Raw genomic sequence first — 69,202 nt, 5'->3', positions numbered from 1 at the left:
CACACCACGGTCCGCCCCCGCATCACTGCCGCACCACGCCTGCATCCCTGTTGCCCAGGACGGGCCGCCTGCCCGTGCACCGGTCCGCGCGGCTCACGGGCCCTTCCTGCCCGTCGACGACGCTTCCTCGGATGCATGCTGCGCCCAGCCTCCCCGCTCGAGGGCGGAGGCATCGGCGCCTGTGGGATGTGCGTGATTGGGGGTCGGCCCAGGTGCACGCCGCAGGGGCGCCAGGAGGGAGCTGGCCAGCCTCGGGACAGGGCCCCGAGGGACCCTGCACCCGGCTCGTGCGCGGCGCTGCCCTCTCAGCTGCCGCAGTCGCCAAGACGTGGTGGAGCCTCATCACACTGAGGGCGTGTGCGTACGGTGCAGCGGAGCCGTTGGGCACGCCAACAATAGAAAGCCAAAGATAAAGCACAGAGCGAAAAGAGCGATACAGAGAGAGACGGAGAGGAAAAGAGAGCGACGCGACGAAACGATCACTCGACGTGGGCACTGCGCGCGCCACACCGCCCGACGCGGCTGAGACAGCATCCGCACAGTCCGCAGGGACGCGCGAGAGGACAGCGGAGCGCACGCGCGCCAAGAACCCGCCGCTTGCACGACGGTCGCCTTCGGCCGCTCACCCGCTGCCCATGCCGCGCCTAATGGTGGCGGCACTCGACGCTCACCAGAGATCCCGGAGCTAGCAGGGGAGTGAAAGAAAGACGATGTTGATAATATCGAGGATCCACGCTGCCAGAAACAGAGCGAAGCCGGCGCCGAAATCATAGCCGAGCTTCTGACGCAAGCAGTTGATGCCGTCATCCTTATAGTAGGTCACCACCATGGCCACCCAGACGATGGCCAGCGTGACGATTCCAATAATGTTGAGCGCGAGGCAGGCCCAGCGCAACACATCGAAGCAGCACAGGACAATGAAGCCGAAGAGAGACGCCAGGCCGTACACGAAGATGGAGATGATGGCGAACGACTCAGCAGCGCGGAAACGGTCGCGGCGATCACTGCAAAGTATCCACAAGTCGTCCGACCGCTGCAGGTATGTCGTGCTGTAGCATTCCTCCTTAGAACCCCACAGTGTCAGGCAAGGCGTGTTGCCGACTAAGCTGTAGCCCTTCTCGCGGAACATGTCGATCGGCGTCGCCACCAGCACGAAGAGGAACGCGATGAACTGAAAGATCGCGTAGAGAACAGTAAAGATGCCGCACGCCATTGTCGCAGCGCACTGAGCTGAGGAAGAAGAACTGTGTGCAGACGGGGGAGAAAAGGTGCACAGGAGGAGGTGTGGCAGATGGAAGGAGCAGGAGACGGGGGAGAGGGAGGCAGGTCGGTGCGAGCGAAGGAGACGGGTGTGGGGCCTTGGCAGGCGGCTATCGTGGTTGCGGTGTGTGCGTGGACGCGTGGAAAGGCGCGGCGGAGGGGGAGGAAGGGGGACGCGTGAGAGAGGCGGCAGCGGAGGCACCAGAGAGGAGAGTGATGAGCCGGCAGGTGGGGCCGCACGGCGGGTGCGCATGTGCCGTCTGCTCGCATGCACACATACACACACACACATACGAGCATACGAGCAGAGAGGGGAGGCCAGCGGAGGCGACAGGCGCGCCGCAGCGGCAGCGAGGAGGAGACGGAGGCGCCACAGGGGCGGGACGGGGCGCAGCACGGAGCACAGGGCAGAGAGCATCGCATGCCGCATCACCGGCAGTCGGTGCCGGTCTGGGCGTAGACGAGTCGGACAGTAAAGCTCAGAAGCACACACGCACGCACAGGAAGGCGTCGTGCGAAACAGAAAAAGCACGGAGAGGAGGAGAAGCAAGAGGAGAGGCACACACACACGGACAGACACACAGACTCCGCCCTCTGTCGGAGGAACAGAAAAATATACTTCGGCGTGCCCCCCCCGCCGTGGTGGAGGCGGCGGCGCACAGACGCACACCACGGTCCGCCCCCGCATCACTGCCGCACCACGCCTGCATCCCTGTTGCCCAGGACGGGCCGCCTGCCCGTGCACCGGTCCGCGCGGCTCACGGGCCCTTCCTGCCCGTCGACGACGCTTCCTCGGATGCATGCTGCGCCCAGCCTCCCCGCTCGAGGGCGGGGGCGGCGGCGCCTGTGGGATGTGCGTGATTGGGGGTCGGCCCAGGTGCACGCCGCAGGGGCGCCAGGAGGGAGCTGGCCAGCCTCGGGACAGGGCCCCGAGGGACCCCGCACCCGGCTCGTGCGCACGCTGCAGTGGTGTCACTCAGCAACGAAAACATCGAAGAGAGAAGACAACGCGCAGGAGAGGGGGAGGGGGCCGAGGGCAGAGAGCACATTGGGTGACGCCGCAAGCCAAAGAGAGGCGATACACACACAGACGGAGAGTAACAGACATGAGAAGTCAGTCAGAGAGGAAAAGAGAGCGACGCGACGAAACGATCACTCGACGTGGGCACTGCGCGCGCCACACCGCCCGACGCGGCTGAGACAGCATCCGCACAGTCCGCAGGGACGCGCGAGAGGACAGCGGAGCGCACGCGCGCCAAGAACCCGCCGCTTGCACGACGGTCGCCTTCGGCCGCTCACCCGCTGCCCATGCCGCGCCTAATGGTGGCGACACTCGACGCTCACCAGAGATCCCGGAGCTAGCAGGGGAGTGAAAGAAAGACGATGTTGATAATATCGAGGATCCACGCTGCCAGAAACAGAGCGAAGCCGGCGCCGAAAATGGAGTTGATCTTCACTCTGGGACAGTTGGAGCCATCATCCTTATAGTAGGTCACCACCATGGCCACCCAGACGATGGCCAGCGTGACGATTCCAATAATGTTGAGCGCGAGGCAGGCCCAGCGCAACACATCGAAGCAGCACAGGACAATGAAGCCGAAGAGAGACGCCAGGCCGTACACGAAGATGGAGATGATGGCGAACGACTCAGCAGCGCGGAAACGGTCGCGGCGGTTTGGACATTTCGCCCACAAGTCGTCCGACCGCTGCAGGTATGTCGTGCTGTAGCATTCCTCCTTAGAACCCCACAGTGTCAGGCAAGGCGTGTTGCCGAGAACGGGCTGGTCCATCAGCCGGAACATGTCGATCGGCGTCGCCACCAGCACGAAGAGGAACGCGATGAACTGAAAGATCGCGTAGAGAACAGTAAAGATGCCGCACGCCATTGTCGCAGCGCACTGAGCTGAGGAAGAAGAACTGTGTGCAGACGGGGGAGAAAAGGTGCACAGGAGGAGGTGTGGCAGATGGAAGGAGCAGGAGACGGGGGAGAGGGAGGCAGGTCGGTGCGAGCGAAGGAGACGGGTGTGGGGCCTTGGCAGGCGGCTATCGTGGTTGCGGTGTGTGCGTGGACGCGTGGAAAGGCGCGGCGGAGGGGGAGGAAGGGGGACGCGTGAGAGAGGCGGCAGCGGAGGCACCAGAGAGGAGAGTGATGAGCCGGCAGGTGGGGCCGCACGGCGGGTGCGCATGTGCCGTCTGCTCGCATGCACACATACACACACACACATACGAGCATACGAGCATACGTGCAGAGAGGGGAGGCCAGCGGAGGCGACAGGCGCGCCGCAGCGGCAGCGAGGAGGAGACGGAGGCGCCACAGGGGCGGGACGGGGCGCAGCACGGAGCACAGGGCAGAGAGCATCGCATGCCGCATCACCGGCAGTCGGTGCCGGTCTGGGCGTAGACGAGTCGGACAGTAAAGCTCAGAAGCACACACGCACGCACAGGAAGGCGTCGTGCGAAACAGAAAAAGCACGGAGAGGAGGAGAAGCAAGAGGAGAGGCACACACACACGGACAGACACACAGACTCCGCCCTCTGTCGGAGGAACAGAAAAATATACTTCGGCGTGCCCCCCCCGCCGTGGTGGAGGCGGCGGCGCACAGACGCACACCACGGTCCGCCCCCGCATCACTGCCGCACCACGCCTGCATCCCTGTTGCCCAGGACGGGCCGCCTGCCCGTGCACCGGTCCGCGCGGCTCACGGGCCCTTCCTGCCCGTCGACGACGCTTCCTCGGATGCATGCTGCGCCCAGCCTCCCCGCTCGAGGGCGGGGGCGGCGGCGCCTGTGGGATGTGCGTGATTGGGGGTCGGCCCAGGTGCACGCCGCAGGGGCGCCAGGAGGGAGCTGGCCAGCCTCGGGACAGGGCCCCGAGGGACCCCGCACCCGGCTCGTGCGCACGCTGCAGTGGTGTCACTCAGCAACGAAAACATCGAAGAGAGAAGACAACGCGCAGGAGAGGGGGAGGGGGCCGAGGGCAGAGAGCACATTGGGTGACGCCGCAAGCCAAAGAGAGGCGATACACACACAGACGGAGAGTAACAGACATGAGAAGTCAGTCAGAGAGGAAAAGAGAGCGACGCGACGAAACGATCACTCGACGTGGGCACTGCGCGCGCCACACCGCCCGACGCGGCTGAGACAGCATCCGCACAGTCCGCAGGGACGCGCGAGAGGACAGCGGAGCGCACGCGCGCCAAGAACCCGCCGCTTGCACGACGGTCGCCTTCGGCCGCTCACCCGCTGCCCATGCCGCGCCTAATGGTGGCGGCACTCGACGCTCACCAGAGATCCCGGAGCTAGCAGGGGAGTGAAAGAAAGACGATGTTGATAATATCGAGGATCCACGCTGCCAGAAACAGAGCGAAGCCGGCGCCGAAAATGGAGTTGATCTTCACTCTGGGACAGTTGGAGCCATCATCCTTATAGTAGGTCACCACCATGGCCACCCAGACGATGGCCAGCGTGACGATTCCAATAATGTTGAGCGCGAGGCAGGCCCAGCGCAACACATCGAAGCAGCACAGGACAATGAAGCCGAAGAGAGACGCCAGGCCGTACACGAAGATGGAGATGATGGCGAACGACTCAGCAGCGCGGAAACGGTCGCGGCGGTTTGGACATTTCGCCCACAAGTCGTCCGACCGCTGCAGGTATGTCGTGCTGTAGCATTCCTCCTTAGAACCCCACAGTGTCAGGCAAGGCGTGTTGCCGAGAACGGGCTGGTCCATCAGCCGGAACATGTCGATCGGCGTCGCCACCAGCACGAAGAGGAACGCGATGAACTCTAAAATAACATAAATGATTCCACCGACTCGGCACGCCATTGTCGCAGCGCACTGAGCTGAGGAAGAAGAACTGTGTGCAGACGGGGGAGAAAAGGTGCACAGGAGGAGGTGTGGCAGATGGAAGGAGCAGGAGACGGGGGAGAGGGAGGCAGGTCGGTGCGAGCGAAGGAGACGGGTGTGGGGCCTTGGCAGGCGGCTATCGTGGTTGCGGTGTGTGCGTGGACGCGTGGAAAGGCGCGGCGGAGGGGGAGGAAGGGGGACGCGTGAGAGAGGCGGCAGCGGAGGCACCAGAGAGGAGAGTGATGAGCCGGCAGGTGGGGCCGCACGGCGGGTGCGCATGTGCCGTCTGCTCGCATGCACACATACACACACACACATACGAGCATACGAGCATACGTGCAGAGAGGGGAGGCCAGCGGAGGCGACAGGCGCGCCGCAGCGGCAGCGAGGAGGAGACGGAGGCGCCACAGGGGCGGGACGGGGCGCAGCACGGAGCACAGGGCAGAGAGCATCGCATGCCGCATCACCGGCGGGCACCGTCGCTCCTTCTCCCTCGTTGGGCACCCCCGTCTCGCAGCGCCGCAGCTCTGTGCTGCAGCCTCTCCGCACGGGCCACTGTCCCCGCACCCCCACCCCCCACGCTTGTACACCCCTCCTCCTCCAGTGCTGTTGCCGCAGCGGAGGAGGGGGGCTGCGCACGGCGAGGATGATAGAGAGGTGGATGTTTGTGTGTGCCTCAGCAGCTGCGGGACGCAACGGATAGGGTTAGCGGCTGCGTTTTTGTTGCTCGGGTTCTCCCGATGGGCCGTTGTGAGAAAGACCCGTTGCACGCTGCCATGGCTACCCGCCGATCATCCAATTCGTGAGTCCGCAGAGCCAAACGCACATCGATGACAGCGCCGCGAGAGCGAAGGGGCGGATGGTGCCACCCACTCACTTACAGCAGAGACACAGAGACCACCTCCGTCGAGTCCGATCGTGGCTGCGCGTGCACGAGTGACGGCCATGGGGAGCGACTCCGTGGGCGTCTCCTCGGCGGCATGGCGACAGCCGTTGCGCGGCGCCCCCTCCCCTCCCCTCTTCTGAGGGAAAGCCATGTGAGCTGCCCTTGTGCGAGTGAGCAAAGCGGTACGCTCCCACATCTCTGCGCACCGAGGGAGCCGGGCGCGAGAGCAAGGAGCAGAAGATATGTGACGCACGCAAGCCCGCACCTCTCTTCGGACGTGGCTGCGCCTTAGTGCTGCTGGCGAACGAGAGGATGTGCGAAGGGAGGAGAAGGGGGTGACACCGCTGCCGCCACAGGTCTCAATATCGCCACTGGCGGTTTTATTCGCCTGTCGCTCTATCCGTTTGCGTTCGGTACGATGCGACCGTGCCCCCCTCCTTCCATAGCAGTGCAGCGATTCCGCTCTCCTCAGCAGCACACGCGCCAGCCGGCAGCCGTGCGGCCTGTAGCCCTCGTGCGTATCCACGAGAGCGTGTGAGCGTGCATGAATGTGTGTGTGTGCGTGTGTGCCCTGCTGTACGAGGAGAACGCGCAGACCCGCATAGGCGTCCCGCACGCACTACCGCCAGCGGCAAAGAGAGGGAGAGTGTAGAGAGAGGCAGAGCGCCGTTGGGAAGGGTAAGCGCGTGGCACGTTGGCAGTCAACAGGCCATGTGGAGTAATGAAGGGAGCTGCAAAGGGGCTTCGAGGAGACACACAAGACACAGGAGAAGAGGTCAGCGGCACGCGCCGCGGATGCAGGTGCATGACAGGCCTCCCCACCCCACCGCCAATCCATCCATCTCTTCTCTATCGCCTTGTTCGCGCGTGTCGTCCACGCCGCGCCCATCCTCGGATGACGCCTGTAAAACAGTCCCCAGCACAGCCACAACGGCCCCCCCGCCGCTTTGCCCGCCGGAGTTGAGAATGGGCGGTTCAAACAGCTCTTATTGCCCTGAGAGAAAGAAAGAGAGAGAGGACGTGAGGATGTACATCGCTCTCGCCTGCCTTTCCTGCTCAGCTGCAAACGGTAGCAAGAATCAGAGACGCACGGAGGTTGGTGGGCACGCACACGTAGGCGCGCGCACACACATACGTGGGCTATTTCGGGCATCTGGCGATAGATGGAGAGAGAGAGGGTGCGGACCGCCCTTTTAGATGCTTACCATTGCATCTCTGTCAACGCTGCGCTGACATACCTCATAACAGGCAGGAGGCGGCGGTGTGCAACACCTGGCTCGTGAAGAGCCAAACGTCCTGCACAGGATTGTAGAAGGTCACCCCGCGCAGTGATGGGTGGCTGAGGCTGCTGTCGTCAAGGCCCTCGTGCTGGCCCTCATCGTATGGCATCTGCGCCAGGCGCTTTACGGTTGCCTTGAGGTGCGCGTCATCGCCCCATGCTGCCTGCAGCTGTCGCATGGCCTTGAGAAGCTTTTGGTTCGTGTATTCCGTCGGCGACATGCGCTGCTGATGCACAGCGGCAAGCAGCTCGTCCAAGTCGTTGCTGTTCGTGCCGACAGTCTTCAGAAACACTTCCATCTCGAGCGCGTCAAGGCGGTGCTCGATATACTCGTACGCCTGCGAGCGACTAAAATTGGGGACGGTGTGGAAGTCCAGTCGAGGCAGCAGTGTGTTTGCCGTCGTCAGAGACTCAAGTGGCAGCTCCACCACAACGTGGCACATGCGGCGATCGCACGCCAGCGTCAGCGCCTCGTTGTACACGTGCGCCAGGTTGTCCCCCTCACGCAGCTTGAGCACAATCACGGGTGTCTTGCCATTCATAATAGACTTGGCCTTGCAACATGCCTCAGAGATGAAGTCAAGCGGGTCGCCGCAGGCCTCGACATGTGGCACGCCAAGTGCTTTGAGGAGGCTTCGCAGCGTGTCCTCCTTGTTGCGCACATCAACGAAGACGCCGATCATGCCTTCGGCTTGAATTGCAGTTCGGCACAGTGAGCTCTTGCCACATCCCACGTGCCCCGTGAGTACCACAATGCGCGGGTGCGCGGTGTCGAGCTGGTGGAGCACCTGCTGGATCCATCGCTCCTCGGCCACCCGGCGGATGTGCTTAGACGGGTGATGCGGCGCGTCGCCGGCCGATGGTGACACAGTCGTTTTTGCGGACGCCGATGCCGCAGGCGACGCCGCACTCACACCCGCCGCCTCGGGCGGTGCGACGATGGTCGTTCTCTCTCCCAGAGGCGCCCTCTTACACAGCGTCTTCACTGCGAAACGCATCTGGTAGGAGCGCTGATGCGTTAGATAGTTCTTGTAGTTCCACCCGAAGAGTGAGAAAGCGCCGCAGAAGGCGACGCTGGCAGATAGAATGCCAGCGTACTTGGCCGACATGTATCGCCGGTCACGCTCCTTCACACGCTCCTTGTAAATGTTGCGCATCTGGCGGTGATGGTCACGCTGCCACTCCGCCTTCTCCATGAGGGACATGCGGGCGCTCTGGGACAGGTACGCCATGCAGCGAATGTCAGCAGCCTCGAGCAGGTAGAGGCGCTCCGCCCGCCAGCCCCGGTGGTACAGGATGCACGCGGTGCCCTCCACCTCGTCCTCCTCCGAGAGCCCGGCGGAGCGGACCCACTCCACAACCTCCAGGTATCTGGGATGACTCAGAAACCTGCAAGCACCCTCCGTCACGACTACCTTCGCCGGCGGAACCGCCACATCCACCTTGTCGCTGTGGTCCAGAAGGACCGAAAACGTGCCATTGGGATTCACTCGCACTACGAGACCGCCGACTACGAGGTCGCGGCATGGCGCACCCCCTACACGCTCCCCACCGCCCTCTTCAGATGGCGGCGTTGCATCGTCACGCTCGTAGGCCACGTAGACACGAGACCCTAGCGTCACGGCAGACGGTGGGGGGCTGTCCTTGAAGTCCACCGCGAACACATGAGACGACAGCTGCGCGACAACGTGGCCTATGGCCACGGGCAGTCGGCGTCGAGAGTGCGGCTCGCCTGGTTCTGCTGGCGCGTAAGCAACGATCCGAAGCCCCTCCAGCCCCGGCTGGGCAAAGGTGGACCCCTTCGACGCCGATGCGGCTAGCGTGCGCGACACGCCACCCGGAGAGGGGGCGGCAGCCGTACCAGACCCGGAGGACGCTGCGGTGAGCAGGCAGCGGCGTGTTGGCAGGCTCAGCATGGCGACACCGTATCAGATGTCAATGATGTCGATGAAAGAGGCACCGGCCCTTGCCACGATGACCCTAATCTCCTCAGATTTTGAGATTCAAGGCTGCAGAGACTGCGGGCCAAGAGGCGTGTCGGAGAGTAGGCGGAAAGAGGTCGGCTCCGGGGCGTGCATGCCTCTGTGAGTACGTTGGACAGGGGAGTGCTGCGGCCTGCACGGCCCCTCTCCTCGCGCACAGCTCTGTCGCTGAGGCCCCAGCGAGGGCGCCAAGCGCACAGGCCAATCGAAAATAGCACTGGCAAGGGCGTCGAGTGGGGAGCGCTCGCACCGCTGTTCCGTGCGTAGGCACTAATCCCTTTTGATGCCGTTTTGCGCCGACAGTACGGCGCTGCTCTCCGTAAGCAAACAAATGTGCGCGGTGAAGGCGCTGATGGCCCCCCGGACCGCCGTGCGGTGGGGAGGGGGGGAGTGAGACGAGACGAAGAGGGGCCGGGGTGGAGTGGGGACCACAGACACGCAGCGCGCGTGCACGAATGGAACGAAAAAAGAGTCTGTGAGAAGGGCGGAGAGAGCGAGAAAATTGCTGAGTGGGACAGCGGTGGTGCATGGAAGGAGCTGCCTGAGGGCGGAGACAGCCAAAGACAGCCGGGGCACTAAACACCTCCCTTCCGCCTCCTCACGCTCTTGCCTCCGACGACAGCGTGACGCGCTCAGCGCTGACCCCTTCCCTCCCCCGACTGGCAAGCTGCACTGAGGGGCGCGAGGGAGAAGGTTGAAGGGGCGTTGGAGTTGATGCGAGCGCGCCGTCAACACACATGCACATACGGATACGCGGCTTGAGGAGGTAAGGGAGACCTCGCATCGAGGCCTGCCAGAGCTTTCCCTCACACGCCGGCCACCAGTGCTGTATCCCCTCCTTACCTCACCATCGCAGGATCAGCCCCTTGCACGTGGCGGGGGGAGGGGGGGAGGGCGAGCAGCGCTCCAACGGACAGATACGTAAGGGAGGGGAGGGGGCAGGTGGGCAGGAGGTGGCTGAATCGAGTGGTGAGGAGGTTCTTCACCACAAGAAGCGTCTACCTCGTCCTCCTTCTTCCCATGCTCATCGCTGCACCCTCTTCCACCCATAGGCCTCGCTCGACTGCCTCAGGTGCACGACGCATAGCATTCAACACTGCCACTGTATCGTGTCTTCGTTTTGGGAGAGGCCTACAGACAGCAGCGCGCGGCGGTGTGATAAACTTTGTGCGTGAAAACCCATCGATCACGCAACGGGTTGTACAGCATAATCTCCTTCAGCGCCGGGTCGCGCAACGCGCTGGTGCCGCTTTGCTGGCCGACATTGTACTCCGCCTCCGCCAACTTCTTCACAGCAGCCCTTAGCGTTTCGGAGCCGGCCCAAGCCATTTCCACCTTCTGCATTGCCTTCAGCAACTTCTGTTCGGTGTACTCCACCATGGACACCTTGCGGTGCCGCAGGGCCGCCAGTAACTCATCGATGTCATTGCTGTTCGTCCCTATCACCTCAATAAAGTGCAGCAGCGATAGAGCATCAACTGTGTGCTCGGTATACTGCAGCGCCTGCCGAACGCTAAAGTTTGGCACATAATAGAAATCGAGCCGCGGCAGAAGCACATGATCAATCGAGAGCGACTCCAGTGCAACTTCGTAGACGACGTGGCACAGCCGCCGATCACAAGCGAGCGCCACGGATTCATTGTACGCCCTGGCCAGTTCGCTCCCCTCGCGCAGCGTGATGACCACGATGGGTGGCTCTCCGTTGATCTTCGTTGCCTTTGTAAAGGTATCGGTAATGAACCCCAAATAATCCCCGCAGGACTCAGGGTTGGGAACCTTCATTGCCTTCACCATACAGCTGAGCGTGTCCTCGCTCCCGCGCACCTCCACAAAGAGAGCGGGCTTGTGCTCCTTGCGCACCGCCGCGCGTAGCAGCGAGCTCTTGCCGCACCCGCGGAACCCTGTCACCACAACGATGCGGGGGTGCGCCATGTCGAGCTGGCGCAGCACTTGGCGCGCCCAACTCTCCTCCACCGCGCGCTCCACGAACTGCTGCGGCTCCGCTGGGCTGCTCGAATATCCGTGGTCCGTATGTGTGAGTGTGTTGACCGCGTGCTTCACCTGGAAGGAGCGCTGCTGCCGCCTGTAATTCTTAAAGTTCCACACAAACACTGAGATGACGCCAAGACCGGCCCAGTTGGCGCTGACAAAGCCGCTGTATTTCTGAACAAAGTATCGCCAAGCGCGCTCCTTGACACGCTCGCGCAGAAGCGTGCGCATTTCCACGTGATGGTCGCGCTGCCACTCCGCCTTCTCCAGCACGATCATCCTCACCGGCTTCCTCAAGTACGACATGCAGTGCACATCGCTAGGCTCCAGGAGATACAGCGTGTCGACGCGCCAGCCCCTCTGGTAAAGCAGGGAGCACAGTCGTTCGCGATCAGCGCGGCGGTGTGCCCCGGCGTCTCGAAACCACTCCAACATGTCAAGGTACCCTTTCTCTCTGTTGAAGCGGGAGCGCCCCTCGACCAGCACCACGTCGTCCTGCGACACCTGCGCCTCGAAGCTGTTGTTGTCAAGTAGAACGCCGAGGGTGCCGTTGCTGTTCACGCATCCGACGATTCCGCTCACGGCACAGCCCTCGCTCGTCGCTGTGCGCCCGATCCGCAGGTGCACTCGTGCGCTCACTTCGGCGATCGGGGACAAGTGAGCCTCCCCTATGCCCACGACATACTCGTCGTGCGACACCTGCGCCTTGATGCAGCCAACGGCAAAGTGGTGGACGCCGAGGCCGGTGAAGGGGTGCCGCAAGTACGCTCGCACGGTAAGGGAGCCGATGTCTACGGGTATCATGCCAGATGGTTTCCCATACGGCAGGGCCGAGGACGAGGTCGCGGAGTCGAGGGAGGCGCTGGACGGTGGCACGACAGCTGCAGAGCTATCCACGTCGTTGCGCAGTAGACGACGAGTTGAGCCGCCAACGGCCAAGCGATGCAGCGCCGCAGGGCCCCCGTACATGGTGAGGAGGGAGGACGTAGCTAGCACTGCCAAGGCGCTGAGAACACCTCTCCCGCTCCTTTGAGGTTTGATGAGCCGCCACGCGTCTCCCGGTGCCCGCGTCTTCTCGGCACCGTCACGCGAGGAAAGGGATCGGCAGGCCGCGCAAAAGCGCTGCCCATGCGCGGCCTACCGATAATCTCCGTCGTCTTGCGCTTCCGCCTCCTTGGCAACGGTGCACACTACACACTTGTGTGTGTGTGTGGGATGAACTTTGATGAGGGAGCGTCTGTGTGTGTGTGTGTTAGTAGGGGAGGGGGGAAGGCAGGGAAGTGGGCGCAAAAAAAAAGATGAAGATGTCGGTGCACCCATCCTGCATCCACGCGCACTCACACACACACCTGTGCGCGCAGGCCAGTTCGTGAGTACGTGTCGATGACCCGCACGACGTATATGCAAGCGGATGCGGCCGCAGCGCGAACGCGCGCGCTCCCGGGCGCAGCTACTTCTCGGAACAGACGCGTCAGCGTCGCATCCGCCGCAGCGCGCCATCTTGTAGTGCAGCACGGAAGCCCTGGCCCTCCTACACAGCTCGGCCCCTCGGCAGGCTTCTCGCCGGGCTGTATGCAGCGACCCGTACATCGCCCATGGAAAGGGTGACTCACGGAGCCGCGTGTCGACGGCACCGCTGTGCAAGTAGTCTGCTACCGGCAGCCGCAAGGGCAGTGGCGCCGTTCGGGTAAGGGTGAGGCCGCAGCACCAACAGACGCAGGCATAAAAGAAGGAAGGGGCCTGCATGTGCGTCGCACGACGCATCGGCCGCCGTCATCAGCGTGATGCGCGCGTGGTGTGCTTGCCGCGGTGCGGAAGACCACGTGGCATACGTTCGTGGGGATGGCAGTGAAGAAGAGAAGGGAAGAGGGGACAGGGCAGGCGTTACGGATGAGAGCGGGAAGCGGTCGCTTCTGCAGCCATACAGCTTTGTGTGCCATAAATGAACTAGCGCCGCCTCGTCAAGAGAGTAGGCGCGCGGAGAGGATTGTGCGGTGGTGGCTGCTGCTGAGGCGGCTGGTGGGCGTACAAGAGCACACCCGTTCCTCTCACGGCCGCCCTCTCCCTCACGCTTCCGCCCCCCTTCTGAGGCTCACAAATACCTCCATCACGTGCCATACACAGTCCGCGCAGACAAACGGCTGCAGCAGCAGCAACAGCTGCCTGCAAGGGAAGAATTGCTCGTAAGGAAGAGAGAGATGGGAGGGGATGGGGGTGGGTGGGGAGGAGGGAGGAAGCGTTACAGGGCGCCAGTCCATCCATGAAAATTGATGGTGGGCTTCACCGGAGGTGAAGAAAGGAACGCCGGTGGCAGTGAGCGTATACGAAAGTGCTGAGGGCGGCGCGCTCGTGTGACTCGAGCAAGACCCGCCGCCTCGCACATCACCGCGAGAGAGGGGATGTGCGTGTGTGTGTGTGGGGGGGGAAGGCGGGCGGAAGGCTTTTCGATGACTCACGCCCATGCACCCCGAACATTCTCTACCCCCCTCTCAGCCGCGCCGAGCACACGAGTGGAAACGCCCCTCGACCCTCACCTACGATGAACCCGTCCCACCCGCAGTGCCCCCCCTCCCCTCCTCCACCGCTGCGCTCTGCGCCTGCCCGCTTCGCAGGTCGCCTCACAGCCGCACCCATCATGCGGGCCGACACCTGCGGCGTCCCTCGGCGTCGCGCAGGCTCCCTACACCAGTGGGCAGCGAGGGCCGAGTGAGACACGCTCCAGCCACGCCGGCCGGGACCTGACCCTCCTACCAGCAGAGGTGGCTCAGAGCTGACAAGGGGTGGGTGTGGGTGGGTCGGGGATCGAGGGAAGACTTGCCTGGCTGGACCCTCCTCCCCCTTCTCCCCACCTGGACAGCTACACTTTCTTAGAAGGCCATTCTTGTCCCTCGTGAGAGACGGTGACAGGAAAACCGAGAAGAGAGGGCGACAGCATTGGCCGGCGGCGAGCCGATGCGCCACACTTGAACACAAAAAAGCTTTGTGGGGAAGAGAGAGGGAGGGAGCAGGGCGCCTGCTGACTGTCGGCGCGCTGCCAGACGTAATCGGACATGCTCGCCTACATACACACACACACACACAGTGACACACACGAAAGGCACCGGGCCTCTGGCCTCTGTTGCTTCTCTATCCCCAGCGAGCCACAAGTGAGGGTTACGCTCGCAGGCTCGCGTGGTTATAGCATGAGGAGTTGAGAGTCGGCAGGTGTGCGTTTCTGTCCGTGTGCCGGTGGAAGGGGTGGGGAAGAAAGGTCCAACGTGCCATACAGAAGAGCGATACACAAAGAAAACGCCACCGGAGAGAAGAGGAAGAAGAAAGGGGCACAGATGCCAGCGAGCTTCCGCCAGCACCAAAGATGAAAAGAAAAAGGACCGTGCGTGAAAGGGGGGAGGGGAGCAGGGACACACACAAGCACACGTTCACACACACACACACACATCGGTCAGCAGGACTGAGGGTGCTTGTTGAGGCATACAAAAAAAGGACGATGATGACGGTGGGGAGCTGAGGACGGACAGGGGGTGGGGGCGTGAGAGCAGCGGGTGAGCGGGTTTCAGGCTGGTGTGCAAAGGAGGGGAGTGAGTGAGTGGATGGGGTGGGGTGGGGGGAGGAGAAGAGAGGGAGAGAGGGAGGGGGGCTAATAACGGCCTTTGACGATGTCAAGAAGGACGCGCTTCGTTTCGTTATCCACGCGACGATGGCTATCGCAATCCAAGGAACGAACGCAATATAGATACATATACGTATGAAGTAACGATGGGAGGTGGGGGAAGGAGAGAGAGAGACAGAGAGAGGGTGTACCGAGGTGGTAAATTGAGAAAGACGCCCACAACTCTCTCTCTCACACACACAGTGTGCCGCTCAACCTTTCCTTTAGGGGTTCCCCTGCCCCTGAGCCTGCTACCGCGCGTCCTCTTCCATCGTAATCCCCAGGAGGTTGAGGGCAGACTTGTTCTCGGCCCGAAGCTGCGCCGCTGTCGGTCTCTGCGATGGGTCCGATGCGAGTAGCCGCCGACAAACGTTTCTTATCGTGTCGTTTTGGTGCTCGTTCGTCGGCACGGAGTCCAGTTGCTGCAGATTGAGCGCCACGCGACCCTGTACGACGGCATCCGCAAACTCCTGCCCACCAGCTGCCATCAGGTCGGCCAGCTCCTTAGCCGTCGGCTGCTGCAGCCGATGCCCTTCGTACTCCGCTGCTGTGGCCCACCTCCAACACGGCTGCTGCGTCACCGCCTCCAACACCAGTAGCCCGTAGCAGAACATGTCACATTGCGGCGTAGGGAGGGCACCAGCAGCCATGGCAGGGCTTAGGTAGCACGACAGCTTTACATCGAAGATCTTTCGCTCCAAAGCATGGTCTGCAGACTGACCAATCAAGCGACAGTGGCCATTCGAGTCCACCATGACGTTGTCCAGGTTCAGGTTACCGTGCGCCAGTCCACGCTCGTGGAGGTGCGAGAGAGCAGACAGCATCTGCATCCCAAAGCAGGCGAAGGCGATGGACTTGACGCGCGGATAGCGGGCCAGAAGCTGCCGCAGGGTCCCGCCGGGGCAGAATTCCCATATGAGCACCACGCCGCCCTCGACGGACTGCGAGAACGCCAGCGGTGCCAGAATGTTTGGGTGTCGAAGCTTTTGGTAGCCGGATAGGAGTCGCTGAATCGCGGCGTCTTGCTGAGCTGTGGGCCCACACACGGGCGTAGCGCTGCGCAGTGCATCGCACATGGGGCCCAGTGGTGCATCGCAGATGACTTTCGCAACCACGGGTTGCACCTCGCGGTACATGATATAACTGACGGAGGCTATTGCGCCGGCGGAGCCCAGGGCGAGGAGACGGTGAGGCCACAGCCCTGCAGGTGTGATGTCGCTTCTCCTGCACGCGAGATGCCAGTACAATCCGTGGTTGTCGCGCACCCATGCGGGCGGTGTTGGAACCACCACACGTGAAGTAGCACCACCGTTGCTAAGCCGCACCACGTACCGATCGCGCACCTCTGGGTAAGATGGCGGTGCCGTGAAACCCCTCGCCATTTTCCGGGGGCTGCTGCTTGTTTTGGGGACGGCGCTTGTAGCGGCGTGCGACGGCAGCTCTGGCGCTGGCCCGAGGGGCGCGATGCTGTGGAAGAGGAGGGCGTCGATGCCAGGTGGCCGCCGTGGCATGCGCTGGAAGCCTTCAGTGAGGCCTGCGCGCCGCCGGCGCTCGCACTCGCGCATGAGCCGCGCCACCTGCACCGACACGGCGCCGCCAGTCAAGTGGTCGCCCGCTGCCTCGCGACACAGGCACGGCGGCAGCAGCCCCGGCTCCAGGCCTAGCACGTCGGCGACGCCGCAATAGGCGGTGAGCGCACCGGCGTAGTCGCCTTGCCGCATGCGCGCAAAGCCATCGAGGCAGCAGGCCGCGTACAGCTCCCACGCCGCGTCGCCAGCAGCGCGGCCAGGCAGCGCCTCGTACAGCACCAAGGTGCCCTTCGTGTCCACCGTGCAGTTGGTGTGCAGCACCTCCACCGGTATCACACGCACCGCTGCTACGTCGCTATCGCCATTGCCTCCGCGCACGCGCGCGGCGGTCTCCTCGGTCATGGCCACGCGCACGCCAATGCGCTCCACCACGCGGCTGGCGTCACGCAGCACATCGCGGCCCAGCGCCACCGTCATGGTCTGCTCGCTCCCCGAGGGGCGGTACTGCCCGCACGCGAACAGGCTCGTGTCGAGCAGCACGCGCACCTCCGGCATGTGCGGCCACTCGGGCTGCCCTGCCGCCGCCCGCTGCTCGTCCACCCAGCCTAGCAGCGCCAAAGCGAAGGCAGCTGCATCGCGTGCGTCCTGTTGTGCGTGTGCCTCCGTGGCCGCGTCCACATCCGCTGCCCTGGCCGACTGCTGCTCTTGCTGCGGCGGGAGGTGCGCGCGCACGGCTGCGTGGAAGTGCAGGACACAGGCGTCAGGGCAGAGATGGAGAACGGTGCCGCGGTGCGTGTGCGCAAGATCGTGCACGGCACTGACAAAGGCGCCGAGGGCGGCCGGCGTGGCGAAGGGGCCGCTGTTGGCTGTATTGGCTGCGTGCACCGCGCGCTCCACCACGGCCACCAGGCGCTGGCTGGGAATGGGCAGCGCAATGGCGGTGCTCTCGTGCTCGGATGAGCGCGTGGAGGGAGGTGCTGGTGTGGTGCCGGTGTGGTGCGACGACCCTGGCAGCGGGTGTGGTGGCCGTATCGTGATGTAGACGACGGTGGAGAGGTGGCGTGCGAGGCGTGCGGCTCTGGAGTGGGACGACACCGTGACGACATTCGGACCGGGCACTGTGGCCCTTAAGGACAATGTGGGGGTCGTGTGCACGGTGCCGCGGCGCAGCTCCTGACGCACGGCTTCGGGAACAAAGGCGTCGACCTCGCGCAGCTGGCGCATGGCGGCGTTGTGCGCGTTGCCGAGCGCGCGCACCTCCGCCAGGGCACCGATGCCGTGCTTCCCGGCGTGGTACAGCGCACGAGCACCTCGCTGCACGCTGCGGTCCAGGAGCCGCGTGATCTCGAGCAGCGGTGCCACGAAGTACAACCGCACAAAGACCCAGAAGACAAAGCTGACGAGCACGATGGTGGCCGCGAGGACGCCGTTTATGGTGTCGCGCAGCCGCAGGTAGGGCCCAGCGACGACATCGTGCGAGCTGACGTACACCAGTGGCAGCGTCAGACCGCGGGGCGATGTGTAGGCCCATGCAGTGATGATGGAGTGCGCGCCGTTGAAGCGGAAGTCCACGACCTGCTTATGGCCGGGGCCCTGCATGCGCGAGAGGTCGACGTGCTTGAGTGCCTCGCGCATGAGTGGGTGCGTGACGTTGCGGGAGCTGAGGTAGGCGGTGGGCTCGGGGCTGGGGGGAAATACCGCGTCGCCTTGCACCGACTGCTGGCCCCAGTTGTTGGACATGATAAGCGGGTCGGCGCCTTCGAGGCTCTGGTTGATGAAGACGGCAAAGAGGAAGCCTGAGGAGGATTCCCAGACGGTGGTGAAGGCGAGCCGCGCACCATTGATGCGGACTTGGGTGCAGTCGGTGATGCTGACGTTGGTGGGGAGCGTGAGGCCACGGTAGATGAGCCCGGCAGGGCAGTTGTAGTGGATCAGGTGCGGGTGTAGAGACGGTTGCAGCCACCTTAGCCGGGGGTCGACAAAGTCGATGTCGCCATTATAGTAGGCCTTCGTCAGTTGAATCAAATTTCTGGCGGCGTAGTTGTCCGCGAGAAGGTCCGAGACGGCGCCCCGGTCTTGAGGAACGGTTTCCTCAACTTCTAAGGGGCGCTCGAACATATAGCTGCTGCGATTAACGTAATAGGTGGAGTTGATGCGATGATCGTACGAGATGGCCCCGACCAATCGGTCGCCGGATTTGTGGCCTCCACTCCCACGCCAACATGATATCGCCTCCAGCTTCGATAGCGAGACGACCGAGAAGGCGGCGAAGGTCCTCTCCACGTCGTACTCCTCCATGAGCGCGCACAGCACGGAGAGGGTTTTTTCTGATTCCATGACGAACTGAGTCCTCATGGAGAGAGCGAGGAGGCTCGCCGCCATGTCGTGGACGCGGTCGGTGCTTTGGTCTATGAGCTTGTTTACAGCGGCGATGCGGTTATCGTGCAGGCTGTGCCACGAATCAATGAGCGAGCGATTCACCATCTGATACGATATGGCGCAGCAGGCCGTGCCGACACAGAGGAGGAAGACGCTGTAGGAAAACGTCCAGCACACGTCGATTCGGAAGAGGGCATTGCGGGCGGCTCTGCCGAAGCGCCTCGCCCTGCGCCCCCATTTGAGGGAGGCGCTGCACCGCGTCTGTAACCGCTGGCGTTGCCCGTCTGGCGTTTGCACCGGCACCTGCTGCTCTTGCGCGGTCTGTAGATGCGTTGGCGACGTGGATGCCGCCGCCGTCATCTGTGCGGCTTGCATAGCGGTTGGCTTGAGGTCCATGGAATGCTTCAGGTGACGGGGCATTGTGTAGGGCGAGTAGAGTGTGCCCCCTATCGCGCAGCCATGAGTTTCTTTTGCGAGCGGACACAGCCGTCGCAGCGCAGGCGTGGATGGAAGGCCGAATCGAAAGAAAAAAAAGGAGAAACAGCGGTGTGAGGCGTGAAGAGGAAGCGGTGTGTGTGTGTGGTGGTGGTGGTGGTGGTGGTGGGGTCGCGTCGCCTCCGCAAAGGGGTGCGGGAGAAGGGCAATCGTAACAATTCGGGCACGCGTGGCGCCGCGTAATACACCTAAGCACCAGCGGGCAAAGGTTCCGTGAAAAGAATAATGATGGCTAAAAAAGAGGAGAGAGAGGGGAAGAGAGGGGGAGAGGGGGGAGGGGGGGACAAACACACAGACAAAAACACTTAAGAAAAAAATAGATAAAAGAAAGCTGTTGCGCGTACGTTTAAGATGATGATGGAGGGGAGGGGGAGGGGATGCGGGTCTTCGCCGGAGCGGCTGCGACGGCTCCTTTGCGCGTCAGGGGAATTGTGGACGCGTGTGAGGAGCCAAAGGAGGAGGGGTGACGGCAATGCTTAGAAGGGGTGAGACAGGGGGAGAGAGAGGCGGCTGTTGGAAGTCGAGAGAGGGTTCAGGCTCGGGGAAGCGAGGGGTGGGTGGGTGGCATGATGAGATAGCGAAGGGAGGTAGCGGGACTGATGGGCAGGAGGGGGGATGCGTAAGCCACCATATGAAGGCACGCCATTACCTTCAGAGCAAGTCGGTGGTGTGTGTGTGTGTGTGTGTTCGTGGATAGAAGAGGGATGGGGTGAACGGATTCAGATACGTGTCAGGCCCGGTGACAAGATGTGGACCAAAGGTGTGGGATCCACTCATCGCGGTGGTGCAAGGAGAGCGCACCACGGCTTCGATGTCGTCCATTCCATTTCAGCACCATGGCGGGACGAAGAGCGAAGCAGGGCGCTGTACTCGGCAACGAGCAGAAAAAAAAAGACGGCGAGCTCCACATAAACTTACCAGTAGGGATCCTCGAACTGTGGCAGAAACAAGTGCGCGGGTCGGCCATTACGCGCTAGCCAGAATGAGGATGTCTTGTGCGATGCCTCACACAGCCTTGGGTACGGAAGAGCGGTGCGAGTGGGTGAAGGATGGGTAGTGCTGTCGCGAACACCTTGACGCTAGCCCATTTACAAGCGACTCAGCAGGCAACGTCCCTTTTCTTCTTTCCTTGTCCTTCTCTCCTTCCCCCTCCTCCCCCACCACTCGAGGAGAGGGAGGGAGGGCTCAGCAGCCAGTCTGTGGATAAAACCAGCCGCATCCAGCGACCCTCTTGACATCACTCGAGTGGGTGAGAGGGACATCAAACACGGCCACGTTCCCCCGCGCAGACGCGCAGGAGTGGCGAGCGAATCGGCGAAGCAACGGCGACAGACAACAAGAGAGGACACCACACGGACCACCGCTACCTTCTTTACACCCACAGACAGTCCATCTTGTCTTTGTGTAAAGCCATTTGGGGTGCATCGCCCCCCCCCCCCACCGCCGCATACGTTCGCGTACGCATGTCGGTCAGCGCAGGAGCCTCTCATCACTGCATCTCTTCGACCATGCGCCATGGCGTCTCCCTTCGCCCCGGGTGCCCTGCTCATCCGAGAAGCCGCGCGCCGTTGAGGTATCTGGATCGCCAGCGCCAAGTCGTTCTCGCGAGCAAACAGAGCTCTCTCTCTCGCGCGCGCGCCTCCATTTCATGACACGCCTCTGCGAAGGGGCCCGGGGCGAGGGGTCAGTGAGCGAGGGAGAGAAGAGAGAAAAAAGCGGCAGCATTTTGGGGAGGTGGTAAACCTTCTTGCGTAGGCCTGTGCGCGTGCGCGTGTGTGCTTGCCGTGGCATCTGCGATTGCGAAGCGACGGAGCCCTTTACTCCTTCCGTGTGCGCCAGCGGCTGTCTGTTGCAGACGAGTGACACCCGCCTACACTACAGCATACACACAGGCGGAGCATCACGTAGGACACCGTCAAGAGAGCGACGCAGTAGCGAAGGCGAGTAAAGAGGCATCGAGGGTGACACGCAGGGGTGGCTGAGGAGAGCGGAGCGCATGGGGTGGGGGAAGGGAAGGAGAGGGGCCAAAGAGCAAGAGCCGTTTGTCCCGCCGCTCTTCCATAGAAGACATATATATATATATACATTTGTGTGTGTGTGTGGGCGTGCCCTTTCAGTATTTGGTCTCCCTCTCTTTCACTCACTCACTGACTGCCTGTGCGCGAGGGGGTGCCACGACGCCGTCAGGCAGAGCTACCAGAGGGGTGTGCGAAACCGTGCGTGACGCCGGACGGTGTGTGCGCGCGCGCGAGGCGGACGCTTCACTACCGATCTACGTTCGTTTCTTTCAGAGCACACGAGCAAACAGAGACACGTTAATCCCTCCGGATGAGGAACGCGAGAAGGGGAAGACCACATATGAGCCCTGAGAGAAGAGAAGCGCGAGGGACGGCCGGAGAACGTGGGGGACGTCAGGAGCAGCGGGGTCGGGATGGGCTTCCAACAGCACCGGGAGGGATGCGTAGCGAAGAGGAACACGCGCAGTTTACTAGCACGTATGCGCGCGCACGCACACACACACACACACAAGCAGCCAGCCGCCCCGAGAGACATCAAATATACACGCATACACACATATATATGGCTGTATATGTGTGTATGTCCGTGTTTATATATATATCCGTATGTATATATATTCATGAACAAATACAACTCGCACACTTCGGCACAGACGCCTGCTTTCGTGAGACTCAGTCCGCCTCGAACGTTGCTTACCCCCCTCTCCCCGATGTGCCCGCCTTTTTTTTTCAGCTCCTTCTTCTCCCCCCTCTCAGCCACGCCGAGCACACGAGTGGAAACGCCCCTCGACCCTCACCTACGATGAACCCGTCCCACCCGCAGTGCCCCCCCTCCCCTCCTCCACCGCTGCGCTCTGCGCCTGCCCGCTTCGCAGGTCGCCTCACAGCCGCACCCATCATGCGGGCCGACACCTGCGGCGTCCCTCGGCGTCGCGCAGGCTCCCTACACCAGTGGGCAGCGAGGGCCGAGTGAGACACGCTCCAGCCACGCCGGCCGGGACCTGACCCTCCTACCAGCAGAGGTGGCTCAGAGCTGACAAGGGGTGGGTGTGGGTGGGTCGGGGATCGAGGGAAGACTTGCCTGGCTGGACCCTCCTCCCCCTTCTCCCCACCTGGACAGCTACACTTTCTTAGAAGGCCATTCTTGTCCCTCGTGAGAGACGGTGACAGGAAAACCGAGAAGAGAGGGCGACAGCATTGGCCGGCGGCGAGCCGATGCGCCACACTTGAACACAAAAAAGCTTTGTGGGGAAGAGAGAGGGAGGGAGCAGGGCGCCTGCTGACTGTCGGCGCGCTGCCAGACGTAATCGGACATGCTCGCCTACATACACACACACACACACCTACACAGGCTCAGTCAGTCGCACACGACCAGTCATGGACGCAGAGGAGCACAGCGACAGAAGAATCTACCGAGCTGCGCCCCCCCCCCCCCACCATTACCTCTTCGGATCGAGCGTGCTCGATAGTGAGATACACCTCTGGTGGGGAGAGAGGGAGGGAGACGTGTCGATTGACATGGGCGCGGAAGCGAAGGGGGCGTGCGCGCGTCAGCGCCAAGGCGGGGAGGTGATGGGCCTTCCAGTGTCATAGGCGTATTGCCAAGTGCTCTTCGACGACGCGAAGCCGACGCGGCAGATGAGCGTCCGTCTCCGCAGCGGGCGCTGCAGTGGCGACCGCTGCCGACGGCTGCTGAGAGGCCTCCAGCGCTGCTGTGGAGGCCAGGGCACCTAGGGCAACTCCTCCGTCGGTGACGACGACAAGACCGACCGTGCGTGGGCCTGTTTCGATGGCGCGCTTCGAGACGGCGTCATCGGGCTGCCGCTGCGTTGCCGCTGAAGCCGTGTACCCAACTGGCCGTGAAGGTGGCGCGCTTGATGACGGTGGCTTCGAAAAGGCCACGGCGCCGTCCTGCCTTGCTGCAGTTCCTTCTGCGACGCCTGTGAAGGTGCCCAATGCTCGTGTCATGGGATTTGAGTACTGTGGATTCGAGGCGCCGAAAGCTCCTTCCTCTGCGGCTGCCGGCGGCCGAGCAGCTGATCTGCTGCCTGCTCCAAAGGGCGCGGTGTTGTCGTTCGCCTCCGCCAGATCTGTCAGTGTCTTCAGCACACCTCCCGTACCGCTGACGCTCCCGACAAAGGTGAGCACCTGCGGCTGTGCCATGCCTTGCGGACGAAAGACCTGCTGGGGAGGTCGGTGATACGCGGCGGACTCTCTTCGGAACTGTCGGGTTAGACAGGCGTCATAATCGTTCCGCTTCTGCGGGTCGCCCAACACTTTGTACGCCCTCTGCAGAGCATTCATTCGCACGTGATCCACTTCTCGGGCGGTGTTGTACGAGACGCTGTCGTTGTCGTGATAGCATCGATCTGGGTGCACGCGCGTGAGCAGGCGACGGTACGCGTGCTGCAGCTCACCTTGTGAGGCGCTCATCGGCACATGGAGGACGTCGTAGAGGGTCTGCATGATGACAGCAGAGAGCTCAGCTGTGTGCAGGATAGTGTGCAAGGGCGAGAGTGCTATGCGCCGACCACAACCAGGGGCGCCCAGAGAACGGAGGGGGAGGGAGAAAAATTTGTCACCGTCTCCGCGGCCGTTTTAGCGATCGCGGGGGAAGGAGCGAGAGGTCAGAGTCGACGACGCTCCGAGGGGGGAGGGGGGGGGGAGAGTGGAGAAGGGGAGACAGACAGCAGCACAGAACACGAAGAAAAGGGTTAAATAAAAGGACTACGCCAAAGTACACGACGGAGAAGAGGGGAGCAAACAGTAAACCGCGCACCTCGAAAAAAAAAAAGACAGAGTTGAGCCTGCTCGTTTTAGCCCCTCCCCCTCCCTTTTTGTTTCGCGCCCTCTCTGTGTGTGTGCGCGCGTGTGTGTAAGTGACAGTCGTGCTTGGGGGAGGGGAAGTGCGGGGGTGAAGACACGGCTGTACAATCAGAGAGGCAAGTGACAGTAGCCCGGCCAGGTCTTCTCGGCAAGCGTCTGAATGGGTTCAAGAGAACGCGAACAAAGGAGGGAACGGGAGGTGGTGGCAAGCTCGGCTGCTGACGAGAGGGTAAAGCGAGAAAGAAAATATAATGAGGGCTCAGTCAAGCGCAACTCCCACTGCCACTCCCTTAAGGCGCGCCGAAATCCCCGCGCAAAATAGGAGAAGAGCCAAGCCCGCCGATGCCTCGTGTGCTTTCTCAACCACTCACTCTCGTTGCCGTTCTCTGTGCTTTTCAAGTTAATGGTGGGCGCCGGGAAAGGTCAAGCAACAACAGCAATAAAAAAAGAAAGAAAGGGAGAGGATCTCACAGAGAGGGAGAAAAGCGGAAGGGGAGGAGACGTGCGCCACTGCCATGCGCGCGCGCGTGCGTGTCTGCCGTCCAGTTGCAGAGAGACTTGTAGCGGCCGAAAGGAATAGGCGCGACTGATAGAGTGCCTGACTCGGACAGGGGCACGCAGCGGGGCTGATTACTCAGGCGAGGAATCGGGTGCGTGGAGGTGGGTGGGCAGGGCGTGAGGGAGGCGGAGCGGGGAGAGCACGTGTGTGCGAAGCGGAAGGCGTGGGGTTGTGCGGCGTTGGCGGTGTGTTTGGTCCCGTGATGGGCAGGGCACAAGGCGTGTGAAAGAGGGGGAATGGCGAGAGTAAGAGTGAGGAGTGCGTGTGTGTTGGGTGGATCAATCCTTCTGACGCGAGGGAAGATCGCTCGATTACCGTCTGTGATCCACGAAAGCCGTGCGCGTTAGGCAGACAGTTCATTTTTTCTCAGAAATGAGAGAGGGGACCGCGACGACGGGTGGACGGGTTGGAGAGAATACGAGGCGAAGTGTGAGCATGGGGGCACAGCCTCTCCCCCACCCCCCCGACCGACGTCCCTCAGCCACTCTCCTGCTAAGATGCGAGGGAAAGGGGGAGAGGTGGAGAGGACGACGACTGCTGCGGCTGTTCACGGCCGGAGGAGAGGGGGATACACGCCGCCACAGCAAGATGCAGCGACGGGCTCTCCCTTTCTGCATGGGTGCCACGGGCGCCTCAACAGCCTCATGCGAAGTTGAGGGATCACGATGATGCAAAGGAGAGGAAGAGAGACGCGAGTCAGCTGCACACACACCGACACACACACATACACACACACACGAGAACAAAAATAGTTATTGAGCGAGAGAAGGGTAGAGGGGGGCTCTAGGATGGAGGGGGGTGCGTATACAGATATACATACATGCACTCGTATATATACATATAGACGTGCACACACTGCATGTATATCTGTCATGCAGGCCAGTGTCTGCACCGCAGTGCGTGCATGTGTGTGTGTGTGTGTCGGTCTGTGTGCCGACCACGATGAGAGGCGAAGCCAATCACAAGTATCGCAAGCAACAGTCACATGTAAACACACGTAAAGGCATTTTTCGGATTGGAAGCCAAGCGAATCCACCACCGAGAGAAGAGATAAGTTTTTTCATGTGTGCAGAAGCGCTTGAAGAAAAACGAAGTTCAGCACGTAACCAAATAAAAAATTAAAAATAGGGAAGTGTCATGCCCGACGACCCACACGGCTCTCCACTGCCCCCCCAACACATGCGTGCGTTTCTCTGTACGTGTCTGTGTGTGTGTGTGTTTGTAAGCGTGCCCTACGAGAGAGGGACACGTAAAGGCGAAACAGAAGGGGAAGCGGAGAGAGCAGCAACACTCTCGGGAAGAAGGGCCATGCCCGTGGCTGTTCGCGGTGGCACGTCGCATCAAGGGCAACGGTAGCGCAAGGCAAATAGCAGCAGGAACGGTGAGCTGGTGGAGGGGGGAGGGTGGGGGGAGATATGTCGGACATCAACGCAAAGCAGCAGAAAGACGCACGATGCCATAAAGCACAGGAAAAAAGGGAAAGGGGCGCGAGAAGAGGTTCGAGACGGAGCTGCGCCGGTGTCTGCTACTGTTGATGTTGGTGCTGCCCCGCACACCTACACAGGCACACACACACACACACGCACACCTCCGTTGCACGCGCTCATGCCGAGGCGAAAGGGAGCGCTGACGGTGTGAGGGAGAGAGAGGGGGAAAGAAAGAGGGAGAGCAAATCCACCCCACTGATCACGACACCCTCATGTGCTCACTAATCCGCAACTGGAAACATTTTTTTCTCTCTTTGATTGACTTGCAGCGTAGCGGAGGAGAGCTCGAGCGTGCAGGATAGGCTCGCCAAGCACGACGGGAGAGAGGGGGCTCGGATAGGAGAGCGGTGGCGGAGAGTGGGGACGGCCCCGCATTCTAGAGAAGGAGGATGGGGCCTGAAAGTGTACGAGACCGAAGGAAACGCGCTGCGCAGCGACCCACACGGCGCGCGATAGCAGCCGTCGCAACCACATCAAAAGGATGCGCATAATTTGAACGGGGGGGGGGAGACAGAGAGGGAGAGAGGGAGAGGGAGAGGGAGGGAGGACGCACAAGGGCCCCGTGACTGCCAGTGCCGCTGCTCTCTCTCCCGGTTACTTCCACGCGGAGCACCTGAAGTGCCTCGTGTGCATCCGTGCATCATCTCTTCGCACCTGCTCGTGCGTGGTGCATGCCGGCAGGCGTGCTCGCCCCATGCGCGCACCTTCCCCTTCTGCTTCGCTGCCTTCCCTCGACACACCGCTGCCTCGCCGGTGAGCCCTACAACAACCGCTCGTCTTCTCCCTGAAGCAGCGCGATGGTGGACTCGCCCACGCCGGCTTCCGCAATGTGACTGCCGCCAACGGTCACCACCGTCAGCTCGGCCAACAAAGCGATGACGGCCGCTACCAACGCCGCCCACGCCGCCTCCCACCCTGCCGCAACTTTGAACCCCATTCTGTGGTAGGAGCTGATGCAGCCGTCGAACGGGTTGCAGTTGCCGAAGGGTGCGTCTGATGAACCCACAAAGAGCGCTTTAGCAGGAGCCGCGGCGATCCCGATGTCCAGCGCCACAGGATTCTTCTTCAATGTTGGGGTTGTGAAGAGGGGCTGGACTTGGGGCATCTTGTGCAGCTCCTCATTCGGCAGGATCATGATCGCCGGCGCTGCGACGCACGCGGCCGGGCCCTTCGCCGTGACTGCGTACCCTGTGCTACTCTCCTCACACCAGTTGTTCTCGTACATGGCGTGCATGAGGTAGCAGTTTACTCCGGCTGCAGCAATCGCCACGAGCAGCAGCATGCAAATCGGTGCCCCGCACACAGTGCGCACGCGATAGCCCGAGTTGGTGAAGGATGGAGACATGTGAAAGACCGCGAACAGAAAGGTCACAGAGAGGGAGACAATACCGACAAGAGTGGCCCTCTGCGCCATCTCAAACGCAATCGCCAGGTCGTGGCAGTCCTTCACGAACGTCTTGACAGGGATGTGCTTTTCCACGGCGGGAGTGTAGATGTCTGTCGTCCACAGCGACTGCGTGATGGAGGAGTTAAGCATCTCGATCTTCAGGCGGAATAAGGGCAGCATCGTCATGGCACCGAGGCACAGCGCCGCCGACACTGCGTGGGCAACGACGCCGCCACGCGTGAGAGCCAGCTTCGTATCTGCCGACACCATTTTCTTCGCTCGCTTTCGTCTTTTTTTGTTACAGATATATATATATATATGTGTGTGTGTGAATATATTTTGAGTATGCCTGTGCTTGCGCACTGTTGCTGACGCGTATGTGCGCGGCTGCTTCGCCCCGTGCCACGAACGCAGAGACAGACACACGCACACGCACGACAGGCACTGGAAGCAAGGCACGCAAGAAAAGTTGCGGAGAGTAGGCGAGAGAGAGAAGGAAGGGGGGGCACTGGACGATTCTTTCTCCCCTTTCCACTTTTGTTTCCCTATTGTTGTCGCGTAATCACGTTCACTGCTCGCTGCTGACCTGGAAGGGGGTGACCCAGAGGCGTCGTGAGTGTATGCGTTTGTGCGCGTGATCAGGTAAAGAAATTGGAAAGTGTGGGTGAGGAGGAGAAGAGCGAGGGAGGTGTAGTCGGTAGCCTCACCGACCGTGAAAGCGGTGGTGGTGGTGGTGGGGCGGGTGGGTGGATGGCGGAAGGAGAGCGCCGGGAGCCGTGCGTCTCTTGCCGGCTGGCGTTGCCGTTCGCGTCTTGCTGTCACTGCAGGTGAGCCTATCAGCTAAAAGAAAGACGAGCCGCTCAAAGATGGGGGGGGGGAACAGAAGCGGTGGCAACAGCACATTAGCCCTCTCCTCCTCCTCCTCCATCTCCCCCCTCCTCCGTGCCTGTCGCCAGCCGACACGCCCACTATCTCTGCCCTCCTCAAGGGGAGATGAGGAGTGCTCCATGACTGTATGTATGTGTGTGTGTGTGCGAAACCAAAGAGAGAAGACCTCCACTGTGTCGCTTGCGAAGCGGGTGCGGACACACTCACGCATGACTGCGCCCCTTCCCCTTCGGCATGGTCCTCCGCTTCTACATTGGATCTTACGTACGACAGCATCGTTGTCACTTGCGTGCGAGGGTTCCCTCGATGTGAAGGATTCCTGATCAGGCGCATGCGACTTGCAGATGCGCTGGCAACATGCGCTTGCTTGAACCCTCAGCCCCGTCATGCTTAGTGCTCAGGTGCACGGCCCTACAACACCCTCATGTCGGGCGACTGTGTTGTGCGAGAGGAGAAAGCGTGAGGGGGGAGTGGCGGACGCTCCAGCTGGTCCCATGCGCTTCATCAGCGCTCCTCCGCATGTGTGTGTGTGCTCATATCACCGCGTCACCGCTGCGCTTGCGGGCCTCATTTCGGCCGTACGCAGACGTCTCTGCTGAGGGCCGAAGCCCTACTTGTCCTCCCATGCCCCACCCGCGGCGACGGAAGTGACATCGCCGGGGGCCCGGATCAGCCGAGCAACCGACCTTTTTTTTTTCGGGGTGGGGGTGGGGGCAAAAACACACGCAGACATTGTGTTGCTCGCAGGACGGGGCTCGGACACACAAACGCGGTTTGCTACGCGGGTGGCCTTTACGAGGTGCACCCGTCGTTGCGCCGACTGTGTGTAGGCAGGGCTTATCCACACAAAGGACCTGCGGTAAGGCGACTGGCTGATGTGCTGATTTCTCTACTCATCTCAGTGAGGAGACCTGCATGGCGCCCTTGTCGCTTGGAAACACATTTCCTGAAGACGATGAACGTACCGAAAAAAAAAAGAGTGCGAAACTGTCGGGAGAACGAAAGAGCGCGCGCGCACTGAAGTAGATGCTGCAGTGCTACAGAGAATGAAATCGCCTGGGCGACGAGAGGATGGACGGCTCTATCGGTGCCGCGAGCGTGCAAAGTGATATCCCCAGCGTGCTTTACCACAGTATCGCTGTGCACAGGAGGTATAAGCGTACACGTCTGCGTGCGTGGGGTGATAATGGTAAAGGTGGTGTTGGTGGTGGAGAGCCATGCCTCCCACCCCTTCCCACCACGATCAACGCACAGAGGGAGAGGGAGGCGTACACAAAAACGGGGAACCCACTAACAACTGACGAAGTCTATGCAGGGCAACGTATATATATATAATTTATATCTGTGTGTGTGTGTGTGGGACGTCCAACGAAGCTGCGGAGGCGACACGAAGGCGGAGCGAGAAAGGCACGCACACAGTCGTCTTCAGCAACAGCAATTGTGTGCCACTACGGCGCACCTGGGCGCCGCTGCCTACTGGTCCTTGCCGCCGCTGCTGCTGTTCTGCACCCACTTGGTGCTCGCATACGGGTTCCACCGAAACGCCTCCCGCTGCACGTAGTTGTCTGCATCCACTCGAAGCACCGACCTCCCCTTTGTCTTGGACCCCTCGTTGATGAGGTTGGTGGGGAGCCTGCTGGTCGGCGAGAGCCGCCGCTGCCCTCTATCGCCGACCAGTAGTAGCGCTGGCGCGGCGAACCAAGATGTGATAGGGGCGCTCGACGAGACTGGGGGGCTGTGCGTGGTGGTGGTGGCGGCGGCGAAATCCACGACCGGCCCGGCCGGCGCCAGCGCCGTCAGAGAGGCGCCAAGCGAGGGTGGCGGCAGCGATGCTGCGCCAGCGCCGCTGCCCGTATTGATCCCTGCTGTTATTGCCGTGTTTCCAACGCCGGTGCGCCGGCGCACCCGGACCGTCAAGTTGCCAGCTGATGCGGGGGCCGCAGCCGCAGTGCAGAAGGGAGCCACTCCTGGCGGAACGGACGGAGCAACGAGGGGGCTGGCATTGGTACTGTGGTGAAGTACCCTCAGCTTGCTTACGCCCGCCATGCCACTTCCACCAACGGCGTCACTGGGGGTGGACGGGGCAGAGACTGTCACCGCCGCCCCGCCTGTGCTCGATGGCAGGTGCGCCGCAGCCGGCGTGCAGGGGGCCGGCAACCTGACGGGGCCCCAGAAGCGGAAGATGGCCGGAATGCCGCCGCGCTCTGTCTGCGGGTGGGGCAGTGGTACGAGCTGCGTGACGGCCGTGACAGGGTGGAATGGGGTGTTGGCGGGCAAGGGCGGGTAGTACTCATTTTCCTGCCGCTTTCCAGCCTGTATGCACGTGTTGCCGCCGTGCCGGTAGTAGTAGTCGGGCCCAGCACCCAGGACAATCCTCTGACCAGGGCTGCGCATGGCGGGACTGCCGCTGCCACCTGGCTGCTGCGTTGCTCGCTTCGAAAAGAGGCCGGAAGGCGCTCCCCTTGCCGCCGTAGCAGTGGTGGAGCCGGGTGTCGGCCTGACTACGCTGCGGCTGGCCTGCGCGCTGGTCAAGTCCCCGAAAGAGTGGAGGAAGCTTGCCGAGCTGTCCTGCTGCGCTTCGAATCTGGCTGTCGCTGGTGCAGCGCTAAACGGCGAGGCGGGTATGCTAGTGAAGGACCACTGCAGCACAGGCGCCGATGCCGGGGAAGCCGGCTGCTGCGGCTGAAGATGGTGAGAGGATTGCTGCTGAAGCTGGTGCGCTGGCGCGGGGTGACTGCGACGTGCGATCGACGTCGAAATATCAGGCACCGTTGCATACCGTGTCGGAAACTCCTGCGGCAGATGCTGGCTCGGCGTTGTGCTCGTGCCGGCACATGGTAAAACGCCGAGGCCGGGATGTGGCGGCGAGGAGGCTGCTGCACCATCCTGAGCCGGATCTGCATGGAGACTGCCGGCGCCGGTGCCTTCGCCGCGCCGCCGCGGCTGTTCTTCCGAGGGTGCCTCCAGCGACTTCCTTTCCCACGAAGTGCATTCCCCGCCCACCTTGGCAGGCGACGAGGAGGCCGCCGCAGCGGCGGCGGTGACGAGCGCTGGAGACGATGGTGCAGAGCTCGCCAACGACGTGCTGCTCGACGGACGCGCACCCGCTGAGGTCGCCGTCGATATCGCCGCCAGATTCTGTGCTTCCTGCCCGGGCGCCTCGGCCCCTTTCTTCTTGCTGCGGTTGCGCTCCATCAGCTTCTGCCGACGCAGCCGGCCCTTCGCGAACTTCGGGATGACGCCGTAGAAGTACCGCTGACGGTTGTGGCGGAAGCTCCAGAGAAAGTAGCGACCGCCAACTTGGATAGGGCTGCCGTCTGGCAGGCTCAGCCAACCCACGTCAGTGCGGTCTTCGTAGAAGCGATTGTCCACGATCCACTTGGTCCAGCTTAGCAGCAGCTCGTCCAGCCCGACGCATAGAAGTCTGGCGGACATGGAAGGGTCCCCGATGAAGTTGGCGCTGCTCAGGCTGCCGTCGGCGCCCACCGCTACGCGGCCTGTGGTGATTTGTTCCGCAGTTTCCGCTGGCACCGTGGATGCCCCTCTCGTCTCCGCCACGGCGGCAGCTTCGGCAGCTGCTGCCCTTGCCGCGAATCTTCGGCGCAGCTGCACGTGCTCGTAGTGCTCCCACCGGCGCTCATCGAAATTAAAGACGACCAAGTCACCATCACAGAATTCGTCCGCGGCGTAGGTGAAGACATAGCCACACTGTGCCCGCTCTCGTGCTTGCCGAGCTGCAAGCGAGTCCGCCTCCCCGGGGAGGCCGACGTTGCTGCTGAAGTGAGGCGCGCTGGAGGAGCATGTCGAGTCAGGCGGTAGAATCATTTTGCGCAGTCGGTGCGCGGCACTTGGCCCAGAGGCCACGTTGTCCACGTCTGATACGCTGAAGCACGTGATGAGGCCTTTCGTCTTGAAGTAGCCCGCCATCACCTCCATGTCCTCCACCTGCTCAATGACTACTCGCCGACCGTCGCCGTTGCGCGCCGATGCGGTGCGGTGACCGTCACCCTCGTCATCGTCATCGAGCGGGATGCTGACGGTGCTGGGCCGCCGCAGCCGCACCGTGCCCCCGTAGCTGACGCTCGTCGTATCCACTGGCTCGATATATGCACCGATGAAGATGGGTGAGGCCGCGGCGGAGCAGTAGTACAGCAGCGCCCGCACGCAGTCTTCGCGCAGGAGAAAGAGAAAGCAGCGACCGCGCGTCGTCGCCAACATACCACACTCGTACAGAGCATGACTGCGGCGGCGTGTCGCCTTGGGCTCTTCCTGCCGCTGCTCGTTCTCACGCAGGATGTCGCGCTGAATGTAGCTGGGCCATAACGTGGTGCTATCGGCCACATCGACATTCGGAGTGGCAATGTGGCTGACCCCGTCTTCATCTCGGCACCCGACGTGCTTCTTGTCCGCAGCGACGCCATCCGCGGCTGCGGCGGTCAGCTGCGTCACCGTCCTCTTCACCGCTTCCTTCGTGCTAGCATCGTAGTCAAAGAACGTGAAGAGCGACAGGGGCGCATGCGGCTCAAGGCGGGAAGAAAAGCGCTGAAAGTTTGGCCGCTGGGGCACCGCTGGCCGCTGAGGTTGCTGTCTTGCGCGAATCGCCTCCGCTGCTGTTGTATCGATTGACTCATGTGGCATGGAGCGGCTTGCCGCTGCGCTCTCAGCGACAGCAGCACGTGGGCAACGGTGCTCCTTCCCACCCACGCGGGGGTCTACATCATCGTCCTCGTCATCATCGTCGAGGGCGCTCACGGTGAGTGTCACGGCTGCGCTGTTAGGCATCTGGCGAGAGGAAGAGGTGCTGGCTTTGGTGAGGTTCTCACCCGATACGTCTCCGCTCTCCTCGTTGCCACCGCTGCGGTGCGGCAGTCCCCCAAAGCCGCTCTCTACAACAACAGATATTCCGCCCATCACACTCGCCAACACGGGTGTGCCCCAAGTGTTGCCTCGCGCGCTTTCTGTCGCCTCCGCGGGAGGCGACGCCGACGCAGCAGCACCATCCGCCGCACGCTGCGCCGTTGGTAGCGGCGGCGGAAACGGGGAGGCAGAGCAGAGGGCGGAACGCTGCGCCACGTTCGTTGCGTGCCGCTTCTTCTTGCCGCTTCCAAGCCCCACCGCAGCCTCGAAAACTGTCCCGCTTTCGCCGACACTGTCGATCGTGCCCGACTCCCCTCTTTCTTCGTCCTCGCCCTTGTCCTCATCCTCTTGGTCGCATGGGCCGTGGCCCTCTGGTCGACCAATCGTGACTTCATCGAGAGCACGTGTGAGGTGGTGACTGCGCCGATCGGCGCCGTCGCCTTCCACTACGTTCAAGTCGCCGCGCTCGCCACCCCTCCCCAAGATCCCCACGCCTTGCGCTGCCGCGCCCGTTGTCAGCCCGTTGTCAGCCGCCGTCTCACGCGCTTCCACCACCGCCGGAGCACCACCATCGCTCCGCTGCAGCGCCGCTGTCGGAGGCGCCAGAGGGTACGAGTCTGCGGCGGCACACGTGGTGGACACAGTCCCATCGCACAAAGGCCGTATTGCGGAGGGCGCCGAGCAACTCTCCGCATGGGTAATGCCGACGCTGCCGCTCTCTCCATCGCCACACGCGCCGGTAGTTGTCCACTGACTCGTTGCTGTACCCGTGCCGACAACGTCGCCCGTCTGCTCGTGCTGCCGCACGGACCGCTCCGGTGGGGTGAAGTTGCGCGCCATGTACAGGTTCGCGTTGATAAAGTTGTAGAAGTTGTTCTCACGATCCACAACGTCGAGCCAGTTTCGCAGCAGCAGATCGCCGTCATCCACCTCGGCCACTGCCGCCTTGGCTCGAAAAAACGTCTCCCGCACCATCTGCAGGTACGGGATGTTCGACAAGACACATGTAGACCAGATGGGGCGCGTCAAGGCGTCGCTGAGCCCCGCCTGCCGACACATGGGGCGATACGACAACAGCGTGACCAGAGCGGCGCGGTTGACGATCTTGTCACCGACGGAGCCCTCGATAAAGCGGCATAATCGCATCACCGGCGGCTTCCGCTTCATCTGCTCGATGTGGGCGTCCTCGGCCACCTCGCTCTGCTCGTACCCCCGCAGCCATCGCGTGCCCCGGCACCTGGACGGCAGCAGGCCATCCAAGCCAACAACGCGAACGGGCGTGACATTAATGATGAACTCTTCCTCGCCCTCCTCGTCGACGCACTCTGTGTTTGAGACGACCTCGTCCGCGTCGTTGTTCTCCATGGGCGAATCCGCGTCCTCGTCAGCGCGTTGCGCCCGCGCGGCGCGGCGAGGCAGACGAGTGGACATGAGCCGGCGCAGCCGCGTGTGGTTCAACCACTGTGTTACCCGCTCCCCGCAGCGCGCGCACCAGCTGTAGCGCACCGGCGGCTCAACCTCAGGCTCACCATCCGCCGACGCTGCGGACGACGTCAGCGGCTTCTCGCAGTACACCACGTCGTGCAAGCACCGTTCGTGTACGATCGGTCTCTGCGAGTTCTGCGTCGTGCCGTCCGAAACTCCGCTGGACAGCATCGCGCTTCCCGCCGCCTCCGCTCTGCGAGAGCCGTGAGATGAGGCGGCGGCTTGGCATTGGTGTCTGACGAAGTAGGCGAAGTGGTAGAGCACCCCATGCTCCTCGACAAGATGGACGCGGCCGTCGCGGTACTTCGGGTCGTCCTCAAAGTGATAGTGGCGGCGCTCCACAACAGGCAAGGGTGCCCGCGGTGCTGCCCCGACGCCGGAGGGGCGAACGTCATGGAACGCCGGGGCGATGTAGGGGATGTGGTGCTTACGGCAATACTCAGCACGCATCTCCTCCTCTTCCTCCGTCGTCATGCGCAGTGCTATCGCACGGGAGAGTGGATACAGGAACTTCGCCGGGGGCGGCGGTAGTAGCGACGCCGAGGACGTGGCTGATTGACCAACAGAGGGACTGCCGGCCACAGCCGCTTCGACGCCCTCGCGGCGCCCACTCTTTGCCGCATCACTGCCGTCCTGACGCGCCTCTGCCCTCGCATCCGTAGCAGGCACGACGCCGTCGTCTTCAGTGCCGTTAGCGGCGTCGTGGCCGCCGCTTAAGCTGCTCCTCTTGCTGGTGCGACAGCCCTGCCGCTGGTGGCGCTCAGAGAGGTGCGATAGGCCAGCCCGCCAGCGCTGCTCTTCCTCAAAGAGCGTACACATCTCCGAGTCCGTCTCAACGAGGGTGCCCTTCATCGGCTCCGTCACGAGGACACGGTACAGCTCATCGCGGTCCTCGATGGAAGGGCGGAAATGTCGGCCAACGCGCGGCGAACACCCGGCAGCAACCCCGGCCCCTCTGCGGGCGGGGTCGAGGTTTCTGCCACGCTCCAGAATTTTTTCGCAGATCTCTTCATCGTAGTAGTGCAGGCTCGGGTCCACTTCATCCACCTCCGCGCCCCAGTCCTCATCTTGAGCCGCACGGAAGGCCTCTGCCACGGTCTCGGGCATCACGGGTGACAAATCCTTCATGTCGAAGCAGTACAGCGCTGACTGATGGTTGCGTGCGCGGAACAGCTGACGGAAGGCGAGGCTATTCGGAGAGGGAAAGTAATGATCTGTCATCGGGATGTGGAACACAATGTGCGAGCCGCAGTTTGCGAAGAAGACGGAGGACGGGTCCTCGTTGGACTCCCGACTTGGCAGCGCGCCCATCTTGCAATATGGTCTTCCTCGCAACGACCCGAAGAAGATGAAGCGGAGCAATACCAACGGTAATGAGGCCACCCCGCCGCGGCTCGACAGATCCGCAAAGACACACACACACACACTCAAAAAAAATGGCGAGGATGACTTTCACCGTTTCGGATACTGTCGTTCGCGGCGGTGCCGTGGCGAGGTGTGTGTGTGTGTCTGAGTGGAAGTGAAAGGGGGCAGAGTGACAGGAGATGGGGTACCCCTGCAGCAACACGGGCCTCCCGTTCTGACCGCTAAAACACGCACGGAGTTCTCCGACGTCTCCCTTGCGCTTCCGCTCCTCCGCGTCACCCTCGCTCTTTTCCGTCGGTGTTCACCTTCTCCCCCTCCCCTCTCCCTCTTCCCCTTCACGAATGCTGAGACGTGGCCACGGGTGCGGTTCGTTTGCCTCTCACACATACACAAACAGACAGACAGACACACACACACACACGCACACACACAGACACACACGTACGCACACGCATTCCTCCGAAAAAGAAAAGCGCGCGCGCGCGACAACAATAGATACGAGAGGTATTCAAAAAAATCGAGCTAGCACACCCGTCGAGACGATAGGGAGACGACCGAAAACACACACACACACATATACACACGCAGCGGAAGAAGAGGTTGGGCGGAGTTGACAAGAGCAAGAAAAGGGAAAGCTGGGCACCCCCTTCCCTTCCTTCAGCAACAAAATGCGCCACACACACAAGCACCCACGCCCACTTACCTGTGTCGGGCAGTCCGTCTCTCTCTCTCCTGTGTGTGTGCGCGTGTGTGTGTATCTGTGAGTCTGTGTGTACGCGGCGTCTGAGCAGATGAAAGAGAACCAAACAAAAAAGGGTGCGAGGGGTGGGAGATGGGCGGAGGCGGAGGGGATCGCCAATCGACGTTGTGCTGATGGGCGCACGGACGCTGTACGTGGATCTGTGAAGACGCCACCACGAGGTCGTGATGCAAAGACACAGGTGCGCGTTCCTTTGTGTGTGTGGCTGCTACTGCTGCTACAGTGAGCAACTCTATGCAAGATCGTGCGAAGGTGGAGGGGAGAGCAGGAGGGAGCAAGAGAGGCACCCGCACGCAGTCACGCACATAAGCGCGTGCTCGCGGGCACGACGATGAGCCGCCGTGGAGGAGGTATGGGCGTCCAAATAGGAGCCGGAGAAGAGAAGGAAGGGGGGAGGTGAATAGGAGAAGAGGTTGAAACAGAAAATGTGGAGGCGAGCGCTGCGGCACGACCACACGTCGGCGCTCTGGTGAACATCGGCTGAGAGGCTCAGGTGCGAGAGGGAGACGGGTCCGTGTACCTGCGTGCATAAGGCAAGACGGCCTGCTGCAAGCAAGACAGGAGACAGGCACTCGCAGAAAGTGGGAGGGAGACAGACCTGAGCAGTGCGTACTCTTCCACGTCGCCGCCACGAGCACGAGAGCTCCGTCGCCCCCCCCCCATAGAATTCATTAGCGCGTTTTCTTTTCCGGCACATCGCCATCGAACCGGTCAACGGAGCCCCCATGGAGGAAGACTGTCCTGGCCGGCCCTTCCCTCTCACCCTCACTCACGACATGCGCCCTTTTCCTTTGCAGCCACCACCATAGATGACGTCGTTACACACACACACACACAAGATGACAGAGAGAGAGGGAGGTGGGGGCAGCGGGGCGAGACCCGTAGGCGCCGCTGCGCAGATACGCTACTCAAACGTACACACAGACGCAGGCAGAGAGACGCAGAGAGAGAGAGGGGCCCGGCAGGTACTTCTTCCCTCGCCAATCGACAGAAACCTGACTTGGGCCCCTCACTGTTCCTCTACAATATGGACAATGGCGAGACACTGCGGCAGAGCATCACCACAGGACTCACACAGCGAGCTATATATATATATATATAACCGCGCGCAACAATGACAGCGCATAGGAGAGAGAGAGGGGAAATAAGAACAGAGCAGCACACGTACACACGAGCGCACAAAACCGCACACGCGATGAGCTAAGCCACCGTCTCCACATCACCGCCGCTCCCGCGGCCCTCACGTAACAAGGAGGTGAGCTCCTCTTCGCTTGTCACTTTAACTGCACCCCGTGCCTGCGAGAGGCCACGCCTGTGAGACCGCCAGGAATCGATCTCGAGAGCAACAACGGGATGGGGGAAAGAAATTCAGAGAAGCAACAAGAGCGAACGAGCGAGCAGGATGTGAGCAACGGAGACACCGCCATTCGCCGGCATCGGCATCGGCTACGTCTTTTCGCAAAACCAAAAGAAATGAAGACACACTTGCGCGCGCGCACACACACACAGAGGGAGGGAGGCAGAGGGAAGAGAGTAAACGGATCCGACGACAAGAGGTACACACTTACACTTGCACACCGAAAAAAAATCCCAACAGACAAAAGACACGCCACCTTCACCTGAGAGAAGAGAAGAGCGCCGGCGGAGGTGTGGCAGTGAGGAGCAAAAAAACGGGTCCGGATAGGCGGAGGGGTGCGAGAGATGAAGGGGGTGAGGACGTGATGATGGGCGACTGCCGGCTCCTGCACACGCAATGGGGCGTCGACCGCCAGGCACTTCATGCACCGCGTACCGCACACGCGCCGAGCCCTTCCTCACTCAACGCACATCTTTTTTTCTTTAGAATGACAGTGCTGCTCGGCATGCCGCCGCCCCTCTCCCCTCTCCCCTCCGCACACTCCACTTGCACTTCTGCACCCGTACCTCCGTTTCTTCTACGACATCGCGTACGGATTGTGCGCAAAACGCTGTGTGGCCGTGCCGCTGCTCAAGTCGAAGGAGCCTTCCGCGGCGCCCACGCTGCTGCTATGCGTGTTCTGAGTGTGAGAGCTGCCGACCATCCGCGTCTCCGGCTCCGCTGCGCCTTTCGGGGAGGTGTGCGGCATCAACGATTTTCGCTGCTGCTGCTGCTGCCGCTGATTTTGCCGGCTGTAGCGCTCCTGCAATCCAGGTGAGACGCGGAGTAGCGTGCCGCTCGCGTTCGGCGTTGGGGCCAGCGGCTGCGACGGTACGGCCGGCTGCTGCGTTAGGAGTTTGTCGTATCCGTCCAGCGAAGGTGACGGCTGTGTGTTGCCTTGCTGCTGCTGCTGGTGCGGCGTGTGTGCGTGACTGGCGGGCGCAGGTGGGGAGCCACTCGTGATCATTGCCTTTGGCTGAGTTTCGCTACCACCGCCAGGGTGGAAAGGGCCGCTGGCGGCGGTAGCCCGAGTAACAAGGCGCTGCTGCCTCGGGTGGCGCTGATGTTCTTGCTGCTGCTGCGAGTATGATGAATGGGGCCCAGAGCGTGAGGAGCGGTAGCCCTGACTATCGCTCGTTCGTTGCTGCTGCGCCGCTGCCAACGCCGCTTGCGTTGATGCAGACGAGGCCGCAGGTTTCATTGTAGCGATCGTGCCATTATACGAGTTGGCACAGTGCATCGCGGGAGATGCGTGCGTGACGGTCACCGAGACTGCCGCCGCCGCTGCTGCACTCTGACCGCTACCACTGCTTATGGCCGCTACCGGAGACGTGGGCGTCGCCGCCGTCGCCGCGTTCGGCGAGCGCGGCTCTGTTTCCTGTTCACACGCATACGCGGACCCGGCAATCCAAGCCCCCGTGGCACCAGCGTAGCTCGCGTGCGCATGGGCATGACCTCTGCTGCCATTGTGGCTGCCGCTGCCTGCTTGTGCGGCGTACTGCTGATGGTGGTACTGAACAGGAACTGGCGTAGGCGAGCTTGACGATGGCTGAGAGGAGGCTGAGCTGGGGTGCTGATGCTGTTGCTGCTGCCGCTGCTGCTGGTGCTGGTGCCATTTTGGATGTGGCTGCTGGTAGTGCTGCTGCGGGTAGGGCAGCTGAAATTGACCACCTGCCCCGTGAGCGCCTCGGCCGCCGTGCATCATGGAGTCATCGTAACTCATGTTGTCCGCCCCGTCACTGACCGCCGCCGCACCCTTCCAGGCCCTTCCACCAGACGCCATCGCAGGTGCGCCACCGTTGCTGTAATCGTTGCTGGAAGACTGCACCATTGTCTGAAGCGAATACCTCGAGTTGCGCTGCTGCTGCTGCTGTTTCCGGGCGGTGGAGGAGGCGCCAAACGGATGTGGGCCTGCTGATGGCGCTCCTGCCGCCCTGCCACCGGCGCTCGCTTCCACCAGCGGCTGAGGTGATGGCTGACCTTGTTGCGGCTGTGAGGGCCGGTACTGAGGATAGGCGTTGGCTGTGCTGCCTTCCGAGCCGGGCATTATGGACGATGCCGGCGCCGTCGCTCCTTCAGCCATTGCCGCCACCGGGGTGGGCGCTACACTAGCGCTGCCGCTCGCGGGGTACCCCGAGTGTGGCGGTGTGTAGCCCTGCGCGCCTCGGCCATTTCCACCGACGGCGGATAAGAGAGGGGTGGAGGAATTGCTCATGAGTACGGAGGCGCCTGAGCCGCCCGCCATCGCCGGAAGTGAGAGCCCGAGCCGGCTGTAGCCGCTGTTTGCGTTCGGATTAGCGCCCCTTGGCAGTGACATGGTCACACCGCCGCTACCGGTATTGTTGTTGTGGCTGATGCTCCCGCCATTGTAGCTGGCGTTGCGTGGCCCCATCTGCTGCTGATACGCATGCTGCTGCAGCGTGGATGACGGCATCTGCCCGTAGCGTGAGTTTGCTGGAGCCGCCGTCCCTGTACCACTGAGAGGCGAAGGCGGCTGCTTATAAGGGGGGCAGCCGTGGCTGGCGACGCCTTCCTTACTCCCTGCGGCGCTGCTATCCGTTATCGCGGACGAGGGGAACGTTTGTTTCGGCTGCAGCGGCAGCGCCGTGGAAGAAAAGGGGCCGGTGTGAGGAGGCGCAGTGTTGGCCTGCAGTCCTGCAGGCTGCATGGTGGCTCTTGCCGCCTGCGACGACGCGCCGAAGGACACCGGCGCGGGACTCGTGAGGTGGTAGGACGTGGCCCGCAAGCCTGAAGGCGCCATGGAAGCAGCTGATACATCGGCGTACGTGCTATTACCTCCTCCAAGAGCAGAGGAAGGCGCAGCCGAAACAGCCGTCAACGTAGTTGGCTGTTGTTGCTGCTGCTGCTGCATCGGCGCTAATACGGAGCCACTGGCGACTATATGGAGGTTCGATACGTGGCGGGAGGAGCTGGTGTTCATGGCGGCGGGGCCAGCGTTCGGTGCCGACATCGCCATCGTTTGTGGCTGCTGCCGTGGACCGTGGTGGTGGTAGGGGCCAGGCGCCAACTCTGGATGCTGTACTGCCGCACTAGCGACAGCGCTGGCGATCACAGGCTGCCCTTTGTAGTACGGCTGGCGAGACACGTGCCGCTGCTGTTGGGTGGGCCGCGCACTGTAGGACGCGTACGGCTGCCGCTGCACCTGCTGATGTTGAGCGTGGCGAGGAGACGGCACCCGCGGCCCTCCCGGGGTCGATGAAGGACGCACGTTTGTCTGCGCGGCGCCCGTGTCGATGCACACGGTGGGTGGATGGAGGTGTGGCGGCGGTGAGGAGCTGGGGTGCCGCTGCAGCTGTGCAGGAGAAGGGCAGCCGTGGCACGACTGCTCGTAGACCGCGCTCTCCACCCCAGAGGTGAGGGCCGGCGGTGGTGGCGACGACGAGGGAGGGGGAAGGGGAGTATCCGAGTAGCTCGGGCCCGATGCGTGCAACGCTGTTGGGTAGTGGTACGCGCCACTCTGGTCACTATGGCTGATGCGGTCGCACGTGGCCGACGGTGGCGCTTGCATGTATTCCATGAACTCGTACTGCGGAACATGGCAGCGGCTTTGCGGAGCTCCCTTGTAGCCCAAGACTGCTGCGCCGGGGTCGGTGATGTGACGGCCTTGCTGCTGCTGCTGCGGCGGCGACACGTTCGAGGAGCGGGGTTCGCCCTGCTGGTGACACTGCTGTGGCTGCGCAGATGTGCGTGACCATTCTGCTGCCTTGCCCCGTCTTTCCCTGCGTCCTTGAGAGTACCCGGCACTATCGGCCGGTGCAGTGGTGGACTGGCGGTTGTGCTTTGCCGCCGTCGAAGCTGAGGTGCTGCACTGCTGCTCGCGCGAGACGGCGTTTTTGCTGTTGGTGTGACTCACGCTGCCGTAGTGGTGCGGAAGTGCGCGTGGGTTGGAGAGCGATGCGCCTGTCTCGGTGCCCATTCCTCCCGAGGCCACAGAGGAAGGCGGCGATTGCGACGGCGCGGGGTCTGGATGGGATGGGCCACTGCGCTCTACAGCCGCCGCAGCTGACCCTTCGACAAGTGCTGCCTCCGATCCCTTCTGAGTTCCCACTGCCGCTGAAGAGGACAGCGATGGCGACGCGGCCTCGCGCGAAGCCGCGGCGCATCGACTGGAGATAACTGGTGTATTGTAGAGGACGGGCGGGGTAGTCGCCGAGGTTGTGACGGGCGACGAGGCGGATGAGGGCGTTGGTGGCGGTGACTTTTGACGAGCGCCAGAGCGGGGAGCGCCGCTCGTGTGTGCAGGCAGGCGCGCACCACCGTTGTTGTGCCTTGGGTTGCTCGAACGGTTAGTGCTTCCCGCAGCGGCGGTTGCTGCACCGCTCCCAGGCGAGGTGAGCCCGGACCCACCGCCTCTGCCCGCGGCACCGGCCGATCGCGGGTGCTGCTGTTGCCGTTTCGAAAGCGAGTCCGCGTAGGCGACGTTCAGCGGCACGTCGGTGCGTGTGTCACCTCCGCTGCCACCACAAGCGTCGAGGTCGCTCATCGACGCGGACGGCGTCACTGCCGTCGACGTGGGAACTCTCGCGCGGCAGTTTTCGGCGCCGTCACGTGCTGATGCCGGTCCAGACCGCACTTCCTTCCACTCTGTCTTCCCACCATCGCTCTCACCAGCTGCTTGCCCGTTCATCGCACTGCTTGTGGGGCTGCACTCTGAGGCGGGACTGCGGGTTCCTGGTGATGTGCCCTGACGGTCACAGGCGCTGCCGTTGCCGTCGGCACTCAAGTGGCCCTGCTCCAAAGCGCCCACGATGCACTTGTTTGGCGATATCCTGTACGCGGACGGGGTGCCGGCACCGCTGCTGCTGCTGCCGACTTTGGATCGATGCTGAGCGCTCAAAGCGCTGGTCGGCCCGCTCAGGGTGCCGTGGGCGCTGCTGCGGCGGGTACGGCTGTCGTGCTGCGGCTGATTCTGGGCGTTGCTGCCACTTGCGTGGTGGCGCTTGTGCTTCTCCTTGGAGAACTTGGGGATCAGCCCGTAGAAGTAGTGCTGGCTGTCTTGCTCGAAGCCCCAGATGTAGTAGCGGCCCTCCTGCACAATGTGCCCCGCGCTGTCGCGCAGCCACCCCGGGTCGGAGCGGTTGCGCATCGTGGCGCTTTGCAGGCGGCGCTTGATCCAGCACAGCAGAATGTCTTCCAGGTGGATATCTTGCACATCCTCAGCATCGACATCGAAGCCGCCTCCGCCGCTCGTCAGCGAGGCGTTCTGGCACGCCTCACTGCACTCGGCGGCCCGCTTCAGCGCCGCGACGTCGGCGGTGTCGTTTCGGCTCTCCACCGGCTGCTTGCCCTTTTCTGGACCACCGGCCGCTTTCTCTTCCTGCGCCGGCGGCGTGCGCTGACGCCGCTGCGCGAGCTGCTGCTGGTGAAAGTACTCAAAGTGCTCCCAGCGACCCCTGTGGAGGTTGTAGATGACCATGTCGCTGTCGACGAAGGAGCCTGAGGGATACATGTACTGGTGCGCCGCGTACGTGCCACCGCCGTCGGTGGCGGCCGCGGCCGCCTCTGCCTCGTCAAGTGTGTAGGCGTCGGCACCGTCCTCAGGAGCCTGTAGATTTCTCTTGTGGTGCTCCAACGAGGGCCCTCGCGCCTTGCTAGAGGGGTGCACGACTGCGTAGACGAGGTAGGGTGGCGCGGCGTCGTCGTCCGCCGTTCCCTCTCTTCCCCCTTTGACATTCGGCTTCGGCTTCTTCTTGTTGTCTGCCGCCGCACGGGGCTGACGCCGCAACTGCAATCGCCGCTGATGATCGGAGTGAAGCTGTTGGAGATTGCGCGGTGGCGGTAGCACCTGCAACTCGTCAGCCCCTGTCACGCGGTTGCGCATGAGGTGCAGCCGGATAGCGCCGCCGTAGTCGTACATGGACAGCTCCAGTGGCTTCATAAAGAGCGACGTCGACACCGGCGCGGTCGCCTCGGCGATTAGGTGAAAGAAAGACTCCTGCGCCTCGCAGCGCACGCGGGAGAGGGACTGGCTGCCGCGGATGGTGAGTTGCGTGTAGAATTCCATTTCGGTGCGCGGGAACAGCAGATTATGCTGCACGGCTGCTTGCGAGGATCGGGTCGGGATAGCAAGCGAAACTGGCCGGCTCGGGAGCTGCTGACCTGCCTCGTCGACCTTTTCCGCAGCGCTGCGCCCAGCGGGCAGAAGCAGCGAGCCCCCCAAGGCCGCCGCGTCCCCGTCACCGCCCGTTGCCGCGGTAGCGGCGGCGGCGGCTGTCACTGCAGCTTTGGCTTCAGCCTCTGCCTGCTCGACACGCGCGCGCGAGGCGCGCTCGAGGTATGGCAGAATATCAGAAAAGCCGTAGATGTACGACTGCAGATCGTTCTCCGTGCCCTTGATCATGTCGCGCAGGCCACGGTAGCCGAGGTCCACCTCTGCGGCTGCCGCACGCATGCGGAAGCGCATCTCACGAGAAATTTGCAGCAGAGGTATGTTCGACAGCAAGCCCAGGGTCCAGAAGGGCCGCGTCAGCGTCTCCGGCAGCCCGGCGTCGAAGCAGACGTTGCGGTACACCTGAAAACCAAGCAGGTAGGCGCGGCTAAGGATCTTGTCGCCGATGTTGGCGTCGATGAACCCACCACCAGACATGATGGGCGGCTTCACCGGCAGCGACTCCACATAGGCATCCTCCTCAGGATCATCCTCGTAGCCGCGAAGCCACGGTGTGCCGCGGCACCTCGACTCCGCGTAGCCGTTGCAGCCGACAACGCGCACAGGGCAGATAGGAAGGATGAAGGGGGCGGCTGTGACGAGCTCCAGCTGCTGCACCACACGCGACTGCCTTTCCTTGGCCGCTGCCGCTGCTGTTCCACTGGCGGTGGCAGCGTCGGTGCCGGGGAGGGGTGCCGAGTTTGGCGTGCCCTCGCGCTGAGCATCACCGTCTTCTTCCTCGTCGTCTTCCGCCTCGCTGGAGGTGCTGGGCTTCCCGTCAGAGCGTTGCAGCGACGCAGCATCGTCGGCAAGGCCTGTCGTGTCTTGCTGTCGCTGACATCCCCTCCAGCCGCGACTGGCAGATGAAGCAGCCGCGCCTTCGCCTTTGCCGTCACCATTGTTGTTGACGTCGGCCTCCTCCTCCTCCTCGGTGCCCTCCACCTGCGCGACAGTCGCCCCGGTGGCCGCTCCCGCAGCCACTGGAGAGTCTACTGTGGCGCTAACGTGCCTGTAGCGTGCCTCCTTGGCTCTTCTCAACTGGCTCGCGTTTTCTTTAGAGCCTGCCTCGTCCTCCTCCTTGCCGAAGGAGGAGACGGTGTGGTAGAAGGACGAGGTCTGCCGGCTCATGTGGCACAGCGCACCGTCGTCGTCGCCGCCGCTGCTGTGCGTCTGCAGCGTGGCTGCTGCTCCACGTTCTGTAGTAGGGGGGTCTAGTGAGGCTGCAGTGGTTGACACGGTGGCCGCTTCAGCGGCGGTGCTGGTTGCCGTAGCGGGCGCGCTCGAAGGCGACCCAGAGGCTTCGCCACTACCCGGGCTGCCCTCATGACCGGCCTGCTGTTTAAGCCGATCCCGCTCCTGCTGCTGCTTCAGCAGCTCTTCCCTCTGCCGTCGCACACGCTCGCGTGGGTCGACGTAGGCGGTGTTGTAGGCGAACATATACAGTACGCCATCTTCCTCGACGAGGTGGATGCGGCCATCCTTGTACTTGGGGTCGTCTTCAAAGCGGTGATAGCGCGACGTCGGCACGTGCAGGGGAGAGAGCGAGGACGGCGTGGGCGAGCGGAGGAGGCTACTTCCTTCGTCGGCTCCTGCAGCAGCGACGGAGGACGACATCGAGGGTGCGATATCGTCGCCGTCGCCGTGTCGGCTTTGCTGCGAAGGCGCCGCGCCAGTGCGCCTCCGCTGCTGCTCTGCGAGGTACGCCGCGCGCGTCGCCTCTTCCTCTTCACGACTCATGCGGACCATGATGACTTGAGGCACAGGTCGCAGAAACATCGGCGGTGGCGGCACCTTGGCCGCCTCATCAGCTTCCTCCTTCGTAATGCGCCGCTGCGGCGGGTCCTTCAGAGACTCAGAGGGCGTCCCAGACGCCGGCTGTGCTGCCTCGCTGGCAGCTGCACCTTGCTTGCACTGGCGCCGGTATGCGCGCACGACGTTCCGCGCCTCCTTCCAACGGCGCTCGGCCGCGTACAGTTTGCACATCTCCTTATTTGTGTCGACGAGGAAGCCTTTGTTGGGCTCCACGACGAGGGCGTTGTACAGCGCCTCGGGACTGCGTGCGAAGAATCGGTTGAGGACGTCACGCTCCTCGGCAGTGACCGGAGCCGTCAAAGTCACGGCATCTGTGTCAGCAGCAGCCGCTGCCTTCGTGGAAGCGTGGCGCGCCTGTCCGAGGCGAAGGTGCGAGGCGGAGGAGGACGACACGGACGGCGAAGACGGAAGGCATCGAAGCCCGCCTCCTTTGCCATCTAAGCTCACATAGTTCAGCTCCTCGGCAAGACCCGTCTGGTTGTCTTCATCCTGGATGAGTTGCTTGGTGGCGTCGTGGGTGTGCCAGTGCGCTGATGGGTTCGGCCGCTGCAGCTCTTCGCAGACCTCTTCATCCCCGTCTGGGGATGGCAACGCGGGCGAATTGGGTGACACACACTGCGTATCATCTCTGAAGAACTGACTGTAATTGCTTGCGTCAATCGTGTCGACACCTACCCACTCTCCATTGGTGTCACTGCCGTCGCCAGGCGGCTCGCCGTGCCGAAGATACGGCTGAGGCTTTCGGCGGCCCGTTGGTGGCACCCTCGCCCCCTCCCCCGCCTCTTCCTTCACACATCGCTGCTCCATGGCACGGCGCCGGTACCTTCGCAAGAGTTCAGGGGACATGAGCGAGAAGTTGTATTTCGCGGACTGCATCTCGCGGCCCGCGTAGAGTTGCTTGAAGGCGAGTGAGTCGACCGAAGGGAAGAAGTGCTCCGTGAGGGGGAGAATGGCCATGGCGTGGCTGCCACTCTGGGCGAAGTGAAAGGCGCCGGGGTACTCGTGGCTCTCACGGCTGGGAAGGATGCCCATCGTGGATGAGTGACGGTGGAGGTGGTGACTTGCGCACCAGCGCAGGGCGGAGGAACGGAAGAAAGAGAGAGAGGAAGGGAGGGGCCACGCGTGTGCGGGTTGGTATCGGCACGACGGTGATAACGGAAAACAACAACAGCAAAAAAAAGATTTGCTGCCCACAGGGCGAAACAACCAAACAAAAAAAGAAAAGGTGACACGCTGCGCCCCACTTCTTTCGTCCGCACCCTCGCACTCACACCGGAGCGAGGGTCAGCAGGAGACGACAGCCAAAGAGAGAACGAGAACTACACTGCTTCTCTGGCTTTGCGTATATATATATATATTCCTCCTCTGCTCGTGAGCGAGGCCCGATAATGTACAACCTCGTGAGCCCCGCCTGCGTGCGTGTGTGCGGGCGCTGCTTCGACTTTTCGTCGAACTTCGCCCTTCTTCTTCCTCCCCAGAGACCCCTTTTTAATTTCTTTGCTGCTATGCCGACTCTCCTTCTCGTCCTTTTCCCACTGGCCGACAAAAAAAACGGATCGACCGCTGTTCACCGAGAAGCGCGCCCCGACAGACAGGCAGACGGACAGAGGGAGAAAGAGAGCGAATGAGTTAGGGAGGGGGTGGGGTGGCGTGCAGCAGCAGCAGCAGCAGCCTCGACTGCGTTTCGATTTCTTTTTTTGCTTCGTGCGCGGTAGCGCTTGTTTGAGGGAGTGTGCGTTAGAATCTCTCGTCCACGCGTTTTTTTTTCAATGGGTTCGTGGAGCGAGGGAGCGGTAGTCCTGCCACGTGGTGCTGCTTGGTGCACACAGACACACACACACAGACAAATAGAAGTTCTGGATGCTATTCTGCGTATACCAACCGCCTTTCTGTGTTTGGATAGGTGGATGATGACAATATTCCTAGCGGTACCCTCTGCCTGCGAGGGCGTGCACCGTGAGAAGGGCCCAAAAAAACGAAAAGAAACAAACTAATGAGGGCGGCGACGGAGAGGTGGTGGTGTGTCTGTGTCGTATGGAGTGAGGAGAGAGCAAAGGGGGTGGGGCAAACACGCTGGCCAATTCGCTTCTGCCAGGCGACGATACGCTCCGTATAGGCGTTTCAGTGCAGATAAGCACCTCTTAAACAGGAAGGGAAAGAGAGGGGTAGAGAGAGAGATCGGAAAAGGATGAGCGAACAACAATAACAACAACAGAGCTGTAGCACGATCGCGCCCTTTTCTTTACGCGCCTACCGACACACACACACAGACACAGACACAGACACACAGACTCACTCACTCCGATTCACGCGCGCAAGGTGGGTGGGTGAGGGGTGAGGGGGGGGTGGTGGGGGGAAGGGAGCGTCGCCTCATGTGCTGGCCGACGACACTTCTTTACGGTGCTCTGTTTGTTTGTTGCTGGAGCAGCCGCTGCTGTGAGCAACAACAACGGCTGCCCGCGCGACTACCGGCGAAAAGCCGTCTCCTCGAACACTCCCCTTCTGCTCCTCCTCGTCTGTTCTTCGCACGCGAAGGCGCTTCTTCAAACACATACACATACACAAAATATTTCTTCGTCCTTAACCAACGTTCTTTTCTGTGTGCGCTCCAGCGAAGATGAAGCTGAAAAAAAAGGGGCACGTGCAGAGCACCGGAACTTGCCGACGCAGCGGCTGCGTCGTGTGCACGCTTCTGTGCGTGGGCGCTTGCGAAGCTGTTGCTTGTTTTCGATTTCCCCGAATATGGCGCCCACAGCGACGATGAAACAGAGAAAGGGGGTTGTGTAAGGGAGGAAGAGTGAAGGTGTGTGTGTGTGTGGGGGGGCGCGTTTCGGCGAGCACGTGAGCTTCTGTATGGGTGCGATGGGGTAGCGAGACAGAAACAGAGACAGAAAGAGAGAGAAGAGGGTGGGGCAGCGGTGAGGGATCGTTTTTCTTTTCTTCATTTCTGGCAGAGCAGAACGTTTGCTAAATAGGCAACGGCGGTGATGATGCTCCGACGACGGCGGCAGCGCAGGGATGAGGCGTGGTGAGTCGCACAACTGGCGAGGGAGGGAAGCAGCGGCGCCAATGAGGGCGCGTAGAGTGTGCGAAGAGGGTGGCAAAAGACTCTCTGTCGCACTTTTTTTTTCGTCGCTTGTATGTGTGCTCGACTGCGGACCGATGGCACTGAAAGCGGCAAGTGAGGCTGAAGGGGGAAAGCGATTCCGATCGAAGACCAATCGGATGGAGGCGTCGCACGCACCCGCGCACGCGCAGTGGCCTCCCCTTCCCCCCACCGATAAGGCCGAGGCGTGCAAGCTAAGCGGAGGCCGGCAGGCTGTCCGCGTCGTCGTGCGGACAGGGGAAAACCGGCGACGATGGCACGTGAAACGCGTTGGTGGCGGTAAACAAATGCCGATCGTGACAACAAAGCAAAGGATGACGAGGCCGATCCCATACACACACACACACAGAGAGAGAGAAGGGACGCGCTCTGCCGTTTGGGGTAACACCATTAGCGAGGCAGTGCCCACGGGGGTGGTGGAGCAGGTCGGCTGAGATGGAGAGCAAATAGCACTCGGTGTGCGTGTCTTCTCCGTCTTACTTTTCTCTTCGCGTGGCCAAAGGCGCAAGGATCCGCCGATCTGTGGGCGGTGGAAGGGGGGCGCCAGCGGATATGGGCACATGCGCACTCATCCAGACGCACTGACCACCATATCTGAAAGATGCACGGGAGGGAGGGGGCGATGCGCCCAGCGGAGAAGTCTACAGGGGGGGATAGGTGGACAAGCCGGACGACCCACTCTTTTCCCCTCAGAAACTTATTCACACATCCGCGCCAAAGATAGAGGGCTGGTGGGTGGCAGGAACGCGTGCCTACCGAATGGAGGAAAGGAGTGCTGGATGGGGTGTGGCACCGTCGCTGAGGAAGCTGGAGAGAGAGGGTGAGGAGGGAGGAGCGGAAGCGGAGGAAGTGAGAGGCGGCGAACGCTGTGAAGGGATCAGCTACGACATCTACGTTCTTTTTCGTACAACTTTGCGCTCCTTGCTACACTGCAGGGCGAGAAGGCGGCGGAGGGGGGCGTGCGCTACGCACGCGCCGCTCCCGGCGTCGCCATCGCAAGCCCGCCGATCTGGCGAAGATGCGCAAGCTCGCCGGATCGCCGCTTCCCCACCGAGGCAGAAGACAGGCGAATAGGGGCGCTCGTACACGTTGAACAGACACCACTGCATCGGTGTCAACAATGGTGGTTGCACCCTTGACGCACAAGACATACGCCCAAAAGAGAGAGAGGAGGTGAGAGACACGCGTCGCCCTCAATGAACCCGTTCCACCCGCAGTGCCCTCCCCTCCACCGCTGCGCTCTGCGCCTGCCCGCTTCGCAGGTCGCCTCACAGCCGCACCCATCATGCGGGCCGACACCTGCGGCGTCCCTCGGCGTCGCGCAGGCTCCCTACACCAGTGGGCAGCGAGGGCCGAGTGAGGGAGAGGAGAGGAGGAGGGGGGAGGGAGGACTTGCCTGGACGCCCCCTCCCCCCTTTGCTACATACATACAGAGAAAGAGAGCTAGTGGGCCCCACGAGATGTACTTTGCAGTGGGGTAGGGCCCTTTTTTTCCCCGTCGTCAGAGCAACAGGTGAAGGATAGAGAGAGCAGAGACGAGGAGGCATGCGCCGGCCACCATATTTCCGTCTCCATGCCTTCACGCACGCAGAGCCATTCAGTACGGGGCACTATAAACATACGTCCAATCGGCAAGATGCGCGCCGTCCAACAAGGGTGCCGATGCGTGAATGAGCAGCACCTGCGAAAAAAGGGGTACATGCCTGAAGAGCCCAGCGCACACACCCGCGCCGAATGATGAGGTACCCCCCCGCTCTCTCTTTTATGCTCGAAAGGTAAGAAAAGCGGCGTTTGTGCGCATCCATACACACACGCACACACATATCGGAGGGGGGAGTAACGGCCAACGGTCACACTGGCCTGATATCAGATGAAGTGTAAAGGGCGAAGGAATGCACACACCCACACAGGTAAGAGGAAGGCAGCAAACACACGTGAAGGCGTCCCCCTCCCCCGAGAGGCAGCCAATCCGAGTGGGGTGAAGAACGCATGAGCTGCTCTATTGTCTACAAGCCTTTTTCGTTCTTTGCTTGCAGAACGCCGCCCCCTCCCCTGCGGAATACACGAGACAGTGTAAGGAGGGAGAGAGAGAAGGGCTCACTCGCCTAGAGACGCATGCGTGCAGGCATGTACCTGCCAGAGAGCCAACGACAACAGCGGAGGGAATGGAGTAGGACACCGCGAGCATGTGCCAGAGTCCTGCGGAGAGCTGTTCGTCCTAAGAGAGAGAGGGAGGGGGAGGGGATGCACATGAGATGACGATGTGCCGAAAATGCGATTTATAACATATGTAAACAGCCAAGCAAATAAAAGAAAAAAAGAGAGGTGAGAAAAACGATGACACAGGACGACTCACTCGCAAACGGTGGAGAGAGGAGCCGTGTGAGATGGTGGCGGTGGGGAGGAGGAGGAGACACGGCCGAAATGGTTACCGAGACGACAATGTGCTGGTCTCTCTTTTTTTTTTCGTTGGCAGGTACTGACGACGGCGCCCCCTCCCCCCTCTTGCCCATGGCTCACACGCTGGCTTCTCCTTCACCTGTGCGTTTCTAAAGTGTGTTCCAAGCGAAGCCTTAATCGACGAAAAAAAAGATATGTGCTCAGTGTTTATTCGGTATCGACAGGCCCGCGTCGAAGCCGGTAGAGACTACTCCATTCGACTCACATGGATTCCCCTCCCCCTCCCCCAGAAGTAAGCACGCCAGATAACCTTCTGAATGGACCCGCGCGCGACTGAGGAAAGGGGGTGTATAAATGCGTATATTCGTCGACTGGCGCCAGATCAGGGCCCGCGCGCGCTCTTTCGAGGGTATGGCAGCGCTTGTGAGGATTGACAGAACAGAAAACAAAGAGAGGGCCGACTGGTGACGGGAGGTGAGGTCGGGGGGTGGCGGGGGTCGGCCCCCATGTATGTGAAGGAGGAAGACACGATGCTTGCGAAGCACCCACATAGACACACACACACGCTTGAAAGAGAGAGGACACCCCCTAAAGAGAGCAGTCCTCTTATCGAAACCACCCTGCATGCATATGCAGAGGCACCTACACACACATCTATATGTGGGGCGCGTGTGTGTCTAGGCATGCAGATGTGAAGGCGTTTGCAAGCGCATGGACGAAAAAAAAGGCCATCTGCCCCCTTCACCGCCTTGTGGCGGGCCCTATTTGTGCCTGTGTGGCTCTTCCAGCGGCGACGCGAATCGTCACACGCGCAGAGGTCAAGAGAGGAAGAGAGAGGGGACCGTCCCCAAGTGGATGTACACCTACCACGCGCACCTTCCCACGGTCCCCCGGCATGATGCGTAGCTCTTCCCTTTTTAACCCCTGTACCACCTGTCTGGCCTTGAAGAGGGGCTATTGGTTATCTTGTGTGCAATCTTTGCTGAGCCACGGCAGGGGACGCACGAGGGGCGGCGCCAGGGGGTCGGTACTGAACATGAAGGAGTGCTTCAGGGCTCCATGGCACGCCGGCGCCCATGTACCCCTCCCCCTCCCTACGGACGTCTTTTCCGTGCATCTTAGCGACGAAAGCACAGCGGGTTGCTGGTAGTAGACTGTCCACTCCTGCTGGAGTGACTGCCCCCGTGGCTCGCCATCTCGTCATCGCTGCTGCCCTCCATAGGGATTTCAGTCGCCTCCACTTCCTTCCGGCGACGGCGCTGGTCAGACTCCTTGAAGTGGCACTGCACTGTGACGTACAGCACCAACACAATCAGCAGGAAACCAACGAACAGCATAATGAAGCCAACCCACCAGTACTCAGTGAAGAAAGGCACCTTCACCTCGTAGGTGCGGCGAACATACGCCGTGGGCTCCGGTGTATCATCGGCTGCCTGGGCGACCAGCGGTGTACCACTGAGAGCCCCCTGTAGTGCCGTGGCAGCAAAGAGCACCGCAATCAGATGCCTCGGCAGCCGCCCTGTCCCAGACGTAAGAGCGCCTCTCATGGGCATGTGTTTGTTATATCTCAAGCGAAGCGAAGGGGAGCAGAGGGAAAAAAAAAGACGTTCGTACGGTACCCCGGAACGCCCTCAACGAGCGACCTGCGCACCTTCACGAGGATGGGCTGCCCCTTTTTCCGTATCCCTTCAAAGAAAGCGAGGCAGCGCGACACAGCGACAGAGCGAGAGAAGAGTTGGGGCGGGGGGCTGTAGTTGGGGCAAGCGGTGAGGAAGAATGCTCTGTTCCATCAGTGATGGAATGTGTGTGTGTGTGTGGGGGAGAGAGGAGCGACAAGAGGGAGAGGGTGGAGGAGGTGGTGGTGGAGGGCTGAGGAGGAGTAGAGAGGAATGCTGGAGAGACGGCTGCATGAGCGTTTTTCTGCCCACTCCCTTTTTTTCGGATGTGTGTACGTGTGTGTAGAGGGGGTTGGAGCGGTGGAGGTAGCAGAGAGCGAGATGCCGAGGGCGCTGCGTGTGTGCGTGGTGGTGGTGGTGGGGGAGGGGAGGTGCACGGGGATGAAGGGACGAGCCCGAAAGCACAAGTTAGACGCCTGGCCACAGGATAGGGCGCACACGCATCCCTCTTCTGTTCTCAAGAATACGCGTGATGCCGCTAGTTGTCGTTTTCTTCTCGGCTGCGCGCAAGAGACAAAGAAGAGATGCACACACACACATGTATACAGGGGGAGCAAGCGAGGGAGGGAGTAAAAGCGATAGCGGCGGAACGGCAAAGTGCGAGGCAGCCAATCGAAGCAGTCGCTGTAGTGGAGGAAGCGCGTCGAATATATGCTGAGGGTGATGATGCCTGCCGCACGCATGTCCGTGTGGATGTATGCATGCGCCCTGCCACCTCCCACCTCCCCCCACGCTTCGATGCTAACCACGGGTTCTTGCGCTCCTTCCATTCCGTTTGCGCTTTCTCGCTGCACCTTATGCGAATGTCAGCAGTCCCCCCCTCTCCCTCTCACTCTGCCTCCCCTTCTCCCTCTCCCTCTTTCTATGCAGCCTTCCTGTGACGAAGCGATGCACTCTCCTCACTCCCATCTCCTCCTCCCCCCTCCTCTCCTCCAACTCGACGGCAGAGCGTCTCGCGTCCGGCAGTGGACCACGAGGGGGTGGGGGTGGGGGCGCGAGAGGAGATCAAACAAATCGCACCGCACACCCACGAGCAAAGAAAAGCGAAAAAAAAAAGAGTCGCCTTCGCACCGACACGCGTAGAGGCATTTCAATCACGTCGCCCCCCCAGCAGTACAGCGGCTCAGCTAAGAGGACCTTTGCGGGCTAAAAAGGTGATGGGCGGGCCGATGCAAAAAAAAGAAAAGAGTGAGAGGGAGGGGGGAAGAGAGGGAGAGAGAGAACAACCGCACCAACAACAACAGCAGCAAAAAGAAACGCGCCGAGTGACAATCAAAGGAGGAGCCCCGCGTGCGACCACACGTCGGTTCACATAAATACACACACACACACACGCACACACATAAATACACAGACAGATAGAGAGAGATGCGCGAGGGAGCCACCGAATGAAGCAAAAAAGGAATAGAGGAATGTAATGAAGCTCAGGCGGCTGCGCGACCATGAAGAGGTGGTGGCGCCCTCCCCCCTCCCCACCTCTCTCACCTCTCTCCCTCCCCGCTACCCACCTACGGCCACCATATCCCCTTTACAGACAGCAGAATCCGACACGCCGATGAGGGATCGCGAGAAGAGAGAGAGAGGGAGTGGGGTGGGGTAGGCGAAGAGGATGCGAGGTAGTTGTGGTGGGTGCTTGGGTGGGGAGAGGAGGGCCAATGGGGCGGCCATGAGTCCGACTGGCTTTCCGGTAAAGGAAAAGACGGAGGATGTACACACAGAGACACTGCATGGCACCAACAGCGACCGGCGGGCAAACGCAGATACACAAACACACTAAGAAGGTGAAGACGGACCAAAAAAGAAAATGGAGAAGAATCAAGAAACGTGGCGACGGCGAGGCTAAGAAGAAAGTGTGAAATGAAAAAATGAAAAGGGGTGGGGGCGAAGGGGAGGACGAATCACACAGACGTCACTGAACACGAGGCAACAAGGCCGACGGGCGAAGTCACAGAGAGAACAGAAGAAGCAGACCAAAAGAGAGTGAAGGCGTGCGACCGCGGCAGGAGAAGAGGGCCAAAGAGGAAAGAGTACTTGCACTCTTCAGCTCTCTCTCTCTTGCGCTCCCGTTGCTATTGCATCGTCTTCGTCTAGCGGCCCTCCGGCACGCCTTTTTTTTTTGCCGCCATCGCCTTTCCCCTCTTTTTGCGTTATCTCGTTTTTTTTTGTTGATTGTTTGGTCGTTGCTCGCCTTCTCACCCTTCCAGTCATACATACCTGTTTACACACATATATATATATATGTGTATACACATGTGTGCGCGTTTGTATGCGTACGTGCGCATACGTTCACGTATTGCACTTCGGTATTTTTTTTTTTGGGATAGGGGGAGGGAGGGAGGAGACAGGGGCAGTCGTGTTGTTGGTAGCGGATGTGCGTGTGTGCCGGTGAGGGAAGGGGCCCACAGCATCTACGCCAGTGGCGGCACTCGCACTCGGAAAAGCGGACTGTGAACAACAAAAAAGAAGCAGATAAGCAAACCGCGCGAGAGGGGGATGACCGCGAGAGGCGAACGACCGCTTTCCCCTCCCCGTTCTTCCAACATGGGCGTTGACACACAGTAGTTAGTCATGGACACAGAGAGGGACGAAATAAAAAATAGCTCTCGTGAAGACAGCAGCCCCCCCAGACGAAAAAAAAAAACGGTCGTCCCATGATAAGTAGTGGATAGGTTGCAGGCAGACGTGCAGGTTGGGGGTGGGTGGGAGGAGGGGGACGCGCATGGCGACGAATGCTCGAGCGAAACAAAAAAACTTACACTCCCCTCGTGTCGCCGATAGAGATATCCGTGGAAAGCAGCAGTAGCAACGAAAAAAGAAAGAGCGAGCAGCGAAACCGACGCAATGCAAAGAAGAGGGGGGGTAGGAGGACTGAGAGCAGTCAATGATCAGAAACAACAGCAAAAAAAAAGGTGCCGCCCACGCACCCACGCCCTTTGCGCCTGATCTCTCTCCCTTTTGGAAGCTTGAGGGATAGACACCTAGATATATATATATATATATTCCGATACGGGTATGCTTGGGCACGCTTGTGTGCACACAGCGGTGCTACGAGACCGGTTCGCCTCTCGCCGAACAGGAAAGAGAAGAAAATGGGCGGAGAGGAAGCGAGACGGTTTCGTGGCGTACTCTGCACGCACTGCACATCTGTCTGTCCCACGTGCATCGCGAATGGTGACCGTTCGCATGAACGCGTCTGCATTCATGCGCTGAGGACACACACATGTGAGAGCAAGCACAGCTGGCGAAAATAACGGCCTGTGGGAAAGGAAAGGGCGCGGGTGCGTGAAGATGGCGAGGAGGCCGTGGATACGCGCGGATGGGAAGGCAGTGTTTCACTATATGCGCACACGTACACGCCGAGTTGAGAGGAGAACGAACGCTGGTGGTGGGGATGAATGACAGGGCCAGTGAATGTTTCCGGCTGCGGAGAGGAAAGCGAGAGGTAACACCGACAACAACAACAGCAACAACAACAAAACAAAAAAAAAACAAAGCTGAAAAAAGCACCCAAAAGAAGTGTATATGCTTAGGACACGAGCAGAGGGGGGGCCGTGGAGCGGCATGGCTCCCACCACCCACACACATGCGTGCGTGCGTGCAATCCCCAGAGCACTTTAGGGGGTGGGGCGGAACGAGAGAGAGGATAGAAGCACATGTAAGCCACACACGAGATAATACAGTTGGAGGCGTGAGCGTGTGTGTGTGTGTGTATTTTCGGATTGGGGCAATAGAGAGTCCCGATCGCGCAAGCAGAGCCATAGATGTAACGGGAAGATGAGCGGAGGACATGCCGGGCAAAAAAAAGACGCGGCTGCCTTTTCTCCTGTCTCACGGCCTTGCCAGAGTGTCCCCCCCGCCAGCGCTGCGCCCGTATGATTAACCTTCGACGTCCGTCAAGGAGGCACAGGTACCGTCATCCACGCGGATACATATATATATATACATACAGGTGAAGAGCAGACGCACGGGGATGCGCACAGATCTGTCTGCGTAGGTGTGTGTGTGCGTGTGTGGTAGGGTTGTTTGGGGGGAGGGGGCTGGATTCAAGAGGCATACCAGGTGCAACGATGCTGTCTGCAGAGAGCGGTGGCACAGAACCAATGGCTAAATTGACGAGGCGCGCGTGACATACCAACCGACCTGGGCCGGCTCAACGAGCCCCTTAACAAACAGGCGTACCGATCAGCGTGAACGGCCGAAAGCAAAAAATGGAAGCGGCGAAAAAAAAGGTGACGAAGACGGCCACCACTCAAAAAACAGTTCGTCACACCAGAGCGTCTACGTTAGTGCACTGGCGTGCGAGCACCCACGCGCACACTTCCTTCGTCTAGATGCACACAGGCACACAAATCGCCCATCGGTGCATGTGGTCTGTCACTCACGCATTTCCCCAGCTCTCCTCCCCTCTCTCTCCCTCTCTGCACTATTTTACACTACTCTCCTTCGACCGCACCCATTTTTTTCTCCCCCCGCTTGAGGGTAGCGAAGAGAAGCAACGAAAAGAAAGGCGACGCAGGCGCAGGAGCCACATCGACTCAATGCCCGTAGAGAGGAGAGGAGAGAGAGAGGAGGGGTGGCGCGCGTTGTCCCTGCAGATGTGCGCGAGCGCGAGTGAGGGTGGTGAAAAGGACGATGGCCACGCCGGCCATCGCGGAAGAAAAGGACACCCCAAATCAGAGAAGTACAAAAGGGAGGACACCGACAGACTCCGGGGGACGGCGAGCCTGCCGGCGCGAAGGATTCGCGCGGCTGCTGCGGCTGATGCTGTCGCACCGTCGGTTTGGAATCCCCTGCGAAAGAGGTGAAGGACAAGTCACACAGCTCTCCACTCAAGCGGTGTGCTGCGCCGTCGCACGCGGGCGGGCGGGGGCCGGAAAGAAAGAGAAGTGGCCACACACACACACACAGATAACGGGATAGCCCCCAGTTGCGCCGCAGAGGGGTGGAGGTGAGGAGGGGAAGGGCAGGCTTGAACTGATGATAAGACTAGGAAAGCCAAGAGGTGGAGGTGCAGCGGTATAGGAGACGCACGCACACACAGACACAGACACACCCACAGAGGAGAAACAGGTGATGCCATCACGCGACTCTTGACAACGCGAGCGGAAAGATAAAGGGGAGACGCATGCGTCGACCAACCACGCAGGTCAGACGCGTGAAAGATAATGACGTGAGCGGTTGCATGCCGACATCACCGAGCACAAAGCGACCGCTTCTTCCTCCTCCCTCCTCCTCCTCCCGCATTCCCCCCTCCGTCCCCTTACGTTTCGCTGCGGTGTGCAAGGAGGGGTGGGGGTGGGAGGCGGAGGAGGGAAAAGAGACGATTCGATGCGTGCGGAGACAGGATTTACTTAAACCAACGCCCACTCACGCACATCCGCACGACAGCTTGCGCGTGTGAGTCGGCTTGCCGACCGTGGTGGACGGCAAACCTTCTCCCCTACTCCCCTCCCGCCGTCTCCGCCCCTGTGAGGTCACGCAGGGTGTGCATAGGAATCTGTATTGGCGTCGGAAGGGATTGTGTATGTGTGTGTGTGTGCGGGAAGGAGACGCAGCAGTTCGCACAGCTGTCCTTCTCGCACCCTCTCGAGCCTCTTTCGCCCCCTTTCGAGCACTGAGAGGGGAAGCCTCGTCAGCGCATGGTGTCAGCGTCAGTGTCAGCGGTGATGTGAAGCTGAGGAGAACTGTCTCCCTTTCACACACACACACACACCAAGTGCTGATCAGAAACCGAACAACTCGCGTGGCTGGCACGAGCGCTAAAGCATACAGCATACACCATCACGGTGAGGCTCCCCCACTCTGCGCTTACGAAGACGCATGCACGAACGTGCAGATGCGGGCATAAGCGTGTGCACAGAGGGCCGTAATAGATATCCTGACGCGAAGGGGTGTGATACCCGATGGGAGGTGCCGCTCGTCTGTGAAGTTGGGGCGTCGCTCTTGCGAAGCGCGGCCGCCTGCTCACGTGCGTGGACAGCTGCTTCATCAAACTGACCGGCAGTGGGCTACGCACTTACTCTGTCTAGCTCGCACATGTGTGCTTCCGCTGCGATCAGCCACCAATCAAGCTGCCGCCAAAAAAGTGGTGGATCTGTGAGGTCGGCTCCGATTTACTCCCCCCTCTTTCTCCTCCATTACTGAAGTCGCTGCGCGTCTGGTGAGTGCGCTCATCGCTCGCGGACTTCGGTTCGTCTTGGCTGCCAAGACGCACGAGCTTCAACCTTGAACCGCAGTCTTATACCGTCCGGCTTGGCGGTTGACGGCGCTCCTCGCCGCGATGCGGCTGTGGAATCCCTGCTCTGTTCCTCCTCGGGCGCTGGCAGCCTCTTCCAGCACAAGCAGCAGCGTCTTGGTGGGCCGCGCCAGATCGACACTTCCCTTGCCCTTTTTTTTCTGCCGCCGCAAGCGATCCAGTCGACGGCTGCATCCTCACCGCGACCCGCCAGAGTGGCCACACGCAGCTGCCGAAAAAAAAACGACGAAGGGCAAAGCACATCTGCGCTTGAGTCAAGCGATGACAGCGACAGCGCTTCCCTTCCGGGCAAATACTGCGCATGCAAAAACGTTCTGGATATGTGGCACCTCGGGGTCGGGGCGAGGGCGGCGCTCTTCGCCGCGATGGAGGTGCGTGCTCACGAGGACAGCGCCAGCGTGTGACGGTGAGCCGTGACAAGCACTGTAATACCCCAGCGCTTTCGCACTGAAGAAGCGAGGGCGCGGGCGGAAGCGAGCGTGAAGACCACATGAGACAAAGGGGAAGACGCCGGAGCGAGGTGCGCCGGCTGCCGCTGAATGCGGCTTTAGGTGTCGATGGCGCTCTCTCGATGACAAGCGCGGAAATGGCTAGTACCGCATGCGGCCTTCGCCGACGTTGGCCGTCATGTACGGCTCCGGAACGTCTAGGCGTCGGCGAGTGCAACCATTCCAGAAGATCCGTTTCTGCTCGCGGTAGCCGGAGACCTGATGGAGACACCGCTCATCATCTCCTTCGAGGGCGGATACACCAGCGGTGACGTCGCTGCCATCGCAGCAAAGGCATTCGGTTCATGAACTTTGGCATCCTCTTCATACGCACACCACACATACGGGGTCGACGCGCACCGTGGAAGGCGAGGGATACGAGTGAAGTGACTCAGAGACAGCGGCGCATACCGGAGGAGTACGGGGGAGGTCGGCAACTGCGTGCTTGCTGTCCCTACTGCTTCTGTCGTGGCATCGACGCTGTTGGGCAGCGACGCGGATGGCGATTCGGAGGAGTGATAAATCGACAACGCGGACGATGGCGCGGACCGGGTTGCCATGCCAGAAGCACGAGCCGCTGTCGCGATGGTGGTTTCACTGCGGCTGACGGAGAGGCGCTTCCGAAGATGGTGACCACCGTGACCGCAACGACAGCTTCCTACCTCCGTCACAGATGCACCGCTGAGGATATATGATGCTTCTGATGAGACGAGAGACAGTGACGGAGTCTCCATGGAACGCGCCCGGCCAACTTGCTCTCGTCGTGCCACTGACACATCGTGCGCCTCGTCATGGACGGCAGTGAGGTCCTGGTCCTCCAGCTGAAGCAACTTCGCTACGACTAACATCTTTGGCACCGCCGAGGCCGCGCCATCTAACGAGGAGGGCAGCCTTTGTCTTGTGCCCGCGACACTGCTGCCTGCCTTGCCAAGCCGGTTATTGCCGAGCAGCCGCGACGTTCGGTGGGGCAGCAACTCCGCCTCGTCCACAGCGGTTTCGCTGCCAAGAGCTTCCGCACGTTCATCCTCGATGTCCGCGTTGCCCTCCAGAGCGCTTTGCTGCCTCACGAGGCGGCGCGCCTTCCGGTCGCTTGCCTGCAGGCTTCCCCGACTGCCTGCAGGTATTGCAGTCCGCGTCGCCGGCGCACCACTCGCCATTCCCATCCTAATGTTTGCTTCCTCGCTGCTGGTTGCCATGGGGAAGGTCGGGGTATTCGCCAGCAGCTTCCTGTGAGCGCGCCGCACCGCACGCCAGCGATGCGCCATGGCGAGCATCATCACGGTGAACCCGACTGCGTAGAGTGAAAACACAATCACGCAGGAGAGAGCTGCGAGGGATGCCGTAAGCGATGACGCGCCTGCCATAGTGAGCGGCGGCACACACTGCTGACCCCCTATGCTTCGAGAACAAAGATGGACATCGCCACTCGAATTGTGTCGCTCAAACATTTTGTGTCCGAAGGGCGACCCCATACGAACTTCTCTTTGCATCTGCGTGTGTTTGTGTGCGGGTGTGTGCCTGTTAGCATTGGGGCAGCGAAGAGAGAGAGAGGGGACACCGAAGAAGAGACCTTGCGATGCGAGGGTGGGGTGGGCGGGGGACAAGGCCAACGTTTGTTCCCCAACTTCCCTTGCCAGATTTTTCGGGCGTTGAAGCGCGGCCTCTGGCCTGCCTGTGTGCGCATCTGAAAGCGCGGCTCATCATCTCCAAAATTTTTTTCGCGCGTGTGCGTGTGGCGGGGGGGGGTGCGAAACGAATTACCGCTCGGACACATCACACATGCCCGAAGGACACAGACGTCGCCGCGTGCGAGGCGAGCCGGGGAAGGAGTGCCGAGCATGCGAGATCCTATCGACGCGCAACATCACGTATTGCTATCGTGGTGATTGCTACGGTACGCCTGAGCGCCAGGCCGGAGAGGCCCTTGGCAGCCGCTTCTTCGAGAAGCAGGAGTCGACACTGGCGCTAGAGCGCGAAGGGGGAGGGGGGAGGACAGAGGAAAGAGATCCTGAACCAAAACTCTCAGGGAGGCCACTACATGACAGGAACGGTGATATGCATGTTCCACTCACCGGGGTGGGGTGAGGGGATGCGATGCGTAGGCCCCTCTTTCACCCGTGTGCGGCTCACCAATGATGAGCAGTGAAGAGCCTACAGGCACATAGCGTAGATGCGGAAAGACAAGCAGGTCAGAGCCCCCCCTTCCGCACACATCCGGGCGCGGGCGCCATTCTTCTAACCACCACAACAAAATAGTTTCGCGAGGATGAGCCTCCCGTTCCGACTCCCCCTCTTCTCTTCCCCCCCTCTCTCCTCCATTTCTGCTTACAGAACGAGGGTGCGCGCAACAGCAAAGTCAGATAACACAGACACACACACATACATCAGCAGTGGACGAGGAGGAGGGGGGGAGGGTACGCGGTAGCGGAGAACGGTGAAAATAAAAGAAAAACAAAACCGAAAGAGAGCGAGGCGCGGTGACGGGTACCGATACCCCCCCCAACTCCGCGCACGCTCGTATGGGGAGACCTAAAAAGGCGGCGAGCGGCGAAAGACGTGCAGCTGTTGACACGTCGACACACGCACGCGGGTGTGCACATTGGTGCCATAGGAGGTAGCTTCGAGCAAGCCGGAAGGGGGGAGTGTGAAAAGGGCTTCTGCAAAACCGCGACGGGGTGGAGAGGAGGTGAGAGGAGCGTACTGCACATACATACATATATATTTATATATATTTAAACCTCGAGACGAATAAACAACAACCCCACCTCGACACATACACACACACACAAAAAAAAAAAGAGGCACACCCCTGACGCAAAACGTAAAAGCCATTCGCCATCGAGGCACCATCGCTACGGCCCTCCCCATCTCCCCCCTCATCTCCTCGCAACCAAAGTGATGGACAGCATCAGCAGGTGCCCATGTCATTCAGAAGCAACCAGCCGGCCGACACACACGCACACGCTGGCGGGAACATCGAGTAAGGAATCATTACACACCCATATGTATATATATATATATATACATGCAGTGAGCGAGGAAGGTAATCTGGGAGGGAGAGAGAGAGAGAGGGGGGTGGGTGGGTGATATGGTGGGGTGGGGGTAGGCAGGTGAGTCGGGAGGGTAATCGAAGAGGAGAGGGCGTGCCCCGTACGACACCGTCGGCTCGCGGCTAATACCAACCTCTTCCCTCTCGTGCCCGCACGCCTCTGATGCGTGCCGTCTGCTGCGTCTCTCTCTCAGGAGTGCTCACAGCAGACGAAGCGGGTTCAACTCGACAACAGCGTCACTGACGCTCTCCGACGTGGTTGAGCTGTCGCTTCCACTGCTCGAGCTGTCCGCCCCTTCATCTTCGTCAAGCGACCCGGAAGAGTCATCGCTGAACACGGCTGTTTCAGCTCCGCGTTCACCGCTGCGGCGACGACTGCGCTGCACCCGTGCCGACCCCCTGGCACCGCCGTCGATGCAGCGATCGAGCTCAAAGAAGCCACTTGCCAGGTATGCCTGCCCGACAACCTTCCTTGCCTTGCGTTGATCCAAGTATTGGAAGCGGTGGCAAACCCACAGCGCCAACAGAATGTAAGCGACAAGCACCAACAGCGCAACGAGGATGATACCGAGGTACCAGTTCGTGTCAAGGAACGAGCGTGGCGGGAGCTCGTACACCTGGCGCTCGTACACGACGCTGTTCGTAGGGAATTCAACATCACCTACCGCCAGCGGCGGCGTGGTCATCCAGATCTCCGCCGAGGAAGGGGCGGAGGCACCTCCGAGGGCGGCGCTTGACGCCATAGGTGAAACTGCGCCACAGCGCGAGTGCCAAGAGGGCGAGAGGACGGACTCCTGCTCCCAGGCTCCTGCCTGGATGACCGCGGCAACGAGGGCCGGTGTGTGATCTGTGAAGCAGCCAAACGTAAGAAAAAAAATCAGATGAAATGCCGCACTCGCACACTCGTCTCGGAGTCTCTCTCTCCCCTCCCTTCGACTCCCTTCACGCTGTCGCTTCACGGAGCACGCAATGGGGGAGAGCGCGCGGGGCGAATACGAATCGTTTTGTGTTGGGCGGGGCAGGTAAGGACTGGCGTGCCCAAGGGAAGAGGCAGCAACCGCCGAAAAATAAGTTCGGCGCGTTTCCGCGCGTGATGCTCAACAGGTACAGCAAGCGCGGTACCACCCCATCCGCCCCAAACTCAAGCAAAGCACAGAGCCGCCGTGACAGCTCTCCGAGGCAGCGAAGGGCAGGACGACGGAAGAGAGCCTCGAGACACGGGCAACAAGGGCTACGCTGCAAGGGAGGGGGAGAGAGAGAGAAGGTTTACAGTAGAGCGAGCACAGCAGGGCAACCGGACGCTGAGATGCACTCCGAGCAACTCAGCGTCTCACCAGCGAAACAAAGCCGTTTTTCTCCACCCGCACGCAAATTGTTTGCTTCTCTGTTCGTTTGCTTCTGTCCACCGGCGCAGGAAAGCGGGCACGCATGCGGCCAGTGAGCGATCGGCACTAAAGCGCCCCTGAGCAGACCCCCTTTAAAGAGAGCCGATCAGAGACACCAAAAAAAATTACCAATGTGGATGGTGGTAATGATGACGTTTACAGAGCCTCGAGGAGGAGGATAGGCCCAGCCGCAGAGAAGCCCTTCTGTGAATGTGAATTTGCGTGTCTGATTGTGCGTAGGTGTGTGTGGTCGAAGGGTCGCGCAGGTACAGGTGAGGTACCGAAACGCCAGCCACCGTGCAGATGTGACGAAGAGCCCCCACCCTTTCCCCCCTCAAAGCACGCCGGTGCAACGCCCGACGGAGCGGAAGAAAACAAAAGCGGAGCGACACCATATGAAAGGAGGAGAATGGAGAGGGCAGAGGTGCAACGGGAGAAGACATCGCGTGATACACATCACAGCAGCGTCGTTTACACCGACCACTGCACCGCTCGGAACGAGCAGCGCGTTCCCACGCGCAGGTGCTAAGCGCAGCCCCGCACCTGGCAGCAACAAGGGCCCCCTCGGCCCCCCCTCTAATTATTGGAGGGGCCAACAGAGGAGGTAACGAACGCCACTGCGACAGCCGCGGCGCCGTTCTTGGGTGTAGAAGAGTTCGACAGAATAGAGTAGAAGCGCACGCGCGTGCACGATGAGGCACCCATCGAACGAGCAAAAGCACGGAGAAGAAGTAAAGCACAAGAAGTGAGAGTGAGAGGTTAGGCACACACACACACAGATTCCGCCCTCTCGGGCCCGCACAGAGAATGGGGGGACGCTCAGGAGGGAGAGGGGAGGAGGTGGCGGTGATGTGAGGCGCTACCGTTTGTTTTGGTATTTGCGTGTGAGTTAGCAACTGTGTGTTAAACTTTATTACTTCGACGCTCTCTCTATATAGCAAGGAAACGAATCTCGGCCTCTCCGCCGCGGCGCGAAGCACTTGTGATACACACACACATGCACACCACCGTGTGACGCCCCGTGACGGCTGCACCACGCCTGCATCCCTGTCCCTCGGCGACTCTTCCGCGGATGCACTCTACGCGTTCATTACCAGCTCGAGGGCGCAGGCGGTGGCGTCTGTCGTGCGCACCCGAGGCGCTCGAGGAGGAGGCTGGCCGACCTCGGGTCAGGACCCTCGGAGACCCCTCGCACTAGCCTCGTGCGCCGCGCTGCCCTCTCAGCCGCTCACCAGGCGGGGTGGTGCCGAGGCACATGGGGGGAGGGTGGCTGTGTGGATGCTACAGTTGGGCTGTTGAGCACTTCAACAATGACAAGTGAAACGTAAAGTGAAAAGAAGAGTCACTAAGAAAGGGCGCAGAGGCGGCGCACAATGTGTTCGCGAGCCGCTGCGGTGTCGCACTGCGCCCTGCCCGCCCGTTGGGCCAGTGCGTTGCACGCACCCCTCGCCGCCCTCTCCTCCTCCGCGCTCCCCCCGCCGATGTTCCGGAGCGCGGCGGCGGTGCCGTCGACCCGCTGCTCCATTCGTCCTTTCCCATCGCCGAGGGAACACCGGGCGGGCGTCAGGGGTGGGGAAGAGGCCGGTGGCATCGAGGGGGGAGGGCAGAGGAGGTGGACGGGCCGGGCGGCGCCACGTGGGCGCCCTCGGCACACCGCAGGCCGAGGATACACGACAAATACACACACGTACGAATGAGAGGCATGACAAGTCAGCCATAGATGAACGTGAGGCGATGTAGAAAAAAAACATGAACAAAAAATAGAGTGTATTTACCTGCGCATGGTGCTGGGGGTGTCCCCCCGCCACCACAAAGGAGTCGATGGAGAGTCGTACAGACGGCAGGGACGGCAGCGCGCGGCTTGCACACCCGCTCATGCACCAGAGCGTCTGCTTGCCGGGGGCCGGGGAGCTGCCAAGGTAGCTCACCACACACACCCTGCTCGTCCTGCGCCATCTATGCCGACTCCTTCACAGCTGCATCAGCGCTCAGTACCGGGAACGGGATTAGCAAGAACAGAATGTTGATGAGGTTCACGACCCACGCAAACACCAGCAGAACGAATCCGGAGCCATACACCGCGCCCTGATTCAGGTTTGGGCAATCCTCGCCCTCATCCTTGTAGAAGGTCACCACCATGGACACCCAGATGACGAGCACGGTGATGGTGTCGACGAGGTTGAGCCCCAGGCAGACCCAGCGCAAGATGTCGCAGCAGAACAGCAGAACACAGCCCAGGATGAATGCCACGAAATACATAACAAGGGAAAACACAATCAGCGCCTGAGAGGCACGGAAGCGGTCACGGCGGCCTGGGCAGGTCTCCGTCAGCTCGTCTGTGGTCCCGCTGTAAAGATCACCGTAGCAATGATTCTTCATACCCCATAGCGTCAGGCAAACGCCGTTGCCGAACCTGGCCTCGTTTCTGTTGCGGAACATGTCGAGCGGCGCCGCAGCCAACAGAAATATAAAGGCGATTAGCTGAAAGACGACATAGAGAATGATGCCGATGCTGCACGCCATTGTCGCCACAGACGGGAGCTGAGATGGGGGACTGGGTGGGTGGTGGTGGTGGACAGGTGAAGGAATGGCGGGAGGAGAGTGGGCCCGTGGGTGGCGGCTATCGTGGCTGCGGTGTGTGCGTCTACGCGTGGTGCCGTGCATGTTTGTGCGTCGAAGCGAAGTGAGGTGGAAGGAGTGAGCAGCAGCGGGAGAAAGGAGAGAGGGTCAGAGGATGTGGGCGGGAAGAGGGGCGGAGGGGGCATACCGGCGAGTGGGACCGCACGACGCCCAAGGCAGGCGCACAGAAGCGCAGAAGGGGGGAAGGCACACCGTCACGGCCATCTGCCAATCACTACATGTGCCCGTCCGCAAAGCGGAAGACACGACACCACGAGCGTCGCTCACGGAGAGGGGCGATGGCGGCGGCGCCGTTCTTGGGTGTAGAAGAGTTCGACAGAATAGAGTAGAAGCGCACGCGCGTGCACGATGAGGCACCCATCGAACGAACAAAAGCACGGAGAAGAAGTAAAGCACAAGAAGTGAGAGTGAGAGGTTAGGCACACACACACACAGATTCCGCCCTCTCGGGCCCGCACAGAGAATGGGGGGACGCTCAGGAGGGAGAGGGGAGGAGGTGGCGGTGATGTGAGGCGCTACCGTTTGTTTTGGTATTTGCGTGTGAGTTAGCAACTGTGTGTTAAACTTTATTACTTCGACGCTCTCTCTATATAGCAAGGAAACGAATCTCGGCCTCTCCGCCGCGGCGCGAAGCACTTGTGATACACACACACATGCACACCACCGTGTGACGCCCCGTGACGGCTGCACCACGCCTGCATCCCTGTCCCTCGGCGACTCTTCCGCGGATGCACTCTACGCGTTCATTACCAGCTCGAGGGCGCAGGCGGTGGCGTCTGTCGTGCGCACCCGAGGCGCTCGAGGAGGAGGCTGGCCGACCTCGGGTCAGGACCCTCGGAGACCCCTCGCACTAGCCTCGTGCGCCGCGCTGCCCTCTCAGCCGCTCACCAGGCGGGGTGGTGCCGAGGCACATGGGGGGAGGGTGGCTGTGTGGATGCTACAGTTGGGCCGTTGAGCACTTCAGGAAAGATAAATGAAGTGAGAAGCACAGGGGGGAGGCGGAGCACACAGATACACACACACACACCTCCATAGGAAGCAAGGGGGACAGCAGAGGAGGCAGAAGCAAAGCGGGCGGGGGCGGGTATGGGGAAGGCGGTGCGGAGTGCTTTTGTCAGCAGCTCTGCTGCGCGCAGTGCCGCCATCCTACGAGAAAAGGCTCTCGTGGGAGCCGCGATAGCTCGCAGACGGGGGTGGGTGGTGGTGGCAAGAGCTACGCTGCAGGGAAAAGTGACGCGAGAGGAGAATAAGGCGGAGGCTGGCATCGAGATGGGGACACGCGAGAAAAAAAAACGGTACAGCGCTCAGGCGCGCAGAGGGACAAAAAGACCGCTGTAAGAGCGTCTCAACGAACCTACGCTGCGCTAACCCAGCCGTTCTTTTTTGCCTCCGCTGCCAATGCACGTTGAAGTCGCGATGATGCGCGGAGGCGACTGAAAGCAGCAGTGTCGAAAGGTGAAGAAGAAAAGAGATACGCGCGCTCTCGCGCTCCTACAAGGCGTGCGTACATCGAGACCGGCGGCGGCTGTGGTGTCGCACTGCGCCCTGCCCGCCCGTTGGGCCAGTGCGTTGCACGCACCCCTCGCCGCCCTCTCCTCCTCCGCGCTCCCCCCGCCGATGTTCCGGAGCGCGGCGGCGGTGCCGTCGACCCGCTGCTCCATTCGTCCTTTCCCATCGCCGAGGGAACACCGGGCGGGCGTCAGGGGTGGGGAAGAGGCCGGTGGCATCGAGGGGGGTGGCGGGGGCAGAGGAGGTGGGCGGGCCTGGCAGCGCCACGTGGGCGTCCTCCTCAGCACACCGCAGGCCGAAGAGTTAAGACACAAACATACAGGAAAACACAGAAAAGGCCCGTAGCGAAGAGAAACGACACACAAAAAAGAGCGATGGCAAACGTTTT

At 61.2% G+C, this 69,202-nt stretch overlaps 8 protein-coding genes across 8 annotated transcripts; all 8 read right to left on the bottom strand.

Annotated features, from left to right (window-relative positions):
- Positions 1-15,144: 15,144 nt before the first annotated feature.
- Positions 15,145-19,221, bottom strand: LSCM1_07205 (uncharacterized protein; the record flags this gene model as incomplete). Its single annotated transcript, XM_067324589.1, has 1 exon — positions 15,145-19,221. One exon carries the CDS (start codon positions 19,219-19,221, stop codon positions 15,145-15,147), a length of 4,077 nt encoding a protein of 1,358 aa, XP_067180946.1.
- A 3,680-nt stretch (positions 19,222-22,901) lies between these two features.
- On the bottom strand, positions 22,902-23,780 carry LSCM1_07204 (uncharacterized protein; the record flags this gene model as incomplete). Its single annotated transcript, XM_067324588.1, has 1 exon — positions 22,902-23,780. The coding sequence occupies one exon, from the start codon at positions 23,778-23,780 to the stop codon at positions 22,902-22,904; it is 879 nt and encodes a 292-aa protein (XP_067180945.1).
- Positions 23,781-26,946: 3,166 nt separating this feature from the next.
- Positions 26,947-27,843, bottom strand: LSCM1_07203 (uncharacterized protein; the record flags this gene model as incomplete). The annotated part of the gene is made up of 1 exon (XM_067324587.1): positions 26,947-27,843. The coding sequence occupies one exon, from the start codon at positions 27,841-27,843 to the stop codon at positions 26,947-26,949; it is 897 nt and encodes a 298-aa protein (XP_067180944.1).
- Positions 27,844-29,934: 2,091 nt separating this feature from the next.
- LSCM1_07202 (uncharacterized protein) lies at positions 29,935-36,114 on the bottom strand (the record flags this gene model as incomplete). Its single annotated transcript, XM_067324586.1, has 1 exon — positions 29,935-36,114. The coding sequence occupies one exon, from the start codon at positions 36,112-36,114 to the stop codon at positions 29,935-29,937; it is 6,180 nt and encodes a 2,059-aa protein (XP_067180943.1).
- A 2,748-nt stretch (positions 36,115-38,862) lies between these two features.
- Positions 38,863-47,337, bottom strand: LSCM1_07201 (uncharacterized protein; the record flags this gene model as incomplete). Its single annotated transcript, XM_067324585.1, has 1 exon — positions 38,863-47,337. One exon carries the CDS (start codon positions 47,335-47,337, stop codon positions 38,863-38,865), a length of 8,475 nt encoding a protein of 2,824 aa, XP_067180942.1.
- Positions 47,338-52,929: 5,592 nt separating this feature from the next.
- On the bottom strand, positions 52,930-53,358 carry LSCM1_07200 (uncharacterized protein; the record flags this gene model as incomplete). Its single annotated transcript, XM_067324584.1, has 1 exon — positions 52,930-53,358. The coding sequence occupies one exon, from the start codon at positions 53,356-53,358 to the stop codon at positions 52,930-52,932; it is 429 nt and encodes a 142-aa protein (XP_067180941.1).
- Positions 53,359-60,389: 7,031 nt separating this feature from the next.
- On the bottom strand, positions 60,390-61,721 carry LSCM1_07199 (uncharacterized protein; the record flags this gene model as incomplete). The annotated part of the gene is made up of 1 exon (XM_067324583.1): positions 60,390-61,721. The coding sequence occupies one exon, from the start codon at positions 61,719-61,721 to the stop codon at positions 60,390-60,392; it is 1,332 nt and encodes a 443-aa protein (XP_067180940.1).
- A 1,759-nt stretch (positions 61,722-63,480) lies between these two features.
- On the bottom strand, positions 63,481-64,023 carry LSCM1_07198 (uncharacterized protein; the record flags this gene model as incomplete). Its single annotated transcript, XM_067324582.1, has 1 exon — positions 63,481-64,023. One exon carries the CDS (start codon positions 64,021-64,023, stop codon positions 63,481-63,483), a length of 543 nt encoding a protein of 180 aa, XP_067180939.1.
- Positions 64,024-69,202: the final 5,179 nt, after the last annotated feature.

The sequence above is a fragment of the Leishmania martiniquensis genome, chromosome 8 (genome assembly GCF_017916325.1).
Source record: "Leishmania martiniquensis isolate LSCM1 chromosome 8, whole genome shotgun sequence".
In the NCBI taxonomy this organism is placed as follows: Eukaryota; Euglenozoa; class Kinetoplastea; order Trypanosomatida; family Trypanosomatidae; genus Leishmania; species Leishmania martiniquensis.
The sequence above is the reverse complement of the archived record's forward strand: the minus strand, read 5'-3'. Positions and strand labels throughout refer to the sequence as shown.